Source organism: Miscanthus floridulus, chromosome 11, assembly GCF_019320115.1.
Source record: "Miscanthus floridulus cultivar M001 chromosome 11, ASM1932011v1, whole genome shotgun sequence".
In the NCBI taxonomy this organism is placed as follows: domain Eukaryota; kingdom Viridiplantae; phylum Streptophyta; class Magnoliopsida; order Poales; family Poaceae; genus Miscanthus; species Miscanthus floridulus.
In genome coordinates, this window is record NC_089590.1 from 52,918,590 (window position 1) to 52,990,294 (window position 71,705).

General features: G+C 48.0%; 3 protein-coding genes across 4 annotated transcripts; 2 read left to right on the forward strand and 1 right to left on the reverse strand.

The window, feature by feature from the left end:
- Nucleotides 1-13,850: 13,850 nt before the first annotated feature.
- LOC136491954 (xyloglucan O-acetyltransferase 3-like) lies at nt 13,851-22,875 on the forward strand. The gene is made up of 3 exons (XM_066488142.1): nt 13,851-13,956; nt 20,975-21,261; nt 22,114-22,875. The coding sequence occupies exons 1-3, from the start codon at nt 13,851-13,853 to the stop codon at nt 22,873-22,875; spliced, it is 1,155 nt and encodes a 384-aa protein (XP_066344239.1).
- LOC136493106 (GCN5-related N-acetyltransferase 5, chloroplastic) lies at nt 20,791-26,155 on the reverse strand. 2 transcript variants are annotated; one of them, XR_010768302.1, is made up of 4 exons: nt 25,462-26,155; nt 24,513-24,805; nt 22,313-22,487; nt 20,806-21,270 (listed from the first exon to the last, which is right to left on the reverse strand). XR_010768302.1 is itself a non-coding variant. In XM_066489149.1 (3 exons), exons 1-2 carry the CDS (start codon nt 26,118-26,120, stop codon nt 24,541-24,543), a joined length of 924 nt encoding a protein of 307 aa, XP_066345246.1. In that variant the 5' UTR covers nt 26,121-26,155; the 3' UTR covers nt 20,791-22,487; nt 24,513-24,540. The 2 variants fall into 2 exon arrangements, 1 of the variants encoding a protein (XP_066345246.1); XM_066489149.1 differs by having other exon boundaries at nt 20,791-22,487.
- A 34,212-nt stretch (nt 26,156-60,367) lies between these two features.
- LOC136490746 (MLP-like protein 423) lies at nt 60,368-61,280 on the forward strand. The gene is made up of 2 exons (XM_066486939.1): nt 60,368-60,634; nt 60,756-61,280. The coding sequence occupies exons 1-2, from the start codon at nt 60,454-60,456 to the stop codon at nt 61,052-61,054; spliced, it is 480 nt and encodes a 159-aa protein (XP_066343036.1). The 5' UTR covers nt 60,368-60,453; the 3' UTR covers nt 61,055-61,280.
- Nucleotides 61,281-71,705: the final 10,425 nt, after the last annotated feature.

A 71,705-nucleotide genomic window follows, 5' to 3' on the forward strand; every position in this document is an offset into this window, starting at 1 on the left:
GCAAGGACGACGGGTTCCCCGAGGTACGCAACACCTTCATGATCTTCGGCGGGCCCTTGGCATGCCTTACGACGTGACAGTGCAAGAGGGAACGCTAAGAGGTCTTCTCGGTCAAGGTGGCCACCCCCCAGTACCTCGACTAGTCTCGAGAGGCAATCACCTTCGATCGAGATGACCACCCCGACCATATCCTGAATCCCGGGCAATACCCACTGGTCGTCGACCCGATCATCGGCAACACCCGACTCTCCAAGGTGTTGATGGACGGAGGCAGCAGCCTCAACATCCTCTACACCAACACCCTAGAGCTCTTAGAGATCGACCGGTCGAGGTTCTAAGGTGACGTCGCACCCTTCCACAGCATCGTGCCAAGGAAGCGCACGTGACCCCTCGGGCGCATCGACCTTCCTGTCTGCTTCGGCACCCCCTCCAACTACCGCAAGGAAGTCCTCACCTTCGAGGTAGTCGGGTTTGGGGGAGCCTACCACGCCATTCTGGGGCGGCCGTGCTACGCCAAGTTCATGGCAGTGCCCAACTATACCTACCTCAAGCTCAAGATTGAAGGGTCGAGATGGCGACTAGAGGGGGGTGAATAGTCTTTTCTAAAACTTAATTGCGTCGGCTAACCGATACAAATGCGGAATTAAAATTATCGGTCTAGCCAAGACTATACCCCACTATATATGTTCACTAGCACCTTGCAAAGATAACAATTATGCAACAAAGGTGCCGGGCTAGTTCGAGCTCTCCTAAACAATTCTAGGAGCAAGGTTACACAAACCTATGCCACTAGTATTTTAAGCAACAAGAGAGCTCCTACACATGCTAGTAAGCAAAAGCACAAAGCTAACAAAGCTCACTAGCAATGCTCAATAACAAGGCAACCAATGCCTAATTAGAGAGCGCAAATACTTAGCTACACAAACTAAGCAATGTGACTAACAAGGTTACTAAAACCAAATTAGCCACGCAAGGGAGCTACTTCTATGCTACACAAGCAAGAAGGTAATTAGCAAGCTACACAAGCTATCTAATTACAAGAGCAACTACACAAGCTTAATATGTATAAAAGTAATTGCAAGCTTGTGTAATGGGGATGCAAACCAACGGGAAGAACAAGGTTGACATGATGATTTTTCTCCCGAGGTTCACGTGTTTGCCAACACGCTAGTCCCTGTTGTGTCGACCGCTCACTTGGTGGTTCGGCGGCTAATTAGCATCACCCGCTAAGCCCACACGTCGGGCGCCGCAAGAACCTACCCCTTGAGTGAGGGTAGCTCAATGACACGCTTTACTAGAGTTGCTCTTCGCGGCTCCCGCGGGGCGAGCACAATGCCCCTCACAAGCACTTCTCCGGAGCGCCGCACAAGCTTCTTGCGCGCTTCGACGGAGACCACCACCAAGCCGTCTAGGAGGTGGCAACCTCCAAGAGTAACAAGCACCACCGGCTTGCAACTCGATCACCTAGTGCCACTCGATGCAACCTCACGATGCAATCACACTAGAATCGCTCACTCACACAATCGAATGATCACTATCAAGTATATATGTGATGGAGGGCTCCCAAGCACTCACAAGCATGGACACTAAGTCCCTTGAGGTGCTCTACACCAGCCATGGCCGAGGGCCACTTCTATTTATAGCCCCAAGGGCTAAACTAGCCGTTACCCCTTCACTGGGCAACGGTCGGGCCGACCGGACGCTGGACCTCAGCGTCCGGTCGCTCGCAGACGACCATGTGTCCCAGTTCCAACGGTCACTTGACCTGACCGGACGCAGCAGCACTCAACTGACCAGACGCTGGACCCTCAGCGTCCGGTCGTTTCCAGTAAGCTCCCGAGCATGACCGGACGTGTCCGGTCGAACGCGATCGGACGCAGCCAGCGTCCGGTCACTCTCCAGCTACTGTGTCACCGTACGTCAGCGCGACCGGACGCAGCCTGCCAGCGTCCGGTGCATTCAGATCTAGCGTCTGGTCAGTTGACCGATGCCAGCATCTTCTCCATTCTCTTCACCCTTGCTCAAGTGTGTTAACCACAAGAATTTGCATCCGGCGCAATAGAAAATAGCCATTCCATTTTCCCGAAAGCGCCGAATCTCGCCTCACAAGCTCAGCGGGAGGGAGAGAGGGACCCAAACCCATCTCAACCCTGCAAACACCACCTCCTTTGTAAATGTGCCAACACCACCAAGTGTACACCACCATGTGTATGTGTGTTAGCATTTTCACAATCATTTTCCAAAGGATGTTAGCCACTCAACTTGCCATGCCACTCGATCCTAGCGACAATGCAAAGTTAGATCACTCGAGTGGCACTAGATGACTGATATGCAAACAAGTTTGCCCCTCTTGATAGTATGGCCATCTATCCTAAACCTGGTCATAAACTTCTCTACACACCTATGACCGGTGAAATAAAATGCCCTAGGTTATACCTTTGCCTTGCGCATTCCATTCCATCTCCTCCAATGTCGATGCAACACATGCACCAACACGATCAACAATGATATGATCCACTTCATATCATCATATGATCATATTGGTTCATCGATCTTGACTCTACTTGCTCTTCACCGTTGCCATCGTCCATCGGCGCCAAGTCTTGCTCAGGCTTCACCGCCACGCGGTCTATCACTCCAAAGCCTTCGACTTGCCCTTCACGCTTGCAACCGGTCCATCAAGCCAAGTCTTGTCTTGATCTTCTCCACCTTGATCACATGACTCAATGTCATGTCTCATGTGCAATAAGCTCCTTCATCATCACATGTGTGAGCTTTGCAACATCTCCAAGCCATTTTCACCTTCATGGCATATGTTGCTCACACACATGTACCTGTGGACTAATCACCTGTGTATCTCACATAAACACAATTAGTCCTCCTAAGTTGTCACTCAATTAGCAAAACCAAACAAGGACCTTTCAAAGATGCCAGGCCCTAGCGGTGTCATCACGATTAAGTCCATGTACGAACATGCATACGACTGCGATGTCGAATGCATCGAGTACGCCGAGGCTCTTGCGGAGGCCGAGACCCTCATCGCCCACCTCGACCAACTCAGTGGCGAGGTGCCTGACTCCAAGCGTCGCGCGGGGGCGTTCGAGCCCGCTGAAACCATTAAACTCATCCCGGTCGACCCCGCCTGCCCCGACGACCGAGCGCTGAGGGTCAGCGCCACCCTCGACATCAAATAGGAAGCCGTGCTCGTCGACTTTCTCCGTGCAAATGCTGACATATTCGCATGGAGTCCCTCGGACATGCCGAGCATACCAAGGGAAGTCGCCGAGCACGCCCTGGACATCCGGGCTGGATTTAGACCGGCGAGGCAACGCCTGCGCCGTTTCGACAAGGAAAAGCGTAGGGCCATCGGTGAGGAGATACAGAAACTCTTGGCGGCCAGGTTCATCAAGGAAGTATCCCACCCAGAGTGGTTGGCTAACCCTATGTTGGTCAAGAAGAAAAATGGGAAATGGAGGATGTGCGTAGACTACACCGATTTGAACAAAGCCTGTCCAAAGGTCCCCTTCCCATTACCTCGAATCGATCAAATCGTTGATTCCACCACAGGGTGTGAGACCTTGTCTTTCCTCGATGCGTATTCTGGTTACCATCAGATCAAGATGAAAGAGTCCGACCAGCTCGCGACTTCTTTCACCACACCATTCGGCATGTACTGCTACGTGATGATGCCCTTCGGCCTCAAAAACACAGGTGCCACGTACCAACGATGCATGACCCAGGTCTTTAGCGACAACATTGGGCGGACCGTCGAGGCCTACGTAGACGACATCATGGTCAAGACTAGAAAAGCTGAAGGTCTCGTCGATGACTTAAGGATAACCTTCAAATGCCTTAGAGAGAAGGGCATCAAGCTCAATCCCGAGAAGTGTGTGTTCGGGGTCCCCCGAGGCATGCTCTTGGGATTCATAGTCTCAAAACGCGGCATTGAAGCCAACCCAGAGAAGGTCTCGGCCATAACCAACATGGGACCAATCAGAGACCTCAAGGGAGTGCAGAGGGTCATGGGATGCCTTGCGGCCCTGAGCCGCTTCATCTCGCGCCTCGGCGAAAAAGGGTTGCCTCTGTACCGACTCTTGAGAAAGTCCGAGCATTTTTCTTGGACCCCCGAGGCCGAGGAAGCCCTCGACAGACTCAAGAGGCTACTCACCAATCCTCCCGTCCTAATACCCCCGGCCATGGATGAGGCCCTCTTACTCTACGTCGCCGCAACGACCCAAGTGGTCAGCACCGCCGTAGTGGTAGAGAGGCAGGAAGAAGGGCATACTCTGCAATGATGAATTGTACAGGCGAAGTCCCTCAGGTGTCCTCCAACGTTGTATCAGTGCTGAGGCAGGCCAAGCCCTGCTTTGGGACTTACACGCAGGCGCCTACGGGCACCATGCGGCGCCTCGGACGCTCATAGGGAACGCTTTCCGCCAAGGGTTCTACTGGCCGACGGTGGTCGCCGACGCTACCAAGCTAGTGCGCTCCTACGAAGGATGCCAGTACTATGCTCGGCAGACACATCTCCCGGCCCTGGCCCTGCAAACCATCCCCATCACATGGCCGTTCGCCGTGTGGGGGCTCGACATGGTCGGGCCTCTACAAAAGGCCCTCGGGGGCTACACCCATCTACTGGTATCAATCGACAAGTTCTCCAAATGGATCGAGGTTCGTCCGATCAATCGAATCAAATCCGAGCAGGCGGTGTTGTTCTTCACTGACATTATCCATAGGTTTGGGGTCCCCAACACCATCATCACCGACAACGGGACACAGTTCACCGGCAAAAAGTTCCTGATGTTTTGTGACGACCACCACATTCGAGTGGCCTGGTCGGCCATAGGACACCCAAGGACCAACGGCCAAGTGGAGCGTGCCAACGGCATGATCCTACAAGGCCTCAAGCCAAAGATTCACAACTGGTTGAAAAAGTTTGGCAAGAAATGGCTCGCCGAACTCCCGTCGATCATCTGGAGCCTGAGGAACACTCCAAGCCGAGCCATGGGATTCACGCCTTTCTTCCTAGTCTATGGGGCCGAGGCCATCCTCCCCACCGACCTGGAATATGGTTCCCCGAGGCTGCAAGCCTATAACGAACAAAGTAACCGCACCACCCGAGAAGATGCCCTTGATCAGCTGGAGGAAGCCCGAGACGTCGCGCTACTACACTCGGCCAAATACCAGTAGAGCCTGCGGCGCTATCAGGCCCGACACGTTCGAGGCCGAGACTTGAAGGTAGGTGACCTGGTGTTGAGGCTAGCACAAAGCAACAAGGGTCGCCACAAGTTGACTCCGCCATGGGAAGGACCATACATCATTGCCCAAGTACTGAAGCCCGGGACCTACAAGCTGGCCAACGAGAAGGGCGAAATCTTCACCAACGCTTGGAACATAGAACAGCTACGTCGCTTTTATCCCTAAATTTCCAAGCATTGTATATATCGTTTCCTGAAATACAATTAAAAAGCGTTCTTTAGTTGGTCTTATTTTTCGAGAAACCCCCTGAGTCCATCGTAGGTCTCGACAGTACAATAAACATGACAAGGGAGACTCGGCTCTGCCTCGGCAGAACCAAGCCTCCCTCGGGGGCTAAATGGGGGACTCCCCCTAGGTCCCACGCACCATTCTTTAGTTGTTTTTCGCAAAAATTCCTATGCCAAGACTCTAGCAGGCTCTGACAAATCATTTGTAAAGACTCCTCGGACCAAGGTCTGTTTCCTAAGCAAGAGGCCGGTAGAGTCGCGAGACGGCCTACGCCCCCGGGCTACGGCACTCCCTCACTACCTCTCGCTCAAGGGATGGCTTAGGCCCCAAAGGGGTGTTTTGCAAACGAAATCTGATCAGAAGCAACAGAGGACAAAGGCTCGGAAGCATGAGAAAAACAACTAAGAAACACAAATACTTCAGAAATAGGGGCCTCGACGGCCACAAACGTTATGATACAAAAATAACCCCTGTTCTATCTTTACATAGCCCTCGGGGCCTAGATTAAGGCTCGGGGCCTTCAGCACCGGCAGATGGTAGGGGAGGAACCAGCTCCTCTTCAAAGAGCGTCGCCAGCGCCGTGCCAGGGCCTTCCGCCGCCTCCATCAGCTTTGTGACCGCCGCGTTGGCCTCCTCCTCATCATCAGGCAGAACATAGCCATCACTGATGGCCGGGAGGTCGACGCCAAGGTAGTGAGAGGAGATGACGGCCATCGCCCGCTTGACACCCGTGTGCAGCGCCCCTCGGAGTCGCTCGCGCATCAGGCTGCTCAGCGCAATCAAGCGACTCCCAAGGGAGCTACCAACTGAACCCCCTTGACCTCCAAGGCCTCGTAGGCGGAAAGGGCAGCACGTTTCAACGCCTCATGCTCCTCGATCTCGGTGTTGAGCACTATCTGCACCGCGCTGGAAGCCTCGACGACCCGAGCGAACTCCGCCTCTGACTCTGCACCGTGGAAAATGGAATGAGGTCGAGCCAGAGAAAAAACAACCCAAGTTAGGGACGGAAGCCCATGGAACTCACCCTTGGCCTTCTGCTCTCAGCGTCGGGTCTCGGCCTGATAGGCCTTGGCTTTCTCCCTCAACCGCTGGGCCTTGACCCGAGAGGCCTCGGCCGCCCTGGAAGCTTCACTCCCTAGCTCTATGTCATACAAAGAAGTTAGGGAGCGAACATAAGGAGAAGGAAACGAAACAAGGGGACTGGAACTCACCCTCGACCGTCCCCCTCAAAACCACAGCCTCAATTTGCGAGGCCTCAACCGAAGCAAGGGCCTCGTTCAGAGCGCCTTTCGTCAGCCGGTGCGCACTCTCCTCAGCTCCTAGCTGCCCGGCGAGGGCCTTCCCCGAGGCTGTCGCTTCTTCAGCTCGGGATCTGAAGGCATCCCGATCACTGGCGGCGTGGGTAAGCTCCTCCTCTAGCTCCTTGATCCGCGCCGCCAAGGGGTTGAGCTGCGTCTGGGCTGTGGCCGCCTTGACCTTTGCGTCGGCACAGCGAAGGCGGAGGTCCTCCACCTCCATGCTTTGTGCTGACAGAAGCTCGTTAGCATCGGCAAGAAGGCCCCTCTGCCGCTGAAGCTAGTGCCAGATTCCCCTCTCTCGCCGGAGGAAGACCCACTTCCCGAGGGACCGGGTCTCGAGCTCCTGAGGAGGCAGAACAAAGGTCGTCGATTGCGACAAAACCAAGAAAAGAACAACGTCACGAGAGAAAGGAAAACACGAACCTAGGCGACTCCGGGCAGCTCGTCGGCCACCATGGACAGCGCCGTCTGTAGCGACCGCTCCGCCAGCTCGCGGTACTGCTTGAAGGTGCTCCAGCGCCCGCCCTCGGCCGCGTCCTCAAGGGCGAACAGAGGCTCCCCCTCAGGGTCGTCCCAGCTCCGCCACAGTACCCTCGGGTGATCCCACCCGTAGGGCTCGGGTCGCACCCACACGAGGGCCGAGCTTCCCTCATCCAAGAGCGACGCCGGCCGCTCCACGGCATCGGCCTCCTCGGCGTCGACCACCTCCCGCGCCTAGGAAGTATCGTCGGAGGAAATCGGATAGACCTCCATCTCCCGGGCGCTCTCCCGCAACAACGGCGGGCCCTGAACCAAGGGCATGGCCGAGGCCTCCGCCGCCTGCATCCCCGCCTCGTGCACAGACGGCCTCACCGCCATCATGATGGCCTTGGTGACCTCATAGGCTCCAGCCTCTACAATCACGGCCTCGGCGGTCTCAGGGGCTCCGACCTCCACCATCGTGGCCTCGGCAGACGCAGAGACGCCGACCGCGACCACTGCGGTCTCGGCGGTCGAGGGCGCCATGGCCTCCATCACCCCAGCCTCAAAGGCCCCGAGAGCCTCAACAACAAAGGGCACGACGGCCCCATCCGACTGTGTAGGGGCCGCCTCGGCAACCCCTCCTTGGGCGGCCGGTCCCTTTGGGTCGACCCTCGCCGATGCCACGTCGTGTTGGATAGCGGCTTGTGCTTCCACCACCCAGTGGGCGGAGGAGCCAGGGCTCGCCTTAAGTGCCTTAAGGGGTGCCAAGGGGAGGTCGTCCGCAGGCCGCTTCCGACTGAAGAAAATTAACCTTCAGGGTCAGCGCGAGACCAAAAAAGCAAACGAAAGACACTATGACCCTACCAAAAATACACTTACTTTGAACAGGGCGGCCCCTGCTTCGCCACAGCAAACCTCATCCGCAACGGCGGAGGCGGCGGCAGTGGCGTCGCATCCGTATCCATCGGCGCTGGTCGGTCCTCAGCGGACCCCGGCGCCCCTTCGGTCCTCTGCGGGGGCGGTGGCGTCGCCTCCACCGCCACCTTCTCCGCCGCGGCCACCGAGCTTACCGGGCTGACGGCGCATTTGCCTAATGCCCGCGCCTCGGGCGTGTCGACCTTGGCCCCGGAGCGGGCAACTGCCGGCCCCGGGTCCGCTTCTCCTCCCCTTCCCCGGGGTGCCGGGCTGCTTGCCGACGCCCCGGGCGCCACCTCCACGATGTCAGGAAGGTGGTCTAGGGGACCTCGCCCTCCCTCGCCCTTATCGTTCCCGTCCGAGGCCTCCGTCGACAATGACATCGATGGGGATTCCTCCAACGGGAGACCATCCTTCCGTTGCTGACGGCGACGCTTATCCAATGCCTTGCGCGTAAGGATGTGCTTTGTGCGCTTCACCGCCTTAGCATCCTTTCGCTTCTTCTGCGCGTCGGCGTGGGCGTGGTTGATCGCCCGCTGCCCCACGTCCTCGGGAACGGGCGGTGAAGAGGAGCGCACATCCCTCATCCCCTGAAGGAACGACAAACGTGCATAAGGAAACAAGGGATAAGGGGAGATTAAGGAGGCTCAGAGGCTACAGCGGCAATCGACTTACCAGCGAAAGGAACCCCCGTGACGGTCGCATCGCGAATGGGGTCAGGTTGCCGCCCCTCAACTTCGCATCTACCGTCTCCCCCACCGGACGGAGAATTTCCTCATCGGAGAGGGCGGAGGAGGACATCCGGGTGCCTTCAATGGGCTCACCCGGCCTCATCTCGAACAGCCGCCGCCGCCGAGCCATCAGCGGCAGCACCCTCTGGCGGTGGAAGGCGGCCACAACCATAGCGACGGTGAGGCCATGGCCTCGCAGCCTCGCCAGCCCCTCCAAGAGCGGCTCCAGCTTGGGCTGGTCGATCTTCGGGACACCCCACTTCCATTTCTTCGGGCAACTCTTCACAATCTTCCCAGTATAGGGGGGAAGTCCTCCGTCGTCGTTGCGGAGGTAAAACCAACTCGTGTACCACCGGCGGTTGGAGGACGCGAGTTGGGCCAGGATGTAGAGGTGTAGGCGGTCCTGGCGCACTTGGAGAGTGCAGCCTCCGGCCCTCGATGCCTTCCTCTTACCCGACGTGCCCGTCGGCTTGGTAGTATGCCCCGCCCGGAACTGGTGGAGCCACAACTCCCAATGGGGAGCGATCCCCAAATACCCCTCGTAGACGACAACGAATATAGCCGCTTGAGCGATGGAGTTGGGATTAAAATTGTGGAGCTCCACGCCGTAGTAGTGCGGGAGCGCCCGTATGAACCGGTCCGCCGGGACACCGAGGCTACGCTCATGGAAGGAGACAAAGCTCACGACATAGCCATCGTAGGGCCTCGGCTCCAGCTCGCCGTACGGAGCAATCCACTCCGGCCTACTAGGGTCTATCACCGGGCGGAGGAGTCCACCATCGACAAGCGACTAGAGCATCTCCTTGGTGACGTCCGACGGATCCCAAGGGTCTGCCTTGACAACGACGACGTTGCCAGCCATGGGTGCGATGGAGGAATCGGGTGCGGCGGTGAGTTTTTTCTCTCTCCCTCCTACGCTCTCGCTTTCTTCTCGCTTTCTCCCAGGGCTCGCTCTTCTCTCCTCTTCTTCCCGGCACCCGCTGCTCTGGCGACGGCTCGGCGGAGGCGGTGCTAGTACGGGCAAGGTAAGATGAGGAGGGGCGAGATCCCTCGGGTATTTATGCAGGGAGGAGGCGAAACGAACGGGCGATGAAATCGGGGAGGTTTTCCCCCGTCCAACACGGTTAACCACGAGCCGATTTCGACGGCCCACGCGCCCACGTCTCCCGCATTAAATGCGAGGACAGTTACGTCCCGTCCATCACGTCATGCTCGGCCACTATGGCAGCAGGCGTCGTTTTGCCTCCCCATGAAACCACCTCAAAAGGCGCACCACCCGTTGCCGAGCCAATAGGGAAGATATTCCCTGCGGCCTGTTCCTTTCATAGGAAGGAACCGGGCTCTAAGCCTATTATGATCCAGGGGTTTGTAGGCTGGACCCCAAAGGGTTTCGACAGCCGCCCCAGGATAACAGAGTCAGGGGCGACTGCAGGCGAGCCTATACGGGGCCGAGGCCCAAGCGAGCGAAACGCTTGGGACGCCCAAAGTCGTGTCCGAGACCGGTAGGAAAGTATCTGAATGGGATCCCACCGTAGGGAGGCACCGAGCCACCGAGGCCCAACGAACGGCCTCGGCACCCACTAGAGAAATCCTCTGGTACTCTTGGAGTGTGTCTCTGGACCGCTAGCCGTCCCCTAATGAACAAGGTTCGGGCCTCCACTCGGACTACCCGATAACAGCTCACCGAAAATGCCACCGCTCGTGCCCATCGAGGGTAGCGAGGCACATTCCACCCCTCCTTCCGAGCGAAAAGGAAGCGCGAGGGTCGCATAAAAAGTCAGGGGAACTCCTGACGGCCTTCTCGCCCTATGCAGAGGCTAGGGGGCTCCTCCTGCAAATATGCCGAGACCCCACGACCCGGGCTTGCGCCCAAATGGGCCTCGGCAAACAAACCCTCACGCGCGAGGGGCGTATAAAAAGTCAGGAGAACTCCCGATGTCCCTCTCATGTAGAGGCTAGGGGCTCTTCCTGCAACCTCGCTGAGACCAGAATGGGCTCGACAAACTAACCCTCCGTCCGAACAAAAAGGACATGTGAAGATCAGATGAAAGGGCCAGAACACCCAAGACGAAGACTAACAGTCCAAAACCACGCTAGAGGTTTCGCTACAAACACAATAAAGGGCACCGAGCCCGTTACGGTCCAGGGGTTCGAAGGCTGGGCCTCCAAAAGGTTTCGACAGCCACCCCAGGGCAACAGAGTCAGGGACGACATCAGGGCGAGCCTACGAATGGCCTAGGCCCGAGCGAACGGTCGCTCGGGGCGTCCTAAGTCATGTCCGAGACCGGCGGGGGAAGTATCCGAATGGGATCCCACCGTAGGGAGGCACCGAGCCACCGAGGCCCACGAACGGCCTCGGCACCCACTAGAGAAACCCCCTGGTACTCTTGGAGTGCGTCTCTGGACCACTAGCCGTCCCCCAGCGAATGGGGCTCAGGCCTCTACTCGGACTACCCGCTAACAGCTCACCGGAAGTGTCCATGCTCGTGCCCATCGAGGGTAGCCTGGCACATTGCACCCCTCCTTCCGAGCGAAAGGAAGCGTGAGGATCATACCCAAAGTCAGGGGACCCCTGACAAACCTCTCGCTCCATGCGGAGGCTAGAGGGCTTTTTCCTGCAGCCTCGCCGAGACCCCCGCAACCCGAACTTGCGCTTGGGGGCTCGACAAATGCAACAAGAACTGCTCGTTCAGACGCAAAAATGAAGAAAGCCCCTAGAGGAGTAACTCCACTCCTCCAGGGGCTTAGGGCTACACCCGGCGGGTGCGCTCGTGCGCACCCACCGGAACCTCAAAAAACAAACCCCAATTCCTACAGGGTAGGTATAAAACAAGCTTCGGCAAGCCCTCAGGGGGAGTGCACGCACTCCCCCCGAGGCTTGGGGGCTACTATCGGGTACCTTAGAACAGGGTACCCTAAGCAAACATCAAAAGGGTCGCTAAAGTCCCATCTAATAAATAAAAACTAGAAGGCAAGTCGTGGGCCCCTCACGAGCCACGACCGAGCCCACCGGGTCCTTTTCCTCCTCGCCTCGAGCCTCGAGCAGGAGGTCTCGGCATCCTGACGCAAACTCTGCTTCGCCCGAGGCTCTCTGGAGAAGGCCTCGGCAGGGAACGCCGTCTCCGCCTCGCCCGAGGCTCTCCACAGAAGGCCTCGACAGGAGGTGCATTCTCCGTGTCGCACAAGGCCTCTCGCGTGAGGCCTCGGCAAGGAGCCCGATCTCCGTCTCGCGCGAGGCCTCATTCTCCGTACCGCTCGAGGCCGGCTCATCCGCAGCTAGTCGCCCCCGCCTCGGTCAACCTCCTGACAGCACGTCACGTCTCATTAATACTTCAACCACTCTCACAATCTCAGCCGGATGGTGGCTCAATGCCACAGAATGGCCGACGCGACCCGAGGTCGCATCAGCGCCATACCGGCCGGGACAGGGCACGACGGGGATTACCGGCCACTGTGTCCTAACATTGTGTCCACGATCTGCGCCATACCGGCTGGGATAGGGTACGACGGGGATTACCGGCCACTGTGTCCTAACGCTGTACCCACGATCAACCGCCCGCTCAAGGCCTCGGCACTGTACACCAGGGCCTCGACGATCTTGGGGTTCGTGCCTGCCGAGACCTCCCCACCGCAGTGCGAGCCTCGGCACCAACTAAGTCCCGGTCTCACGCACAGTCCATCCACAGTGGCTTGCACGTTCGCCGCCGCGTCCACTCCGAGGCATTCCCGGGGCTCCCACGACGCACTGGATCTGATGGGACAACCATGCCGCCCCAGTACTCCAAGGACGGACCACTCCTACAACCACGCCGCCCCAGTACTCCAAGGACGGACCACTCCAACGACCACGCCGCCACAGAAACGGCCACAGGGCTCGGACGTGCCACCCCTATTGGCACGACGCCGCATAGTAATACATGTACGGTCCTTGTCCTCCCTTCAACTATAAAAGGAAAGGACTTGGGCCACTTAGAGGGGGGAGACTGGGTAACACACGTGCACATATTCCAGCCGCTTGAGAGCAACGTCTCAAACGGCCCACACAACACCCTGCTGAGACCTGGGACTAGTTCCTTCTCTCCCTTAGCTTGTAACCCCCTACTGCGAGCACTTCGGTGCAAGGAATACAAGTTTGATCTCTCAGACTGGACGTAGGGCACCGATTGCCCAAACCAGTATAAATCTTGTCTCTTTACATCACCATCCAGAATCGAGAGCACGCAGAACAAATTCACTAGTCGGTAGAGGACCCCCCGGTCCGAAACACCGACACATAGTGCCTTTGCCTACCAAAAACACCGTCCAATGGAGGACCCAAACCCATGACGCATTTTGGCTATCAGCTGAAACGCTACGCAAAAAAGCATCCCCTCTCTCCTCGCTATGCAAATCGCTGCCGCTGCCAAGGTTGAGGAGGAAAGGAGTAAGCGGAGGAGGAAGGAAGGAGCCCCTCCGCCGCCGCCCGGCACTTGCATGGGCACTGGCCGGCGCCACCGCAGCCACAACAGGCGGCCCTGTCGAGCCCCGCGCGGCTTGCGCGAGGGCGCGCCCCGCCGGCCCGCTGCTCCAAATGCCGCCATTACTACCGAGCGCAAGGAAGAGGAAGAGCCCCGCAACCGGCGCCCCTAGCCGACGGCTGCCGCCTCCGCGCACGTCCCAGGGCACAGCCCCTTGCAGATCCGGCGCCGAACTAGGCCGGACCCGTCGCCGCCGCCATGGGTGTCACCCAGCGCCCGCCCAAGCGCGGCCCGCCCGAGCGCCACGCGGATCCGTCCCTGGGACCGCTGGATCCGGACGCCGGGGCAGGGAGGCTGCCCCGGTCCGCCGCAGCCGCCGGCGGCGGTGCACAGCGGCCTTGCCGTGCCCGAGTACGCCGCGCGCGAGCCCATCCCCGACTGCCGCAGCTACCACCGAGAAGGAGAGCCCCGCTGCCGCCCTCCCAGTAAGCCGTGCGGCCATGCCGACGGCCTGCTCCGGCTGCGGCGCGGCGGAGGAGGGGAGAGAAGGATGCGGCGGCCAAGTGCAGACTCCCGCGGTCGCTGTTGGAGAGGGCGAGTTTACGGGTGCGTGACCCTTTCCTGTGGGAGACCCAAAAGCTAGAATAGGTGTCGTATTTAGGTCTCCTTGTTGGAGACAGTCTCACGACTGAAATTTTCTAAACAAATCTAAGGAACCCATTTCTCCCATGGCTGTCGCGGGCAGCGGTGGCCGCTTCAATCGGTCTATTCACTGGTTGGTTTCTAGACTGATTTGAGCTAGCTGACGCTGGTTTGTTGTGAGAGAAAAACACTGTTGGATGACTAATTTAGGCCGGCTGAAACCAACCAAAGAACCGAGTGAATTCGTGTTCGTGCGGTGCCTGCCTGCCTGCTGCCTCTCCCAACGTCGATGCTAGCAGACGTGTTTGGGACATCGAATCTGTGCACCGCGAAGGGTCTCTGCACACGCACGGTGGTGTGGTGCTCGACGCAAGGGCGGGCGCAGGGGTGGGGCTGTGCAGGTCTGCTAGTGCTGAGCTGCGTTCCAGGAGCATGTGCGGGCGTGCGCTGCCGTGCCCTGCTGCGTCCTGTGGTGTGGGCGAGCTGCCCGTGCCTGCTGCCACTGCCACGGAGTACGAGCAGCCTACGAGGCATTCCTGTGGGGACTGGGGAGGCGTCACGCACTCACGCGTCGCTAGGACTTGTCGGATCCGGCCAGGGCAAGCGCAAACGGGTACAGTACCCCACACCACATCCCGTCAGCTCAGTGGACCCGTGGAAGGAGGGAATCTTAGGTCAGCCTGGGTACAGTACCCCACACCACATCCCGTCAGCTCAGTGGACCCGTGGAAGGAGGGAATCTTAGGTCAGCCTGGGCACAAATTACCTGAAAACCGATAACCGAACCGAACCGAACCGAAATATCGGTTTTTCGGTTTCTCGGTTCGATTTCGGTTTTGGATTCTGGGAACTTCGGTCTTCGGCTTCGGCCTCGGTTCCAGCCTCCCACCGAACCGAGACACCGAATAACCGAAGTGATGCAAACAATCTCGTCTCCACCGCTAAATAGTCACAACCCACACAGTCCCCTCTACTCCGTTCCCTGGCCCACGGTGGAAGCACCCACCGGCCCAACTCTTCTCTAGTTCTCTCCCTCCCGCACACACGGGGCGCCTGCAGGCCCTGCACCTCTCCCGCACGCGGCACGGGGCATACTCCCCTGACCCTAGCGGCAGCGCAGCGCGGCGGCGGCGCCGTGGCCCATGGCGCTGGGGAGCGGCTCACGGCAGCCCCGGGGGGCAGGGCGGCGAGGAGCGGCGCATCTGCTCGGAGACGGCCGGCGCCCACCAAGCAGCGGCGGCGAGCAGCGAGCAGCGGTGGCGTCCGGCGAGCGGCGGCGGCGTTGTCTAGCAAGCAGGGGCGGAGGGGACTAGGCGCATGCCACGCAGCTGCAAGGGCAGGCCAAGGCGCGGCAGGGAGGCCACGCCCAAGCGCGATGGCGAGCACCGAGCAGGACTTGCAGCTGCGAGGGCAGGCCAGCTTGGCTCCAGCAGACGACGACCGACGGGGCGGCGTGGCTCCCCCGCGGCGGCGTGACGCATCGGCGAGGAGGCTGCGAGGCATGGCCGGCGGGCTTCTGCGAGCAGGCATGAGGTCCTCTAGTTCTCTCCTCTCTCTTTGCTGTCCGTTCGGTGGAACCGAGAAACCGACCCGATGAAACCAAAACCGATCTCGTCGGTTTTTGATTTTGCAAGAAACCGATCGGCTCTTGATTTTTGGAAACCGAAATTTATGTAAACCGAGCAAACCGAACCGAAGTCTCGGTTAAAACCGATTGCCCACTCTGAATCTTAGGGGCCAGAGACGGGCCCAGTGTCATTAGCGCCTGTCGTTTGTGCTGTTTCGCGCGTGCGTCATCCAGGACATCCAGAGCGAGTATTTTTTTTAGAATCATCCAGCGCGAGTAAAGCGAGAGAACGCGTGAGTTGGGCCGGTTTTGCTTATGGGCCCATAATTTTTAATTTAGTGTTATGGGCCAATGTTGTTTGTATATTCTCAAGAGATATTTGCCGGTGCCTGGCGAGGGGCGAGTGCCGAGCGTGCCATCTCCCGGTAGGGCGTAGGCTGCTCATCCCCAGACGACACCCAAACGGAAAACGTCAAACTCCGTCGGTCGAAGGCTGGTAAGTAATTACAGTTTCGGTAGCGCTGGATATAGAGCGTCTGTCTGCCCGGACGGTGCTGATAGTGGGCCGCAACACAACCTAACGACCGCTCGTACACCCATCTTCACCCCCCAACATTTCTAAAAAAAGAGATAAAACTCACCTCACCTCACCGTAATGCCGCGAACGAGCTCCGCCACGCCGCCACAGCCACCTCGCTCTCCGCCGTGCTTCTCTCTTCACCGCGCCTCCCTCTCCATCGTGCCACCGCTCCGCCCACCGGCATCTCCTCCGCGCCAGAGCACAGCAGCCTGTCTTCCTCCCTCTCCACCGCGCCTCCCGCCCCGCCACGGCCTTCTCCAGCACGCGGATCCGCCGCAGCTTTCTCCACGGGACCTACCACGGCCTTCTCCACCGGAGTAGCGAGCTCTATACCGGTGAACTCCACATACCGATGAACCTCCATTCCCAAGCAGCAATGAGATGTTGCGCTGAAAGCACATGTTGCAAACGTATGTTTCAAGTGTTTCAGATGTTTCATATGTATGTTTCATATGGATGTTGCATCTCACAAAAAAATATGGATGTTGCAAAAGTAGATTGAGATGTTGCATATGCTGCAAGTGTTTCAGAGACATGTTGCAAGCGTTTGTTCAAAACGTTTCATCTGTTTCGAACGTATGTTGCAAGTGTTTTGATTTGGATATTGCATATGTTTCACACATATGTTGCAATAGTATGTTCCAATTGTTTCAGCTGTTTTATTCATATGTTGCAAATATTTTATCTAGATGTTGCATATGTTTTGACACGTACGTTACAAGTGTATGTTCTAAATGTTTTATCCGCATCAGACTTATGTTGCATTCAAGTGTTTTATGTTGCAAGTGTTTCGTGTTTTAGAGGTATATGGTATGTTCAATGAGTCGTGGGGGCACGACCCGAACGCTGGGGGAAGGGGCACGACGTGGGCTGGCGGTGCGCCTGGGGTCCTACGGATGAGACATGGTAGTCCTCATCCGGGCTTCCGGGTCCTGCCCGCGTAGAGAGAAAGGAGGGGGTCGGAGAAAGGTGTGGGATGCAGCCGAGGTGTGCATGCAAGGCGGGGTGAGACGGACGGGTGTGGGGTACGCGTGCAGGGCAAGGCCAGACGGATTGGGGACGGACGTGAACGTGCAACAGAGATACGACGCAACAGCATGCACGGGCAGATGGTCCGCGGCAGCAGCATGCGCAGGGCGTCCGGACGCGCTCATATACTTCTGACGTCCGGACGCTATAGTTCAAGGCTGACGATGACGGACACTACGACGTGGCTGGCCCGCTGTTAGCCGAGCCTTCGTCTGCAAGCTACAGAAGTACGCAGCCCGGCGCAGATTCTTTGACTTGCCGTGGTAAAGTTAGGGGTGACTTTCCACCTCTCCGATGCCTTCCATTTAACATCCAACAGCTGAGGAAGGAAACAACTTCCTGTGTGCCGGCCGCTATGATGCTCGGCCCAAATAACGCCCAGTTCAGAAGTGAGATGAACAAAAGAGCCAACCGACTCTTAAAAAACATGTGAGCTCAGATAAAAATAAATAAAATGTATATAAAGTTGTACAGCTCACAAAAATCTAGAATTTTGTAGTTCATGTCTTTTTCATTTAAATTCATTTTGGTGTCTAAAAATTGATATAATGTTATATCGATTATTTCAGTATTAAGATGGTTTTAAACGAAAATATTGTCAACTACAAGTGGGGCCACCTCTTTAGTGTCTGCAATTTTCGTATGAATTTTATCTCTACTAGTGGACATGTATGTGCGACATGCATGTGTTTATGATTGTGATATAAAAAAGAGGATAAAAACATAAACTTTAGTCAACTTAACATTGTTTTTTATAGAATAAACTTAAAAATGGTTTGACTTATGACAACAATAAAACCTTAAAATAGTAGATATATATCACATAAAAATGAATTCCAACAAAATCAAAAGATCCAAATACATTCAAGCATAGCTTCACTATGTAAAGGTAAAGCTTGTCTTTAGAAAAAAAAATTATACAAATTTTCATATTTCTCTGAGCTGTAATGAATTAGTATGGATTTTATAAAGATTTAATTAGGTTTTAATAAATCTTTATTATTGAAAAATGTCATTCTTGCAATGGCATGCACCGACTTATAAATGCATAAATCTACACTGTTTCCAAGCCAACAAATAAAACTCCCCACTGAGACTGGCCTAACTAGTTTGGCTGCTCGCGATTTAGCTTAGCATGAGTCTCATAATATAGGCCCTAAATTCTGGTTGAGTATCAAAAAATCGAAGTGATGTGGATAATTCTTCAATCCGATCCAAATCCAAAATTTGAGGATATAGAGAAGAACTTTAATATCCATGCGGATACGGGTAATTCAAATCCGAATACGTGCGGATGCGGGATAGGATATGGAATAGAAAAAATTTGGTAGATATGGATTATCCACAAATTCTATTCAGATTATCCTATGTTTAAAATAGGATATCCGATTTTCTTTGTTAGTGTCAACACTAGCGAAATGCAACACCGTTACATAGCAACACTAGCGAGTTGATTATTGGAGGCAATTTATTTACGCCGTTACATATAGCACATCTTCAAAAAAAAATTATCTTTATCCAAGCTAATACGTAAAAGCTATGATAAAAAAGATAAACTGCACAGAGAAAAAAATTCCGGCAGCTATATAACTCATTTGTCAATGAACTGGACTTTAATTGAACTGTTTTTGCATCCAGGTTAGGCACTAGTAGTAATAAAAAAGTGAAGACTTCATCAACCGTTGGATGAGAATTGGATGGCATCGAAGTGAGGTAAAGAGACCCATAACTTTACCACGGTCAGTTAGAGAATCTGCGATCTGTCATCGGAGGCGACGCCGATGACCAACTGGTCAAGCTCAATAGGGTCCATGCTCGGGACTGTTGTTCAGCCAGGGCCGAGTACCATACTACCATATTATGCATGAAAAAGAAAAATCGATCCTACTATTCAGAAACAGAGAGCCACGTTTGACACTTTGACTAGGGTAGTTTGGGAAAGCATGGCCACAATCAAGAAATAAATGATAGTTCCCTCAAAACCTTATATGACGAAAAGAAATAAGCTTCACAATTCACAACAGAACATAGAGCACGGCATAGTTCGTCGAAAGCAATTTTAGTGTTAAATCTGACAACTCTACACGCCGATGTACTCTCAGCTTTGACTTTTCAAGAGAAACTCGTACTGAGCGTCTGATTGATTTCACTGTTGCTGAGAAAATTCAGATGCGCCCACCCACCTTAGCCTAGTTTGATACGTATGCACTCATCTCGATCCACATGTGTTGAAGTGGATTGAAGTAGAATTAAATTAAGTTTCATTCCAATCCACTCCGACACATATGGATTGAAGTGAATACACATGAGCCATTGTTTGGATGCACATGTATTCATCTCAATCCACACGTGTTGAAGTAGATTAGAGTGGAATTAAACTAAGTTACATTCCAATCCACTCCAACACATATGAATTGGAGTGAATACACATGCATCCGAAGAAGGCCTTGGGTAGATTGAAAACATCAAGGCATAACACAACTATAAAACGTCACATACTTTGATTAACGATTCCAAGTGACCCACCGTTTACCATCATAACCATTGAACTTGGTGAAGCACCCCGCTCCCTTGATTCCTAGGAGAAAAAAAAGGTAGGACCAACAATACCACGAACAAAGAAAATAATGAAGAAAAATGCACATTCGTCTATGCAAGCATTGCTTGCCCTCATGGAACTTGGAGCTCCAGGGGCATCAATGGCGCCCAGTCCCAGTAGGCTTCCAATGACATCTTTATCATGAACAAACAGCCTGTTTGCTTGCTGGTTTTAGCCAAGGCTTATTAGCCAGCCAACAGTGTTTTTCTCTCACAACAAATCAGCACCAGCCGGGCTTATCAATCTAGAAACCAACCAGCGAACATGCTAAAAGAAAACAAGTGAAGAAATGCACATTTGTCTAGAGTCATCAATGGCTCCCAGCAAGCTATATGATGAAGATGGTGGCTTCTTTACCATCAACTTAGGGCCGCCTTACCCACGGCCATGGCTAAGGAAAGCGTAGCACCTCCGGATCTCCATGGCCGAAACCACACCAGAAGGCCTACCCATGTATTTCCTTGTGGAAGAACAATAGCACTAGCAGTGATGGTCACCACAGTGTTATTCGTCCTTCTCCCTACACATCATCCTGCGACTTTGTACCGCTCTCCTATGCCAACTCATATCTCTCCTCTGGAGATGAAGACTGGTACGCCTCTACTCACTAGCATAAATTTATCTGCTCTTTCATCATGCATCATTGCTACAAGTGTTACATTGTTAGCTAGCCAGATTTCTAGAGTACTTAAGCTCCAAGTGAGACTTCCTTTTTTCCCGAAATTTACCGGTTCTTTTTTTTTTCCCCCATTTCGAATATAAAATTAGCTGCAGCCTGCAGCATAGGATAAGATCGATGCTCTAAAGCAAGTCAAGTTTGATTTCTATCAAAAGCGTAGACAGCAAGTTTAGCAAGCCTGCGATTTGAAAAGCATATCAAACCCACCTGTCTCTGCATATTCAAATGACTTCTTCAGCTTTCAGATAATCTGTATATAGTGGATCTTATAATGGTCTGCATGCCAGATTAGTTTATGAAAATGGGGAGAGTGCCAAAAAGAACATCTCAAAACCTTATAAAAACATAAGTAAAAACAAAAATAAACAAAGAAAAAGAGACCCCTTTGCCTCCGAAAATTTGAATGCATCTCGGTACAATTCAACTGTCACTTATCAGTAAACAAAGATTGGCGACCACTAACATTTCCTAATAGTTTCAAAAGAGCTCTACCCAAGAAATATCATAGGATTTTGATCTTTTCTATAGGTCATGAAGACAAAGCCTGCAATCCTTTCAACGGCACATGGGTCAGAGATTTCAGAGGTCCACTTTACACGAACATAACATGCCCTACGCTGCCAGAGTCAAGAAACTGTGGGAAATATGGGAAGCAAAGGGATTATGTAAACTGGAAGTGGATGTTACATGGTTGTGACATGGTAAGGTTTAAACCTCAGCTGTTCTTGAATATTGTCCGAGGGAAGACACTGGCGTTCGCTGCAGATTCAATTGGACGGAACCAGATGGAATCACTACTTTGCTTACTGTCTCAGGTGAGCAACCTGCGTTTTAGCTCTGTGAGATACTAATGACATGTAGCGATATACCATTAATCACCAGCGACAGATTGGCATAGTATAGAGTAGACCCAGTGTTCTAGAAAGTTTCCCGTGCTGAATTTCTTTGCATCACTAAGGATATGAGCACAAGTCAATTTGGATTAACATTCAGTTATATCATGTCAATTAGGTGATATCCTAATATCGTCTGATCTTTACATAGCCAGATTCATATGGTCGAGTGATCTAGAGGCTACAATAGGCCAAAGTGGCTCAAGGCTTGATTTGTCTATGTGATAATCTAAAATCGCATGACGTTAACTTCCATGGTGTCATGGATTCAGGGTAGGAACAATAATAAGCTAGCTTACCTTACAGCAATAGAACAGTAATTATCAGTTCTTCTATATCTAATAATTTCAAATTTTGTTAGTTAAATAATAGCTGACATCATAATTTATGTTAAAATATACATCGTTATTTTGATAGATTGGGACATCTAATAATAAATTAACATCATAAATAAAAAACTGTATGAAACATAACGATGAAAAATCCATAGTGTATTTTGAACACAAATTATGATGCCCGCTATAACCTCACAAAAATTGAAATTCAAAGCCAAATTGTACGTGGAGAAAAAAAATCTTGTTAAAGGGTAAATTGGACCTACTGAAATAGTTGGGGGAGTAATTTGAACCAAATACTAGTCTAAATATGAAAATATGAAATGAATTATCATTGCAATTCTACTTTATTTAACTTTGCACCTCTAATAAACTTTTTCCCCTGTTGGTGTGAAATTGTGACATGATAACCTGACACAAACCCTACAAAATGTTGCAGGTGGAAACTCCAACCAAAGTTTATAGTGACACTAAAGATAAATTTGTCACTTGGCACTTTAGATCCCACAATTTTACACTCATGGCACTGTGGACCAAATTTCTAGTAGAAGCATCAGAAAGAGAGATCAATGGCACAGTAGTTGAAATGCATGACATACACCTGGACAAACTTGATGCAAGATTAGCTGCAAACTTGCCTGAGATCAATATCTTAGTCATATCAAGTTCCCGATGGTTCTTCAGGAAAAAATATCTGTATGAAGGTGGGAAACTCACTGGATGCATATACTGCTCAGAGGATAACATCACAAGCTTCGATGTCACTACAGCTATTCAGAGGGCGCTTAGGACGACCCTCAATAACTTGAGCAACTGCCAAGAATGTGGATTACAGTTAACATTAGTAAGAACAGCAACACCAGCACATTTTGAAAATGGCTTCTGGAATACTGGAGGATATTGCAATAGAACAGAACCGATGGGAGGAGAAGCAATGACAACAACAGTAGAATGGGCAATAAGAAATGTGCAGGTTGAGGAAGCTATCAGAGCACAGAACGAAAACAGCCACAGCAGACGGATGAATATAGAGATTTTAGATATAACCAAAGCTATGTCCATGAGACCTGATGCACATCCAGGGATCCATTGGAATAACAAGTGGATGAGGGGTTATAGTGACTGTTCCCATTGGTGTTTGACAGGACCAATAGATATGTGGAATGAGCTATTACTTTCTGTGCTTAAGAAATATGAGTAAGACTTGCAAAATCATGATGCAAAAGCAATGAAAAGAAGTGCATTGGCTGGTCAAATTAGTTTAAGGCTTTTCCTAATTCAAGGTCCCAAAAGGTTTCCTATTTTAACATCAACACCACACTATTATCCTGGTCAGATCTGCAATTGGAAGGATGCGGCAAATGCAAACCATGTTAGATACTTGCACAGCATGACAATATTCGTTGCTTGGATGGACACAAGGGCTACCAATTTGGATGGTTTCTCCGCATTTAATATTTACTAATTCTTTATTGTAACAATCACCCTCACCCCAAGCATGATATGATGTAAACAAGGTAAAAACTAAAGAAAAGGCCATGATTTGAAATATTACTTTGATAGCCATGATCTTCTAGTGTGGTGTTAATGTTACTGGGACCATGGTTTTTCCTTTGTGCTAGCCTACAAACAGTGAATAGTGAACCTCATATACACATCTTTGCAGTGCACACTCCTATTTATTTGAGAAGCAGAGTATCACTACAATGTAAGTTAATGTCAGAGAATCCTTGGACCGACAATACCACACCCAAAATCTAAATCATAAACAAACAATACATATTTAGAAATTATTCGAACAATCTAACAATATTGAATTAAAATCTAAGTCTGAGAATGGAAAGAAAATGAGAAGAAATCTAGGATCTGATAGGCAAGCAACACTGTTATAACTCATCTATTTTTGTTATCATAGCAACCAAATGGATACATTATGTAGTGGAGGAAGAGATGAATAGTGGCGCACAAGGTTTTCATGAGAAGGAACAGAGTGGAATGGATCTAGTTTGTTCTCTCTTCCCTCTTTAAGACCACCGGGCACAAAACCTGGGACTGGGATGAAACAGTGACATAAATCTTGAGAACTGAGTAAATCACAATTATCAGGAGAAAATATCGGATATGCGCTACTACAATAAGAGCATGTACCAACGGTTCGAAAGGGCTTGCACTGGCAGATTTACAATCGACAATCCACAAGCATAGGTAGAAATGGCCTATATTACTGTCAGTTCCCTAGTCGACTCTGAAAACACATTTGTACCATAGGTTCTAGAGAGAGAAAACTAATGGTACCATCCTTATATGTATCGTGGGATGTGGGTTCTCATAGAACTCCAGCAATACAAAGTTCATTTCCGTTGTTGGTTATCACATAACTAACGGTATAAATGCCATTTGCATCAACAGTTCTATTTGACTGACAGTCTAAATTCAGTTCTATACTGTCGTTTTTATCCACCAGCCGACATTAGTAAGCAGGCCCCAACACATTCAAATTTGATGTAATTTTCTATACATTTTGGTCCAAATTTGAATGATATTAGATTCAATTCACATACAACAGAATCAACAGAAAATTCATCCAATTCACACATAAAACAGCAACATAAGTTAAATCATAAACATCCAATTAGTGAGTTGCATGTGGAAGCAGAATCCATTTCTGATTACTGGCCGTATGGGCTAAAAGCACTGCCAACTCATTTTCAGTTAAAACATCTTGCAATGGCCAATTAACAATTATGAATGGAAGTTGATTTCATCACAAGCCATACAATAGTGGAAATGTGTGGTAAACAGAATCCCTTTATACACAAAAATCAACCTTATGTGTACCTGTTAGTCCCGTGACACATTCGGTTTGTCAGATATTATCATCAAAGTTTTTGGTTGAAGTCTCACTAACAACAGAAGCTTGGGGTAATTCCTTGCTCATCAAGTACTTCCGCTTTTGAAGGCTCAGCCAGACCAAAATACTGTCAGTCTGGACAATAATATATCCAGCTTTCCTGTACATGTTGAATGGGACTTGGTCGATTATTCTACAATGAAGATACACACGTCTTCTGGCATTCATCCTGAAAACCAGATCCTCGCATGCCTTAAGAAGTTGCTTTCCAATTCCTCTCCTGTTAGTTCAAAAGCAAGGCAAATTTTGAAGCATTACAATCGACATATTTCAAACATAATACATCGAATAAACTACTTCATAGTTGATATGCATTGAACCAACAGTGACTGAACAGATCGTCTTAATGGTGACTGTTCCTTCATCTAAACACAAATTGCTTTTATTACGGATGTGACGAGAAGGTTTCTCCCCACTGCATCTTACAACTTAGGCCCTGTTTAGTTTCCAAAAAATTTTGCCTCCTACAGTAAAAGAGCATGTTTAGACACATGCATGGAGTACTAAATGTAGACAAAAAAAAAAACTAATTGCACAGTTCTCAGTAAAATCGCGAGACGAATCTTTTAAACATAATTAGTCCATAAAAAGCCTTAAATTCTACAGTACCCACATGTGCTAATGACCTATTAATTAGTATCATTAGATTCGTCTCGCAGTTTCCTGATGGGTTCTGTAATTTGTTTTTTTATTAGTATCCAAAAACCCCTCCCGACATCCTTCCGACACAATCGATGTGACACCCAAAAATTTTCAACTCCCCCAACTAAACACACCCTTACAAGGATGCAACATTTGCAATCAACTCTTGCATCAAACTTATTCTCCACAAGAGATAGTCAAAGTGGTTGCTCGACCCAGAGCATACTCCATTACCTTCTCAGTGGCGTCTTCACAGTCATGTTGCAGATGTAGGGGAAGTCGAGCGGCGGAGTGGGCGTGGGCGGGGCCCCGGGCGCGCCCACCGCGTCAAACGACACCTCCGCGGTGCACGCCATCTCCCCTTCATCTTCACCCTCCTCCTCGCCGCCCTCATCATCCCGGCCGTCCTCAGAGGCGGCGCCGTCGTCGTCGGCGTCGGCGTCGGCGGGGCGGTAGAACCCCACGAGCACCGCGGCGTGCGGCGCGAGCCCGCGGCGGTCGTGGAGGTACCTGCGGATGACGAACGTGAGGAGCTGCGCGTACCGCTGCGCCGGGGCCCACCGCACGGTCTCGGAGAAGGAGGAGGCGAGGAGGCGGACGAGCGCCTCGGCCACGGCGTCGTCGTCGGGCCCGCGCCTGAGGGCGCGCACGGTGAGGAGGCCGTGCGGGAAGGCGTGCTCGTAGCGGAAGGCCGCGAGCTCGTCGAGCTGCGAGAGCGCGCGCGGCGACAGGAAGACGCCGGGGCCACCAGGGCCGGTTCCGCCCGGGGAGGAGGGGGTGGCGGTTAGAGGGGCGAGGCGGACGTGGCGCCGCGGGGGGCAAGGAGAGAAGAGGAGGTGGGGGTGCCTGGAGACGGCGGGAGTCAGCGAGAGGAGGGCGGGCGACGCCGCCATGGGAGATGCGGATGCCGAAATGGGGAAACCGGGAATTCGAGTGACGACTTTTTTTCAATTAATTTTTTTTTATAAAAACCGATTACGTGGATAACCGTAAGCTATCAGCACGTTGGATTGGCCGAAAAAGGATAGTAAATTTTCAGTTATAATAGTATTTTTCTATCACACAAAACCAGTTAGCAGTAATAATTTATGATCTTATATGATCGTTTTAGCCTAAGCCAAATAGGCTGTATATCTGTAACTGACCTATGTATATCGCTACTCCGCTAGAGTTGGTGATTATTTTTTTCACAAGAGAGTTGGCGATGATGTTGACAAATATATGTCATCGATCTCATATGAACACCAAGACTGCAAGTCTGCAAGGATGATCGAAGGAAGAAAACTACTGATTTGATTGATGTACTCTTATATTTTTTACTAGTGGCGTCCGTCCCATCTGGACGTCGCGTGCCTCACTCCGCTTGCTACTATGGCCTTCTACTACCGCAGGCCCACCCTGCGCAGCTCGCTTGCTCCACCCGTCGCACGCCCTACCTACTGAAAGGTCCTAATATGGCTAGAGGGGGGGGGGAGAATAGCCTATTTAAAAATCTATAAATTAACTAGAGCAATTTGATTAGTATGATAAATAGCGTAATGCAAACTTGCTCTAGCTCTACAAGGGTTGCAAGCCACCTATCCAACAATTCTAGTTGCAATGATTACTTAGGCACACAAACTTGCTACTCCAAAGAGCTCAACTAGATGAATGTAAATAATAAAGTAAGCTCTCAATTCTAATTACACTAAAGAGCTTGTATCAACTAGTTTGCAAGAATGTAAACAAGTAAATAGGGTGATTATACCGCCGTGTAGGGGATGAACCAATCACAAGATGAAGATCAAGCCAATCACCGGGAGAATGCAAATGACAAGAGACAACCGATTTTTCTCTCGAGGTTCACGTGCTTGCCAACACGCTAGTCCCCGTTATGTCGACCAACACTTGGTGGTTCGGCGGCTAAGAGATGTTTCACAAACCTCGTCCACACGATAGAACACCGCAAGAACCGACCCACAAGTGAGGTAACTCAATGACACGAGCAATTTACTAGAGTTACCTTTCAGCACTCCGTCGGGGAAGGTACAACTCCCCTCACAATCACCCAAGGCGGCCACGAACAATCACCAACTCGTGCCGATCCTTCACCGCTGCTCCAACCGTCTAGGTGGTGGCAACCACCAAGAGAAACAAGCGAAATCCGCAGCGCAACACGAATACCAAGTGCCTCTAGATGCAATCACTCAAGCAATGCACTTGGATTCTCTCCCAATCTCACAAAGATGATGAATCAATGATGGAGATGAGTGGGAGGGCTTTGGCTAAGCTCACAAGATTGTTATGTCAATGAAAATGTGCAAGAGTTGTCCCTTGAGCCGGCCATGGGGCTATAAATAGAGCCCCCATCAAATAGAGCCGTTGTACTCCTTCACTGGGCAAAACACGCTCTGACCGGACGCTCCGGTCATACCGACCGGACGATGGCCCTCAGCGTCCGGTCGCCCGATGGACGCCACGCGTCACCAGCTTCAAACGCTGTTTGTCAGATTTCAACGGCTACGAAGCTAACCGGACGCTCCGGTAAAACTGACCGGACGCTGAAGCCCCAGCGTCCGGTCGTTTCCAGTAAGCTCCCCGAGACATATTTTTTGGACCGGATGCGTCCGGTCCACCTTGACCGGACGCAGCCAGCGTCCGGTGCTCAACCCTTAGCCACTGTGCAGACCCATCAGTTTGACCGGACGCAGAAACCAGCGTCCGGTGCATCTCAGGTCCAGCGTCCGGTGCAACACCGAAACTGGCGACCTCTCTGCCAGCTCGACCGGACGCAGCCTGTAACACCCCTGGTGTTTAGCTTCCACATTTGCACTACATTTCATGAACATGAGCATCATGCATCCCTTCGTGAACTTATAGCACATGAAACATAATTTCAAAACATTGCAACATGTTGTATATTTCATGTGTGTTGTTCTTTTATGAAATGTAAAGTGTGCAACACTTAAGTGCAACATGTGCCACTCACTTAGTGAAACAAGGTTAGTTAATACTATGCAACGAGATCATGAAACATGTGAAACATGACTATGAAACATTTGTAACATTTCTTATGTTTTTCATTGTTTCAGTACATACCTTGATTGATTCTTGTGTGACCAATGCGTGGTGTGGCTAGAAATGCTTGTAAGTAACTTAGTTACACATAAAATGTCTTTTGGAACATTGTTCATGTTGGTCACTTTGACTAATTAGGTTTCCAAAGTCATGGTTGACCAAATTTGACCCCTGAACCCTTTTGTTTGACTGTTTAAAAAGTGTGGTTTAGGATGTTTGCATGTCGGAGCAACCTAAAGCAAAGATGTAGAGAATTATGTAAGGAACAAAAGTTATTTTATGGCCATCTCATGAAAATGTGCACAACATGTTCAATTTGGACCCACAAGCCAGAAATCAGGGCTGATTCTTCACTTAAGAATTTTTCTAAGTATTGATTGCAATTACAGTTTGAAGGAGCTGACTTTGGCTCGATTTTACTCTGTATCCGTTGGGAATTAGTCCTTGGCACTTAAATAGAAATTGAAGATGGAAGTACGGGCTACAACTTTCATGTTCATTGTTTCCTCTAAAATGTCACGGTTTAGGAGTTAATCGGTGTCAATGTTCGCCTGTCAGTCGGACTGGATGAACTCTGAATCGCATTTTTAGAAAACCTTCAGTGATCATGGCCGACCGGTTCAGAAAGGCGACGACGCGTGTGTGCCGCACGTCGCCGCTCGCCTGAGCACGCTGGCCACGCGCCGTGGACGCCCTGGCACGGCCAGCCGCGTCTTGAGCACCCCGCGCGCCTGCCCGACGCACTCAACCGCTCCAGTTCGCCTTTCTTCGCCTCCACCGCGCGTTGCGCCAAGCAAGCAACCATCCGCCATTGCCAGCCGCACCTTCGCCTTCGCCTAGCTTCCACGCCGTTGCAAAAACACGTTGCCCCGTTCACCTAGAGCTTCGCCGTGATTCCCTTTACCATCTCCACCTCACCGTCGAGTCGATCGTGCCTCGGTAAGGGCGTATTCACCGTTTTCCCCCACCGCAGCCATGGCAGGACCTCGCCGGCGTTGTCGCTCCACGCGGACAACCGCCACCGTGACCCTCCCATCCCCTCCTCTGCCTTACGCTAGATCCTAGGTGCACTGCTGATGCTCGTAGCGCCTTCCGTTCTGGACGTAGCGCCGTAGCCTCGCCGGAGCCGGCCGTGCCGTGGCCGAGCGCCGCCGTGGCCATCGCCACCCCCGCTAGCAGCGTCAGTAGCTGCAATAGAAGGTTCCCCTAGGTCCGCTTAGGTGAGGCGAACATGTTGGCACCTTTGCCTTCGCCGGAGAAGCCACCGGCGGCGAACTGCGCCACCGGCCGTTCCTTCTCCCCTGCCCTGTCTCGCTGACGCGCGGGTCCCTCTTGTCAGCGCCGCGGCTGAAGCGGGAGCCCAGCGTGGGCCACGCCATTGTCTGGGCCGCGCCAGCGCGTGTTCTTGGGCCGCCATTTCCTCGGGCCGGCCCAACATCAGTGAAATGGTTTCCTTAATTGTTTTGTTTAACTATTTTTCATAGTTTGGTGTATAGATTCAAAAATATGTAACTCAAGTTTGGTAGATCCAAAGGATATGGTTCCAATTTTGTGAAGTTCCTAGTCATGTCTAGTATTTAACAAAAATATTATATGAGCACATGTTTTAGAAATTTTTGATGAATTAAATAGGACTTTGAAATGTGTTTTTGGATACATGCAAACTTGTTTGAATTTTATCTTGAGTTTCTGTGATCCAAAAATTTTGAAATTTTGTGGGTAAGCTAGTATTGCTTAGTAGAAGCTCTGGTTAAAATTTGAGAGACATTGCATGTGTAGTTTTTGAGTTATAGATTTTTCCTTTTATCATTGGTAGATACTTGTGTGAATTTTTGTAAATTATCTATGAATCCTATGGCCATGAAACTTGGTAGGTAGTATCCTGGTACCTTATAGATACTAGGAAAAATATGAAATCTGTTGCTTGACACTTTTCACTAAGGTTTCCTAATTATGCCATTTTAAGTCATTCTGCCTTACCATTTTTGTATAGGTTGTTATACTTACTCAAATGGTGTGAAATTTTTATGGTAGTCTACTTAGAGCATGTAGTGTCTACTGTAATTTTTGTAGAATTAATGGTGTAGTTTTCATATATGTTTACTATTTCCACTAATTAATTAAATAAATTAAGAAAGGTATTAAAAGAAATGTTTTGGGGATGAACACCCTACTTTCTGGTGTGCTTGTGATATGTGTGATATGTCAGTAAAGTTGGTTTTGTCCAATTAAGTGTTTATATCATAAGTTAATAATTATTTGTTGCATCATGTCCCTCTAGACAGATCTGGGGACTTTGGAAAGTTCCCCATGATAAATTGGTTTTATGTGATTGTGATGAATACAAAAGCTGTAGATAACTTATGTATCTAGCTCCTGTCAAAATTTGAGGGCATTTGGCCTAGTAGTTTAAAAACTACAGCTGTTTAAAGTTAGGTTCCAGTCTTTGCTTGTTCTCTGCCTTGTGAGGACAGAGTTCTATTGATTTATGAGTTCGACCTGGTAAAGGTTAGAATCATGCTTTGAGGTCTGAAAATGTTTTGTAGACAATTTTATAAGCTTTCCAGGTTGTCTTGTTGCATATCAATTGGATTTATAAATCTCCAGTTATGGCTAGTTTACTGTACCGATATATAGTCTCCATTTGGTTGTAATACAAATGCTTGAGTGTATGCTTGTGCAATGTTCTCATTGATTGTTTTAGGGGTTAGCCTAACTTGAGAATATGCTTAGGTGCAGGTGCTAGGTCATTAACGGAAGATGAGCAATTATACCTTAGGTTATATAAACGTGGTAAGTGAAAGTGATTTGAATAGGGCTTAAGTTGGAATATGCAAACTACAGTGAACATGTGCATTCCCCGAGCATCCCCGACATTCGTACATGTGCATCCATGATATTTATCTTGCGCATTCATGTAATAGGTGTGCCGGAGGGAGTGACGTTGCTGGAGTTCGAGGGAGCCAACCAGGAGGAGGAACCCGAGGTGCAGGAAGCCAACGAAGCAGTCGTCGCGGAGGAATTGCCCGAGTGCCCTGACCACCAGCCTTCCTCGTTCCTGAAAGGCAAGCCCCGGAGCATATTAAGCCTCCTATGTTTTCACAAATACATTGAGTATCTTTTATTGTTGATGATGCATTAAGTATAGGAATTGGTTGAAACCAATTGCTGCATTATATATCCTTCCTTGTCCAAATATCGCACTGGAATCCTATTTAAGTTCAGGAACGGGTTAAATGCTTAGCCATGCTTAGTGCGGTAGAAGTCAGGTGATTTCCTGTCACCTGCGAGCTTTAGGATGAGGTGGATCACGGTTGGCTATATTTACTATCATGGAAAAGAACCATGTGAATAATGAATTAAGACCGGGCGGGGTCTTGTGTAGGTTTGAACATAGTGACTCCGTCTGAGTCGTTTAAGGACCGATACGCTGTACGTCCTCATGTCATGTTGAACGCAGCCTAACACTTAGCTAGTCGGATAAGTCATTCCGATCGCGAAGCCTAGTAGCTCAATTCAGGCTGGGAACGCGAGCAGTGGCGGCACTCTGGAGGTAGTAAGGATGTGCGGAGAGCCATTGGCATAAGTCCAAGGCGGGTTAGAGTCCCAAACAACCTTGGCAGAGTGGTTCTCTGAGAATGCCGATCTGTTCATACCCGTGACTCCTGAATTGTACCAAAGGTGACTTGTTGCGACCCTGACGGGGGAAGCAGGATTTGTGTTTAGAAATACCCCTCCAGCTGGATAGGAATCGATTCGAATCGCCGTCTCTCCCGGATAGTGAGAACTTGACTGAGCAGCGGCAACGTAGATTCAATTAACTTAACAATATGGTTAAATGGATGATGATAAGGTTGCCACAATGAATACCTGATATGGTTATTAATGTTTGCACCCTAATAAAATGATTGCTTAGTACAGGTGCTAATATAGATGACAGGTTAATGGCTAAAAAGTTACTGCTAGTTCAGGTTAAGAGTTGATCATTATTACTTATGCTTTTCTGCAAAAAGAAAGTGTCAGCCAGCTCCACTACATTAAGCTATGCATAATCTTTGGTGTCATTTGTTTGGTTTTCGACAGGTAAGTCTTGCTGAGTACATTCCCGTACTCAGGGTTTATTCCCTCTTGTTGCAGATGACCTCCTATATCAGGGATTCTGCAAGTATTGTCTCCACCCGGTGGGTGATGAGGACTAGATCATGGGCATGATCTCCTTTCTCTTATCTGAATGCTTTTGCGGTCTATGATCAGCAAACCAGTATGTGTATTTAAACTCGGTGTGTGAGTTAAACTATTTACTTCCGCATGTTTATAAGACTTGTTTTGTAATAACAATGACTCTGTGATGATGTAACCTATTTGCGAATGTATGCGAAATGTTGTAACGTACGATATATTATGTTGAATTACTGTGATCTTGGTTGCATGCAAGTTGGTTTGAAATCCTTCGAGATTTCGGTTGACTACCGGGTTTATATGGGCTCAAGTTCGAGAATTTGATCGTTTCGGCGATTGTTTTTGTACTTGTGCTCTTATAAATTGGTCGGTTCCGCGACAGCTGGTATCAGAGCTAGATTCAACATTAAACATGTCTTATGGCTATTTAAAACAAAAAGCTTTTGTTGTTAAAATGGTTTTCAAAACTTATAGTTATATATAAGTGTTCAAAAATCAAAATTTTTATGGTATACTGGTGATCACATCCTTTATAGCCCACTTAAGGACTTCTAGGTGGCTTATATATAATTACTAACTTGGGGGAATTGATTGTCTCTATTTCGTCGTCCATGCGGCGTGATATTGCATGGATACCATTCGTTTGAATGGTAATGTATGGATCAATTGCCTCTACGCTAAGGTAAGAGTGAGTTGTGAGAGCATGACCGTCCAACCGTCGGTCTAGGGGAGAGCTAGTTGTGGTTACTGGAGTATTTACATGTTACATACATGTATATATGAAAGTACTTAATTGTGGGTACATTTCTCGGGTAGTTTGGATGCCGAAGTATATATATCAGGGGATGTATATATGGAAAGTATCTTAGTACTGCTTGTGTAATTAGCATTACATCTTGTTGGGTTGGGCTGCAATGAAGTTTTTCTGCAGGTACGCTAACAATGCACCGTGTAGATTGACTAGTTACCGCTATTTGAGAGAACATATGTATGCCACTGTATATTCCGCTAAAGCTTAAATTTTCTTAGGTTTGTGAGGACGTACGGAACGAGCATGCATCATATTCACTCATGACATTCATATTGCATTACTCCCTCCCTTATAATTGCTTATCCCAAGTATAAAGTGAAATCTCTCGGCAAGAAGTTAGAAGGAGAGGAATACCCAGAAGAAGTCCAAGGTGTCTCCGATGTGGACAGTGATCACTTCGACGAGTAGTTCGTTAGCAAGTCTCAATAGTTAAGCTTTTGCAGTCATACTTGAAATGTACTTTAATTCGCTCCCTTCGGGATGCGTAACGTTATGGTAAAGTTGAAAACTTGCCATGTTGGAATGCACTGAGTATGGCGCTAGTAATCTACTTGATGATGTGATGATTGGAGAATGAATTATTGCCTCTGTTTATTGTATGAAGTTTTCATTCGCGTCAGTAAATACAGTTTGGCATGATTATGTTGTTCCTCTCCAATGTGCTGACATCATCAATAATTACTGGTTGCGCATTGTGCAGATGCCTCGTACTCGTTCCACCGGTGCGAGTGATGATGATGATCTTCCGCCACCACCACCCACACCCATAGAACTTATAGCAATGCTTGTGGAAGGACAGCGCACTATGGCCGAGGCCCTCCGTACGATTGCGAATCGTGATGGCCGTGGTCCACGACAAGGACCGGATCCAAATCAATACAGTGATTTCAAGGATTTCCTTAACACGAAACCCCCAATCTTCAAGGAGGCTGAGGAGCCTCTACAAGCTGATGAGTGGTTGAATACTCTCGAGTAGAAGTTCCGTCTGCTCCGCTTGACTGAGGTGCTAAAAACTGAGTACGCATCGCACCAACTTCATGGGCCTGCTGGCATTTGGTGGAGTCATCATCGGTCCACTATGCCTGCTAATACCCAAATCACTTGGGATCAGTTCAAGTCTGCTTTTAGGGGAAATTACATTCCTCCTGGTCTTATGGCGATCAAACATACAGAGTTCATGAAGCTGACTCAGGGAAGCAAGAGCCTGAACGAATACCTGCAAGCTTTCAACAACCTTGCAAGGTATGCTACCGAGTTTGTGGACACAGATGTCAAGAAGATTACAAGCTTCAAGCGGGGACTTAGCCCTAAACTGATGAAGACCATGGGCAATTGCAAGTGCGCTCATTTTAATGAGTTTGTGAGTGATGCTTTATCGCAAGAGAACAACAATGCTGTATATGCGGCTTCGAAAAGTTGTAAGAGGGCCTATGAGGCGGGTGCCTCACAATCTAAGGCTCCCGTCACACAAAGGACTCCATTCCGTCCTCCAGCGTCAGCCGCCAAGTTTCACCCACCGCAGAAGAAGAATCCCGCCAAGATGGGGTTCCGCAAGGCATTTATAGTTGCTCTTCCCAAGGGCACTACCAGTCAGGGCAGTTCCAGGGCTCCACCAAGCAACATGCCATGCTGGAACTGCAACAAGATAGGCCACTGGGCAAGGGAATGCCCTTACCCTAAGAAGAATAATTACCAGGGTGGCCGTCAAGGACAAGTGAACCACACTAATATTACTGAGATCCCTTCAGGTGAGGTAGTGACTGCCGGTAAGTTTCTGATTGACCAACACCCCGCAGTTGTACTATTTGATTCAGGTGCTTCGTATTCCTTCATTAGTCCATCATTTGCATCCAAGTTTATGCAGAAAACATATACTGTTGAGGGTGAGGGCTATTGTATTAGGGCTGCCAGTGGTATTATCCCAACCAAGCTGGTAGTTGGGGATGTACAATTTGTGATAGAGGGGCAAAGTTATCAGGTTGATCTGGTAGTTTTACCGGGGCTAGGTATCGATGTGATATTGGGAATGAACTGGATGAGCCATCATGGAGTGCTTATCGATACATCGACTAGGGTAGTTATGCTCAGAGATCCTAGTAATCAGGAGGGTTTTCTTGTACAGTTACCCCGAGACATCAATCTTTCTTGCACAACCAATGCGGTGCAAGCAAAGTCTTTGGCAGATATCCCTGTCGTGTGTGACTTTCCGGATGTTTTCCCCGATGATTTGCCTAGATTGCCCCCGGATCGAGAAGTAGAATTCAAGATAGAGTTGCTTCCTGGTACAGCTCCCATCTCTAGAAGGCCATATAGAATGCCTCCCAATGAACTAGCTGAACTTAAGACCCAATTGAATGAACTGCTAAAGAAAGGCCTTATCCGCCCTAGTTCATCTCCATGGGGGTGCCTAGCCATCTTTGTGAAGAAAAAGGATCAATCTCTATGCATGTGTGTAGATTATAGACCCTTGAATGCAATTACAATCAAGAATAAGTACCCTCTGCCATGCATAGATATATTGTTTGATCAGTTATCTAAAGCAAAAGTCTTTTCCAAGATTGATTTGAGATCTAGGTATCATCAAATCAAAATTCGGCCTAAGGATGTCCCAAAAACTGCATTCTCTACAAGATATGGTCTATATGAGTACCTGGTTATGTCTTTTGGATTGACTAATGCCCCCGCACATTTTATGTATCTGATGAATTCAGTGTTTATGCCTGAGTTGGACAAATTTGTGGTGGTATTTATAGATGACATCCTGGTCTATTCTGAGAATGAAGAAGATCATGTTGAACATTTGCGAGTGGTTCTTACTAGATTGCGAGAACACCATCTGTATGCAAAGTTTAGCAAATGTGAATTTTGGCTTCGTGAGGTACCTTTTCTTGGACACGTGTTGTCCGATGGTGGAATTATGGTTGATCCCACCAAGGTGCAAGAAGTATTGAACTGGAAGGCTCCCATCTCGGTGCACGAGGTTTGGAGTTTTCTGGGGTTGGCTGGCTATTATCGTCGCTTCATCCCGGATTTCTCTAAAATAGCCAAGCCTATGACTCGATTGCTGCAAAAAGACATGAAGTTTGTCTGGACTCCTGAGTGTGATGCAGCTTTCCATACCCTGCGAACTCTTCTAACATTGGCTCCGATTTTGGTGCAACCGGATATCGAGAAACCTTTTGATGTGTTCTGTGATGCATCAGGTATTGGGTTAGGAGGTGTTCTTATGCAAGAGGGTAGAGTCATCACTTATACCTCTCGCCAACTTTGGAAGCATGAAGTGAATTATCCAACACATGACTTGGAACTCGCTGCAGTTGTTCATGCTTTGAAGGCCTGGAGACATTATCTACTTGGCAATGTGTGCAACATCTACACTGATCATAAAAGTCTCAAGTACATCTTCACTCAACCAAAGTTAAATATGCGTCAGAGAAGATGGCTCGAGTTGATCAAAGATTATAACCTTCAAGTGCACTATCACCGGGGCAAGGCAAACGTCGTCGCGGATGCCTTAAGCAGAAAGTCTCATTGCCACTCGTTGATTGAGAGTGATGTCCATTTGTCAAAACTCCTTCATCCTATAGTCCTGCACAACATCACTGTCAGTTGTACTCTACAGAGTCAAATTATCGAGCTACAGAAGACAGATGCAGGTGTGTTTCACATCAAGCGCAAGATGAAAGAGCAAGAAACCAAACATTTTCGAGTAGATGAGGAAGGCGTGTTATGGTTCAAGGATAGGTTGGTAGTTCCGAAGGATAGGGAGCTTAGAAATCAAATCATATCTGAAGCTCATTCCTCTAAACTATCTATTCATCCTGGTAGTAGTAAAATGTATCATGATTTAAAGCCTCGATTTTGGTGGACCAAAATGAAGAAAGAGATAGCCGCTTATGTGGCTAGGTGTGACACTTGTTGTCGGGTCAAGGCTGTGCACATGAAAGCTGGATTACTTCAGCCACTCTCTATTCCAGGTTGGAAATGGGAAGAGATAAGTATGGATTTTATAGTTGGACTCCCTACCACACAGAGGAATTTTAACTCAATTTGGGTAATTGTGGACCGACTGACCAAGTCGGCACACTTTATTCCTGTCCGCATAGACTTTCGTCCAACCGACTACGCGGAGTTGTACTTCAACCAGATAGTCCGACTTCATGGGATCCCTCGTACTATTGTCTCAGATAGAGGACCACAGTTCACTGCTCGCTTTTGGGAGCACTTACACAGATTATTAGGGACTAAGCTCGTAAGAAGTTCTGCCTATCATCCGCAAACCAATGGGCAAACTGAACGAGTGAATCAAATCTTAGAAGATATGTTGAGAGCGTGTGTCATCTCGGCTAAGGGCTCATGGGAAAAAGGTTACCCCTAGCTGAATTCTCGTACAATAATAGTTATCAAGAGAGCATAAAGATGGCACCGTTTGAAGCTTTGTATGGCCGGAAGTGTAGAACCCCGTTGAACTGGGTAGAAGCCGGTGAAAGGAGATATTATGGAATTGATTTCGTTCAAGAAGCTGAAGAACAAGTCCGTACTATCCAAACCCACATGGCCGCAGCTCAAGCTAGGCAGAAAAGTTATGCTGATCGACGTAGGAAACCTATTGAGTTCGAAGTTGGAGACTTCGTTTATCTAAAAGTCTCACCTATGAAGAGTGTCCAACGCTTTGGTGTGAAGCGAAAGCTTGCGCTGAGATATGTTGGTCCGTTTGAAATCATTGGACAAAGTGGTAAAGTGGCGTACAAGATTCAATTACCTCCTGAGATGAGCGCTATCTTCAATGTCTTTCATGTATCCCAATTGAAGAAATGTCTTCGCGTCCCTGAAGAGAGAGTTCCATTGGGGGATATTGAGTTAAAATCAGATTTGACCTTTGAAGAAAAGCCAGTTCGAGTGATTGACACTCGTGAGCGAGTGACTCGGAGTCGGGTAGTCAAGTTCTACATAGTCATGTGGAGCAATCAGGGTAGTGAACGCGATGCAACGTGGGAAAGGGAAGATTATTTGAGGGATGGTTATAAGGAATTCTATCAACAATGGTACGCTTTTCAAATCTCGGGATGAGATTTTTATAAAGGGGGAGGGCTGTAACACCCTTGGTGTTTAGCTTCCACATTTGCACTACATTTCATGAACATGAGCATCATGCATCCCTTCGTGAACTTATAGCACATGAAACATAATTTCAAAACATTGCAACATGTTGTATATTTCATGTGTGTTGTTCTTTTATGAAATGTAAAGTGTGCAACACTTAAGTGCAACATGTGCCACTCACTTAGTGAAACAAGGTTAGTTAATACTATGCAACGAGATCATGAAACGTGTGAAACATGACTATGAAACATTTGTAACATTTCTTGTGTTTTTCATTGTTTCAGTACATACCTTGATTGATTCTTGTGTGACCAATGCGTGGTGTGGCTAGAAATGCTTGTAAGTAACTTAGTTACACATAAAATGTCTTTTGGAACATTGTTCATGTTGGTCACTTTGACTAATTAGGTTTCCAAAGTCATGGTTGACCAAATTTGACCCCTGAACCCTTTTGTTTGACCATTTAAAAAGTGTGGTTTAGGATGTTTGCATGTCAGAGCAACCTAAAGCAAAGATGTAGAGAATTATGTAGGGAACAAAAGTTATTTTATGGCCATCTCATGAAAATGTGCACAACATGTTCAATTTGGACCCACAAGCCAGAAATCAGGGCTGATTCTTCACTTAAGAATTTTTCTAAGTATTGATTGCAATTACAGTTTGAAGGAGCTGACTTTGGCTCGATTTTACTCTGTATCCATTGGGAATTAGTCCTTGGCACTTAAATAGAAATTGAAGATGGAAGTACGGGCTACAACTTTCATGTTCATTGTTTCCTCTAAAATGTCACGGTTTAGGAGTTAATCGGTGTCAATGTTCGCCTGTCAGTCGGACTGGATGAACTCTGAATCATGTTTTCAGAAAACCTTCAGTGATCATGGCTGACCGGTTCAGAAAGGCGACGACGCGTGTGTGCTGCATGTCGCCGCTCGCCTGAGCACACTGGCCACGCGCCGTGGACACCCTGGCACTGCCAGCCACGTCTTGAGCACCCCGCGCGCCTGCCCGACGCACTCAACCGCTCCAGTTCACCTTTCTTCGCCTCCACCGCGCGTTGCGCCAAGCAAGCAACCATCCGCCATTGCCAGCCGCACCTTCGCCTTCGCCTAGCTTCCACGCCGTTGCAAAAACACGTTGCCCCGTTCACCTAGAGCTTCGCCGTGATTCCCTTTACCATCTCCACCTCACCGTCGAGTCGATCGTGCCTCGGTAAGGGCGTATTCGCCATTTTCCCCCACCGCAGCCATGGCAGGACCTCGCCGGCGTTGTCGCTCCACGCGGACAACCGCCACCATGACCCTCCCATCCCCTCCTCTGCCTTACACTAGATCCTAGGTGCACTGCTGATGCTCGTAGCGCCTTCCGTTCTAGACGTAGCGCCGTAGCCTCGCCGGAGCCGGCCGTGCCGTGGCCGAGCGCCGCCGTGGCCATCGCCACCCCCGCTAGCGGCGTCAGTAGCTGCAATAGAAGGTTCCCCTAGGTCCGCTTAGGTGAGGCGAACATGTTGGCACCTTTGCCTTCGCCGGAGAAGCCACCGGCGGCGAACTGCGCCACCGGCTGTTCCTTCTCCCCTGCCCTGTCTCGCTGACGCGCGGGTCCCTCTTGTCAGTGCCGCGGCTGAAGCGGGAGCCCAGCGTGGGCCGCGCCGTTGTCTGGGCCACGCCAGCGCGTGTTCTTGGGCCGCCATTTCCTCGGGCCGGCCCAACATCAGTGAAATGGTTTCCTTAATTGTTTTGTTTAACTGTTTTTCACAGTTTGGTGTATAGATTCAAAAATATGTAACTCAAGTTTGGTAGATCCAAAGGATATGGTTCCAATTTTGTGAAGTTCCTAGTCATGTCTAGTATTTAACAAAAATATTATATGAGCACATGTTTTAGAAATTTTTGATGAATTAAATAGGACTTTGAAATGTGTTTTTGGATACATGCAAACTTGTTTGAATTTTATCTTGAGTTTCTGTGATCCAAAAATTTTGAAATTTTGTGGGTAAGCTAGTATTGCTTAGTAGAAGCTCTGGTTAAAATTTGAGAGACATTGCATGTGTAGTTTTTGAGTTATAGATTTTTCCTTTTATCATTGGTAGATACTTGTGTGAATTTTTGTAAATTATCTATGAATCCTATGGCCATGAAACTTGGTAGGTAGTATCCTGGTACCTTATAGATGCTAGGAAAAATATGAAATCTATTGCTTGACACTTTTCACTAAGGTTTCCTAATTATGCCATTTTAAGTCATTCTGCCTTACCATTTTTGTGTAGGTTGTTATACTTACTCAAATGGTGTGAAATTTTTATGGTAGTCTACTTAGAGCATCTAGTGTCTACTGTAATTTTTGTAGAATTAATGGTGTAGTTTTCATATATGTTTACTATTTCCACTAATTAATTAAATAAATTAAGAAAGGTATTAAAAGAAATGTTTTGGGGATGAACACCCTACTTTCTGGTGTGCTTGTGATATGTGTGATATGTCAGTAAAGTTGGTTTTGTCCAATTAAGTGTTTATATCATAAGTTAATAATTATTTGTTGCATCATGTCCCTCTGGACAGATCTGGGGACTTTGGAAAGTTCCCTATGATAATTTGGTTTTATGTGATTGTGATGAATACAAAAGCTGTAGATAACTTATGTATCTAGCTCCTGTCAAAATTTGAGGGCATTTGGCCCAGTAGTTTAGAAACTACAGCTGTTTAAAGTTAGGTTCCAGTCTTTGCTTGTTCTCTGCCTTGTGAGGACAGAGTTCTATTGATTTATGAGTTCGACCTGGTAAAGGTTAGAATCATGCTTTGAGGTCTGAAAATGTTTTGTAGACAATTTTATAAGCTTTCTAGGTTGTCTTGTTGCATATCAATTGGATTTATAAATCTCCAGTTATGTCTAGTTTACTGTACCGATATATAGTCTCCATTTGGTTGTAATACAAATGCTTGAGTGTATGCTTGTGCAATGTTCTCATTGATTGTTTTAGGGGTTAGCCTAACTTGAGAATATGCTTAGGTGCAGGTGCTAGGTCATTAATGGAAGATGAGCAATTATACCTTAGGTTATATAAACGTGGTAAGTGAAAGTGATTTGAATAGGGCTTAAGTTGGAATATGCAAACTACAGCGAACATGTGCATTCCCCGAGCATCCCCGACATTCGTACATGTGCATCCATGATATTTTTCTTGCGCATTCATGCAATAGGTGTGCCGGAGGGAGTGACGTTGCTGGAGTTCGAGGGAGCCAACCAGGAGGAGGAACCCGAGGTGCAGGAAGCCGACGAAGCAGTCGCCGTGGAGGAATTGCCCGAGTGCCCTGACCACCAGCCTTCCTCGTTCCTGAAAGGCAAGCCCCGGAGCATATTAAGCCTCCTATGTTTTCACAAATACATTGAGTATCTTTTATTGTTGATGATGCATTAAGTATAGGAATTGGTTGAAACCAATTGCTGCATTATATATCCTTCCTTGTCCAGATATCGCACTGGAATCCTATTTAAGTTCAGGAATGGGTTAAATGCTTAGCCATGCTTAGTGCGGTAGAAGTTAGGTGATTTCCTGTCACCTGCGAGCTTTAGGATGAGGTGGATCACGGTTGGCTATATTTGCTATCGTGGAAAAGAACCATGTGAATAATGAATTAAGACCGAGCGGGGTCTTGTATAGGTTTGAACATAGTGACTCCGTCTGAGTCATTTAAGGACCGATACGCTGTACGTCCTCATGTCATGTTGAACGCAGCCTAACACTTAGCTGGCTGGATAAGTCGTTCCGACCGCGAAGCCTAGTAGCTCGATTCAGGCCGGGAACGCGAGCAGTGGCGGCACTCTGGAGGTAGTAAGGATGTGCGGAGAGCCATTGGCATAAGTCCAAGGCGGGTTAGAGTCCCGAACAACCTTGGCAGAGTGGTTCTCTGAGAATGCCGATCTGTTCGGACCCGCGACTCCTGAATTGTACCAAAGGTGACTTGTTGCGACCCTGACGGGGGAAGCAGGGTTTGTGTTTAGGAATACCCCTCCAGCTGGATAGGAATCGATTCGAATCGCCGTCTCTCCCGGATAGTGAGAACTTGACTGAGCAGCGGCAATGTAGATTCAATTAACTTAACAATATGGTTAAATGGATGATGATAAGGTTGCCACAATGAATACCTGATATGGTTATTAATGTTTGCACCCTAATAAAATGATTGCTTAGTACAGGTGCTAATATAGATGACAGGTTAATGGCTAAAAAGTTACTGCTAGTTCAGGTTAAGAGTTGATCATTATTACTTATGCTTTTCTGCAAAAAGAAAGTGTCAGCCAGCTCCACTACATTAAGCTATGCATAATCTTTGGTGTCATTTATTTGGTTTTCGACAGGTAAGTCTAGCTGAGTACATTCCCGTACTCAGGGTTTATTCCCTCTTGTTGCAGATGACCTCCTATATCAGGGATTCTACAAGTATTGTCTCCACCCGGCGGGTGATGAGGACTAGATCATGGGCATGATCTCCTTTCTCTTATCCGAATGCTTTTGCGGTCCGTGATCAGCAAACTAGTATGTGTATTTGAACTCGGTGTGTGAGTTAAACTATTTGCTTCCGCATGTTTACAAGACTTGTTTTGTAATAACAATGACTCTGTGATGATGTAACCTATTTGCGAATGTATGCGAAATGTTGTAATGTACGATATGTTATGTTGAATTACTGTGATCTTGGTTGCATGCAAGTTGGTTTGAAATCCTTCGAGATTTCGGTTGACTACCGGGTTTATATGGGCTCAAGTTCGAGAATTTGATCGTTTCGGCGATTGTTTTTGTACTTGTGCTCTTATAAATTGGTCGGTTCTGCGACACAGCCTTTCAGCGTCCGGTCGCTGAGTGACCCAGCGTCCGGTCAGTAGACCGATGCCAGCATCATTTCGACCAACTCCATTTCAACTCTAACTTCTTCACCCTTACTCAAGTGTGCCAACCACCAAGAATTTTGCATTCGGCGCAATAGAAAATAGACATTTCATTTTTCCACCTTGTGCACATGTGTTAGCATATTTTCACAAATATTATCAAGGGTGTTAGCACTCCACTAGATCCTAAATGCATATGCAATGAGTTAGAGCATCTAGTGGCACTTTGATAACCGCATTCCGATACGAGTTTCACCCCTCTTAATAGTACGACTATCTATCCTAAATATGATCACACTCATTAAGTGTCTTGATCACTAAAACAAAATGGCTCCTACATTTTATACCTTTGCCTTGAGCCTTTTGTTTTTCTCTTTCTTCTTTTCCAAGTTCAAGCATTTGATCATCACCATGCTATCACCTTTGTCATGATCTTTGTCATTGCTTCATCACTTGGAGTAGTGCTACCTATGTCATAATCACTTTGATAAACTAGGTTAGCACTTAGGGTTTCATCAATTAACCAAAACCAAACTAGAGCTTTCACCTACACCGCTCACTCCTCATTCCTCTCTCCCGCCTGTCGCGTGCCACCCGCACCTTGTTCCTCGCTTTGGCCATGTGTCGCGTCACCCACTCTATCCCATAGGGCACGCCGCTCGCCTCGCCGTGGCAAGGCCGGTGATGGTGGCGACGCGCCGCTGGTGGTGGTGGTGCTAGTGGTCCTCGCGCTCCGTCGTTCACCACCGGGTCCTACCCCAACGACTAGAATCGACTGGCTCCGGGCTTCCCCTCTGCTATGTTGCAAATGTATGTTTCAAGTGTTTCAGATGTATGTTGTAATTGTTACATATGGACATTGTAAAAAGTATCGAGATAGTATACGTGTTGCATATCTTGTAAGTGTTGTCAGAGGTATGCAGCGTTTGTTCAAAATATTTTATCTGTTTAAGACGTATGTTGCAACAAGTGTTTTATATGTATGTTGCATATGTTTCACGCATATGTTGTAAGTGTTTTATTTAGATGTTGCATGCATTTTTTATCTGGATGTTGCATATGCTTCACACACATGTTGTAAATGTTTTATCAGGATGTTGCATATATTTCACACATATGTGATGATTAGCAGTTTAACGGGTCACGATGAGTGATGGGCGCACGACCTAGGCAGCGAGGGATGGTGTGCAACGAGCTGGGGGCCGGTGGATAGGGACGCAACGAGTTGGGGCTGGATCCCGAGTCCTGCCCATGTGGAGAGAGAAGGGGTCAGGGGAAGGAGCGGGGTGCAGCGCTGGGGCAGGGTGCGTGTGCGAGGTGGGCGGGGCGGGTGCGCGGGCATCTGCATGCAAGGAGCGGCGAGCACAGCGTCGAGGGCAGGGTGCGCGTGCGAGTCAGAGCAAGGTGTCGGGACACGTGTGTCCATTTGGACGTCCGGGTGGTAGCCACGCCTATTTTTTAATCGCTCACTCCTCATTCCTCTCTCCCGCCTGTCGCGTGCCACCCGCACCTTGTTCCTCGCTTTGGCCATGTGTCGCGTCACCCGCTCTATCCCATAGGGCGCGCCGCTCGCCCCGCCGAGGCAAGGCCGGTGATGGTGGCGACGCGCCGCTGGTGGTGGTGGTGCTAGTGGTCCTCGCGCTCCGTCGTTCACCACTGGGTCCTACCCCAACGACTAGAATCGACGGGCTCCGGGCTTCCCCTCTGCTATGTTGCAAATGTATGTTTCAAGTGTTTCAGATGTATGTTGCAATTGTTACATATGGACATTGTAAAAAGTATCAAGATAGTATACGTGTTGCATATCTTGTAAGTGTTGTTAGAGGTATGCAGCGTTTGTTCAAAATATTTCATCTGTTTAAGACGTATGTTGCAACAAGTGTTTTATATGGATGTTGCATATATTTCACGCATATGTTGTAAGTGTTTTATCTAGATATTGCATGCGTTTTTTATCTAGATGTTGCATATGCTTCACACACATGTTGTAAATGTTTTATCAGGATATTGCATATATTTCACACATATGTGATGATTAGCAGTTTAACGGGTCACGATGAGTGATGGGCGCACGACCTAGGCGGCGAGGGATGGTGTGCGACGAGCTGGGGGCCGGTGGACAGGGACGCAACGAGTTGGGGCTGGATCCCGAGTCCCGCCCACGTGGAGAGAGAAGGGGTCAGGGGAAGGAGCGGGGTGCAGCGCTGGGGCAGGGTGCGTGTGCGAGGTGGGCGGGGCGGGTGCGCGGGCGTCTGGATGCAAGGAGCGGCGAGCGCAGCATCGAGGGCAGGGTGCGCGTGCGAGTCGGAGCAAGGTGTCGGGACACGTGTGTCCATTCGGACGTCTGGGTGGTAGCCACGCCTATTTTTTAATATTGTTTGGTGTCTCGTTGTCCATCGATTTTTACTGGTCTTTATTTTTTTTAGATATATCAGATGTGACACTCCTCTTTATTAAAAAAACAAGATGATGAGTCTGCATCAACAACCTTTTGCGGCGGCACAAGCATAATGAAAGGATCAAGATGCCTAAGAGGGGGGGGTGAATTGGGCTAATTCTAAATTTTCTTGCAATGATCAAATCCTATGGATAGTCCAATTAACCCCCTTTGCCTAGAAAAGTGTTTCTATCAAACTAAAGCACAAATGACTTACAACCTATGTTCCAAACTTACTCTAGCATGGCAATTCTAAGAATGTAAAGACAAGTAATGAATTGCTCAAAGTAAATACTTCAAAGTAAATGCTCAAAGTAAAGAGAGAGAGAGGAATGCGGCGATATTTTGCCGAGGTATTAGAGAGTCGCCACTCCCCACTAGTCCTCATTGGAGCACCCGCGCAAGGGTGTAGCTCCCCCTTGATCTGTGCAAGGACCAAGTGCTCCCTACGGGTTGATTCTTCGACACTCTGTCGTGGTGAATCACCCAAAGCCGCTCACAACTTGAGTTGGGTCACCCACAAGCTCCGCCGGATGATCACTAAGCTCCCAACCACCACCAAGCCATTTAGGTGATGGCGATCACCAAGAGTAACAAGCACGGACTCTTACTTGACTATGCGAAGCCTAATGAGAAGATGGATGCACACTTGACTACTCTTGATTCACTAATGAGGCTACTCTCTTGGATTCTCAAATCTCAATCACCTCACTAGGACCTTGCTCTTCTTGGCACTCACAAACATGTTTCTCAGCTGTTGGAATGAGCAAAAGTAACTCCACATACGAGTGAAACTTCTATTTATAAGGCAACCTAAAAAACGAACTGTTATGAGCTTCTGCGGGGTGACCGGACGCTCCGATCAGTTCAACCCGTGAACCAGTAAAAATGAGTTGACCAGACGCTGGCAGGGTCCGGTCAGCACTGACCGGGCGCGTCCGGTCGCATGAAACCCTTACTGGAACCTTACTGGACTCGACCGGACGCTGAACCCTCAGGGTCCGGTCAATACTGACCGGACGCGTCCGGTCACAGATTCCCTTCTCTAGAACCTTACTGGAGTCGACCGGACGCTGCCTTTCAACGTCCGGTCACTTGACCTCTTCAGCGTTTGGTCGCACCGAACGCAGACAGCTGATCAAATGAACTGACCGGACCTTGCGGCCAGCGTCCGGTCGCACCGGAGCCAGCGTCCGGTCAGCATTTGACCCTCCATTCACTTTCAACTCTCGATCATATGTGAATAAATTTTGCTCCAAAGGATCTTAGGCATTCATAGGAGCTACCTAGAGCTAATTTTAACAAGTGTGCACCACACCTAACTCACTAGACTCAACTAGGTCAAGCTACCCGTCTATACCCCCCTTAATAGTACAGCCAAAGGAAAAATAAAGTCCTAAACTACTCTAAGTGTCTCTCCAACTCCAATTGACACTTAGAACTAGTCATCCTTAACCTTGTCGTCCATCCTTTGAAAACCGAAACGATTTCCATCGTAGGGGCATGACCATCTCGATTGCCCAATCGATCACCATTACTATGACCTAACTCAATTGCTTCTGCAAAACACACGTTAGTCATAGTAATCTTGTATTGTCATTAATCACCGAAACCCAACTAGGGGTCTAGATGCTTTCAATCTCCCCCTTTTTGGTGATTGATGACAATACCACCTCGAGTATGTGAAAGAGTGAGGTTTTTGACGGGCTTAGTTCATATAAGCTTTTGTCGATACGAACAAAAGTGTTAGTCAAGCTTATATGACCCAAGCCAACACAATGTACTCAAAGGATATGAATTAAGCATGAGTACTAATAACAATGCTCATTTGCTTCGAAGTATAAACGCGGAAGCAAAAGCAAATGAGCATAACACAAGTGATATGACATTTAAAAAATGCAAAGTAGAAAGCACACATGTCATATATCACAATCACGTAGATAACACTATCACATATATATAATAGTATGCATAAAAGTAAGCACACGAATGTATAAGTAATAGTGTATCACACAAATAAAACTCTAAATGTATATAATAAGCTAATACTAGATAACTAGCTCCCCCTAAAACTCGCTCCCCCTGAGTCTACATACTCGAACCCTCTCCCCCTTTGGCGTTAAACACCAAAACCTAAGAGTCGGTCGGCGGGGCTACAGCGGACGAGCCGGGCGCTAAAGAACGTGGAGCAAGATGGAACTGGGCGCCATCATCATCTGACCCAGAGCTCTGAACTGACTGACCCTCTGAAGCAGGAAGTGTCGCTGAAGCGGTCTAGGTCTGAGCTGGGGCTGGTGCTACCTATGAAGCTGCTAGTATGTCTGTCGTAGGATCTGACGAGGCGATAGACGAGGGGAGCCTCTGAGTAGTCATAGCAACTGGAGCTGCTATAGAAGGACCGGCAGTATGCATGTGTGGCAGAGTAGGCATGCCGGTCAGCTCGCTGAAAGATGCTCCAAGACTCCTAGAGACTAACGTGTCAGGCACAAATAGCGAGGAAGACTACTCTAGTGTGAAGCCTATCTGAAGAGGCGTGAACTGTGGGGCTACCACTGGTGAGGACAACCACTGGGACACCTAAACTATAGGTGAAGCAAATGGAGCTAGAGGCTGTCCCTGACTCTGAAGCCCACTGGGCTGTACTGCTGGAGTTGTCGAAGTGGTGGCAGGCAGAGCAAGCTAGGGCGAAGACTGTGGCTATGGGGCCCCAAGCGCTGTCACTACATGATGCATGAATCCCATGAGCTGCTGCTGCATAAGTAACTGCTGGTGCTAAAGGAGCTGCTGCTGCCACTGGAACTCGTCTTGATGAGCCTAAAACTGTGCGAAGTTGGCAGCTGTCTCCTGAGCCTGTCGTGCCTGCTCCCACTGCATCCGCTTAAGAATGGCAATCAAAGCGGGGTCCGTCTACGGTGCAGGTGGTGCTGAGCTAGAACTGCCGGCCTCTGCATCATGTTTGCGTGGAGGCATCTGAGGTATCGGCTGATAGTCATCATCTGAGCTATCACTGGACTCGGTCATCCCCTGCTGTGCCTCAAGCTCTTCCTTCTCTGTAGCGGCTATGCCTCTAATGATCTTGTCCTGCTGAGCTGCTGACTCTAGAATATCTGGACGACAACTAGGCTAAGCTAGTGCTTGTGGAGTGCTGTGCCTAATCCTCTGTGCCATGTTGTATGCTAGAAACTCTGTGGTGGCAGCCCTATACTCGGCAACTAACTCAGGAGTCCTGACCTGCACACACTTAAGCATCAAGAATGTGACCCAATGTGCATAAGGAAGTTGTCGGCGACCCTTGAAGCCCTCAGCAATAGTATCCTCCATCTCTGATAGAAGGAGGTCCCAAATGTCAAATACGGTCTGCTGCATTAGGGCATTAAGGAGCCAGAGCTGTAAGCGAGTCAGACCCTCCCTGTATCCCAACCTAGGAAGCAATGTCCTCCTGATAATGGCCTCTAGCACTCTCGCTGTAGGAGTCAAGTCACTGGGGTTCCTGCTCGACCCCTCACCAAACGGCTCCTTGAAGCAATGTCGCACCAGATCTATCGGGGGCACCATCCCTCCATGAGGATGTCTAGGAGGCTCCTGCTGTCCATAGCATACCTCATGCAGCTTGATAGGCTGATCCTGTAGCCGCAGTATCTCCCGAGCTCTGAAGCTCATCACCCTGTAATCTCTACCGTTGAATGCAAAATGAATGAAGTTGTGATGCGGATCAACGTAGAGTGAAGCATAGAACTGCCAGACCCAAGATGGTACATATACTCCTGTCTGGCCAATCAGATCTGCAAGCCCCGACAAATATGACAAGTAGGGGTGGATGTGCTCTTTGGCTGCTGCCACAATAGACTCCAAACTGCAGACCCTCTGAGATCTAAACACTGCCCCACTGTTCAGATATGCGTTGTAGAAGTCCTCCTAGAGCGGTGTATAGAACCCCTCAGCTACTCTCTCATCCCTCCTCGGAGGGAACCACATGTCGAACTCAACAAAGCGTAGCTGGCGAACCTGTCTGGCTGTGGTGGCCCTCAAGTCGAGGTGAACCACTGGAGGCAGACCCTGAGGTCTGGGCAGAGAGCGTGAACCCCTACGCTATGTAGCTAGCCTTGGTGGAACTGTAGCACTAGTACGCCCTGAGCGGCGTAGCTAGGGTGCCGGCTCGGTCTCCTTGGTCTGCTGACCCTCCTGAGTCTCTTGGGCTGGCTGAGGCTCTGCTGGTGGGGGCTGTGGATCTGCTATGACAACAACACTGTGAGCGCCTCCTCTCTCGGCACGCTCTGTGGCCTCAGCGACTACAGCTGCTCTTGCTGTCTCTGCGTCGGGGTACTTGCGCTTCTTGGATGTCACCTGCTTTGTTGACTTGCCTTTTGATCCTGCAGGCTGGCGAGGCGGGGGCCTTTGATCATCATCACCTGGGCCACCACCAACATTTTTGGTGCGAGCCATCTGAACTGACAAGAGGGTGAACTACCGTTGATGAAGATCAACTGTCAAACTAACACTCTCGAGGCTTGGCCTCGATCCTTACTCACGAGCTTGGCTCTGAGTTGACTGCCAACTGCCACAAGAATCTCAATGGCACCGACTCGATGCACGATGGAATAGATGAATATACAAATAAATACAATATATCTAATAGATGCGAAAACCTAGGAAGCAAGCAATGTAGATACGAAATTGAGATGACGGGCAAGCTATCTTACGATCTAGCGATCCGAGAGAAGGAAAGGCGTCACGTGGGGGAACCCTTGGAACCGGCTAGGGTTAGGTCGAAAGCCCTGAATGTGATTGGGAATCAGTGCACTGCAATTTGATCTAGGTCACAATTGAAAAGATCAACGATCAATATTGAAACAACTGCCTGGCCTTACCAATCAAGGAGGAAATAGGGCTAGGGCGCAAGAGCTGCTAATGTGATGGACTTGGAGGCTGGCTGAAGAGCTGTGACTAATTTGCTCAGTGGAGGTGGCACGCTAGCTAGCGAGCGAGCTAGGGTTGGTGCTGCGGCAAGGCTTGGTGGCGACTTCGGTTGCGGGTTCGGCTCCGGCAGCGCAATGGCGAGTGTGGCTGGCGCAAGGAGGACGACACGGAGGTTGCGGCGGTGCGGTGAGCTCGAGCGCGGGAGCGATGGCGCTGGCACGGGCACGGCGGGATTCAATGGCGCTGTGGCTATCTCGGTTAGGTCAAGGAGAAAAGAACCCGATGGCTGCGGTTATATGAGGGTCCCAAATGCGATAGAGAAGGAAACAGAAGAGGAGTCCTAAAGCTGCGCAAGATCCACTGACTGGATGCTCCGGTGGTAGCGACCGGACGCTACCACCCAGCGTCTGGTCGATTCCAGAGAGGTCAAATTCCTCTGGAATTGGGACCGGACGCGTCCGGTGGTCCATGACCGGATGCAGGCAGGGTCCAGTCAGTATAGCTTGATTCTCCTTCAAACAACCGGACGATGGATCCCTTCCTGACTAGACGCACAAACGCAGTGTCCGGTCACTCCTTCGATAGTAGTTCACCTCCTGTGAACTGACCGGACGCTAGATAGCAGCGTCCGGTGCAGCGTCCGGTGCACCTTTTCCAGCAAATCTTCAAAGTTCCTTCGCACTGCATGTTCCCAATCAAGTCCCAACTAGAATAAGATCCAAATAAACACCAATTGGGACTGATGTGAGTGACCTCTCTCAAACCCTCATATTTTTCAAAATATTTTGCCTTAGGCTATAATTCTTTTTAAGAAAATAGGCAATAAGAGGGCAAATGGAACAAAACGACAAAACAACATTCATGCATATGCAAAACTTGTAAGTAAAACTAGTTGCTTGTCAAGTTTGATCCAAGGTTAAGCTTCTTCACATGCTTTTCGGTGGTTATCTTAACCATGTTAGACAAGCCCTATATGCATTGCCAAAAATTAAACATGTTGTATATTACAATGAATGCAAGGGACAACACAAGCTCAATTTTTGGTGAAGTTACTAAAATCAAGCACATTGAGCTCATTCCACAATCTACAAAATGTAGCCTCATCTAGCGGTTTAGTGAAGATATCCGCTAATTGATCTTCGGTTCTTACACCTTCTAGTGATATATCATTTTTAGCAACATGATCTCTTAGAAAGTGATGGCGGATATCTATGTGCTTGGTGCGAGAGTGTTGAACCGGATTATTTGCAAGTTTTACCGCACTTTCATTGTCGCACAAAAGAGGTGCCTTTTCTAGAACTACACCATAGTCTAGCAAAGTTTGTTTCATGTATAATATTTGTGCACAATAGGCACCCGCGGCAATGTATTCCGCTTCGGCGGTGGACAAAGCCACACTATTTTGTTTCTTGGAGGACCAAGACACAAGTGATCTACCAAGCAAATGGCACCCTCTGGATGTGCTCTTTCTATCAACTTTGCATCCGGCGTAATCCGAATCGAAATAGCCAATTAATTCAAATAACGCTCCTTTGGGATACCAAAGGCCAATGCTTGGTGTGTGCTTAAGATACCTAAGGATTCTTTTTACGGCAATTAAATGTGTTTCCTTAGGACTAGCTTGAAATCTAGCACACATACACACACACTAAACATGATGTCGGGCCTAGATGCGGTTAAATATAACAAGCTACCAATCATAGAACGGTAGAGAGTTTGATCAACCAGGTTACCTCCCTCATCTAGATCGAGATGTCCATTGGTAGGCATTGGTGTCTTGATTGGCTTACATTCATCCATCTTGAATCTCTTGAGAAGATCTTTTGTATATTTCTCTTGAGAGATGAAGATGCCTTCTTTCATTTGCTTGACTTAAAAATCAAGAAAGAATGTAAGCTCACCAATCATTGACATCTCAAACTCCTTCGATATCAATTCACCAAATTCTTTGCATAAGTCTTCATTTGATGATCCAAAGATGATATCATCAACATATACTTGACAAATGAAGATATGCCCATCAAGCTTCTTGGTGAATAGTGTGGTGTCGACCTTCCCAATGGTGAAACCCTTCTCAATAAGGAAGTCCCGAAGGCGCTCATACCAAGCTCTTGGGGCTTGCTTAAGCCCATATAGTGCCTTGAACAACCTATAAACATGATTAGGATATCTAGGGTCTTCAAACCCGGGAGGTTGATCAACATAGACTAGTTCATTAATAAAACCATTTAAAAATGCACTTTTCACATCTATTTGATATAGTTTCATTTCATGATGTGATGGATATGCAAGAAGAATACGGATGGCTTCTAATCTTGCAACCGATGCAAAGGTCTCTACAAAGCCCAAACCTTCAACTTGAGAGAACCTCTTTGCAACTAGTCTTGCCTTGTTCCTCACAACAACACCTTGATTATCTTGCTTGTTGTGAAACACCCACTTTATTCCAATGACTCTTGCTCCTTTTGGTCGCTCTTCAAGAGTCCAAACTTCATTGCGAGTGAAGTTGTTCAACTCTTCATGCATGGCATTGATCCAATCCGGATCTTTAAGAGCTTCTTCAACCTTTATAGGCTCATAGCAAGAGACAAAAGAGTGATGAGCAATAAATGAAGTAAGTTTTTGAGATTGAGTCATTACACCCTTTGATGGACTCCCTATGATGAGATCTTGTGGATGATCTTGTAGGAGAGGTGTATTTCTTCTATTGACCACTTGAGGAGGAGGTTGTGGAGCATCAACATCTTGTGCTTGTACCACCATTTGCTCATGGGAGATATGAGTATCTTCATTTTCTACTCTCCCATCTTTTTCACCATCTTGTGACACACTTGATGAAGAAGGTTGGTTAATGACTCTTTGGCTTTGGCTTTGGCTTTGATTGTTGTTGTTGAACTTGAGCCTTCTTCTTCTCTACACTTGCCACATATCCAATCCCACTTCTATCCATCTTCATGACGGTGTTCATGAGTAGCTCACTTTGGAGATGCTTGCCTCTAGCAAACTTGCTCAATCCCACCTTGAGATGCTCTTTCTCCATCTTGAGCTTCTTGTTCTCTTCCTTGAGAACATCATTGTTCTTCTCTTCCTTGAGCTTCTTGTTTTCTTCTTTGAGCTTCTCATTCTCAAGGATCAACTCTTTGTCATGATCAAGAGTTTCTAGCATAATGGTGTTGTGGCTTTTCATTTCTTCAAGATCTTTTATGAGCTTCTCATTATCACTCTTGAGCTTGATATACTCATCATAGTCATTGCACTCAACCACTTGCTTGCCTTTGCTACTAGATCCATGCTCAATGCTTTCATCAATCAAATCATCACATGATGTGGCTATATCAATCTTAACAACATGGTTAGTAGCATCATGTGGCTCATTTGGTAAGAATTCTTGAGCAATAACAAGTGTATCATGATTGATCTTAAGAGTAGTGTATTCATCTTTTAGCTTGTTGTGACTAGTGATGAGCTCATTGTGCACCCACTCAAGTTTATCATGTTTATCCTTAAGCTCTTTCTTAGAAGATTTTAGCTCCTTGAGTTTAGATGATATGACATCATTAGTTTCTCTAAGCTCATTATTAGCCTTTTCCAATGTATCACACTTAGCTAAGAGTGAATCATTTTTAGCATCAAGCTTTTCATTTGTAGCTCTACTCTTTCTAATGATCTTAGTGTATTTTCTTAGTATTTTGACAAGATCATCATATGTAGGTGAATCATCATCATCGCTATCGCTATCATCATCACTAGCATGCTCATCATCACTACTATCATCACTCTTAGTTACCTTGTGTTCACCCTTGGCCATAAGGCATAGGTGTGTAGAGGATGATGGCGATGGTGGCGGTGAAGATGCAAAATCAATAGCAATGGCGGCCACCTTCTCATTGTCACTATCATCATCGGATGATCCACTTGATGAATCAATGTCCGTGAGCCAATCACCGACAATGTAGGCATTTCCACCTTTCTTCTTGTAGAAGTCCCTCTTTTTGCCATCTCTTTTCTTGTATGGCTTGTTCTTTTTCTTCTCATCTTCATCTTCATTGCTTGAGTCATCTTTCTTGCCCTTGTTCTTGTTCTTGAACTTGTCTTTCTTGGGCTTTGTACATTGATGAGCTAGATGGCCAAGTTTGCCACAATTGTAGCAATCCATCTTAGAGATTGGCTTTCTTCTTGAGCTAGTGAAGAACTTCTTCTTCTTACCGTCAAACTTGATGCCACTCTTATTTAGCCTTTTTAGCATCTTGGCGGTCTTCTTCACCATGAGAGCAAGACTTTCTTCATCATCTTCATCACTTGAGCTCTCATACTCAAGTCTTGCTTTGTCCTTATCTTGGCTAGCTTTGAATGCTAAGTCCTTCTCTTTCTTCTTTGTAGAGGATGAGCCATCTTGTGGTGTGATGTGCATGTACATCTCATGAGCATCGATCTTTCCCTAAGATTTGTGTCGGTGTAGCAGTGGAAAGATCACCTTGATGTAGCATGGTCACAATGTGCCTATATTTAACAATGGGGAGGACACTCAAGATCTTTCTCACAACGTTGGATGGTGATATTTGAGTAAGTCCTAGCCCATTGACTTCCTCTATAGTAACATTTAAACGAGAATACATCTCATTAGCACTTTCTTTGGGAAGCATCTCAAAAGAATTTAGCTTTTTAATCACAAGATGATAGCGTTCCTCACGCTCACTCTTGGTTCCCTCATGGAGCGCACAAACGTCCGACCATAGTGCATGGGCGTCTTTGTGGTTCTTTACACAGTTAAACACATCTTTGCAAATGCCTCTAAAGATGGTGTTGCAAGCCTTTGCATTCCATTTTTCATAATTAACCTCATCGCCTTGTAGGTTAGTAGCATCTCGAGGTTTTGGGAAGCCTTGAGAGGCGGCTCTAAGAATACCAACGTCTAGAGCTTCTAAGTATGCCTCCATGTGGATTTTCCAATATGGAAAGTCATCTCCCTCAAAGATAGGAGGAGGTCCATCCCCATGAGATACCTTGCTCTAAGCGACTGGGCTTAAAACGTGAGCACGAGGCTCTGATACCAATTGAAAGGATCAAGATTCCCAAGAGGGGGGGGGGGTGAATTGGGCTAATTCTAAATTTTCTTGCAATGATCAAATCCTATGAATAGCCCAATTAACCCCTTGTGCCTAGAAAAGTGTTTCTATCAAACTAAAGCACAAAGGACTTACAACCTATGTTCCAAACTTACTATAGCATGGTAATTCTAAGAATGTAAAGACAAGTAATGAATTGCTCAAAGTAAATACTTTAAAGTAAATGCTCAAAGTAAAGAGAGAGAGAGGAACGCGGTGATGTTTTGCCGAGGTATCGGAGAGTCGCCACTCTCCACTAGTCCTCATTGGAGCACCCGCGCAAGGGTGTAGCTCCCCCTTGATCCGCGCAAGGATCAATTGCTCTCTATGGGTTGATTCTTCGACACTCCATCGCGGCGAATCACCCAAAGCCACTCACAACTTGAGTTGGGTCACCCACAAGCTCCACCGGGTGATCACCAAGCTCCTAACCACCACCAAGCCATCTAGGTGATGGCGATCACCAAGAGTAACAAGCACGAACTCTCACTTGACCATGCAAAGCCTAATGAGAAGATGGATGCACACTTGACTACTCTTGATTCACTAATGAGGCTACTCTCTTGGATTCTCAAATCTCAATCATCTCACTAGGACCTTGCTCTTCTTGGCACTCACAAATGTGTTTTCTCAACTGTTGGAATGAGCAAAAGTAACTCCACACACGAGTGGAGCTTCTATTTATAAGGTAGCCTGAAAAACGAACCGTTATGAGCTTCTGCGGGGTGACCGGATGCTCCGGTCGTGTTGACCGGACGCTCCGGTCAGTTCAACCCGCGAACTAGTAAAAATGAGTTGACCGGACGCTGGCAGGGTCCGGTCAGCACTGACTGGACGCATCCGGTCGCATGGAACCCTTACTGGAACCTTACTGGACTCGATCGGATGCTAAACCCTCAGGGTCCGGTCAATACTGACTGGACGCGTCCGGTCATAGATTCCCTTCTCTGGAACCTTACTGGAGTCGACCGGACGCTGCCTTTCAGCGTTCGGTCACTTGACCTCTTCAGCGTCTGGTCGCACCGAACGTAGACAGCTGATCAAATGAACTGACCGGACCCTGTGGCCAGCGTCCGGTCAGCATTTGACCCTCCATTCACTTCCAACTCTCGATCATATGTGAATGAAGTTTGCTCCAAAGGATCTTAGGCATTCATAGGAGCTACCTAGAGCTAGTTTTAACAAGTGTGCACCACACCTAACTCACTAGACTCAACTAGGTCAAGCTACCCATCCATACCCCCCTTAATAGTACGGCCAAAGGAAAAACAAAGTCCTAAACTACTCTAAGTGTCTCTCCAACTCCAATCGACACTTAGAACTAGTCATCCTTAACCTTGTCGTCCATCCTTTGAAAACCGAAACGATTTCCATCGTAGGGGCATGACCATCTCGATTGCCCAATCGATCACCATTACTATGACCTAACTCAATTGCTTCTGCAAAACACACGTTAGTCATAGTAATCTTGTATTGTCATTAATCACCGAAACCCAACTAGGGGCCTAGATACTTTCACACAAGTAAACTTAGGCTCTGAACCGCTCGCTATTGCAGCTGGGTGGTGGCACCCACGGTCCCATACTCCCATCCAAACGGACCAAACCTCTCTTCAACTCTCCATTCGACATTCGGTTCAGACCTCATAGTAGTATACACTAGTACTAGTAGACTTCTTGTAGTACATTTTGCCATTGTCGCCTGCACCTCGACGGACGCTCATTACTGTTTCGGCCAGAATCAGGCCTCCCTCCTGCTGCCAACTGCCAACCAGACCGTAGTAGTATTTCAGTCCGGCCTGACCTCATCTAAGGCCATGTTTAATTTTCAAAAATTTTAATCCCAAAGTGTCCCATCGAATTTTGCGGCATATGCATGAGTACTAAATGTAGACGAAAAAAACTAATTGCACAGTTCTCGGCAAAATCGCGAGACGAATCTTTTAAGCCTAATTAGTCCTTGAAAAGCCTAAACGCTACAGTAACCCACATGTGCTAATGACCGATTAATTAGTATCATTAGATTTGTCTCGTAGTTTCCTGATGGGTTCTGTAATTTATTTTTTTATTAGTATCCAAAACTCCCTCCCGACATCCTTCCGACACATCGATGTGACACCCAAAAATTTTCATTTTGCGAACTAAACACACCCTAATTTCTCAGGTGTCAGATCAAAGAATCCCATCCCATTACTCTACCCTGTGCGGCGAACGGCGACACCGAGCCCTCAAATTCCACGGGCACACGGTGCAGGCACGCTACCGTCATCAATCGGACGGATCTGCACCGACTGACGCAATTGAATTCGAGCCTGATCAAGGTGGTTGGATTACGTGGATAACCGTCAACTATGAGCGTGATTGGTTACCCGAACCGGACTGTCATTTGGCCCATCTCACATCCTTTGGTGCATTCGTCTGTATTTGGTTACTCTACTCACATCTTTCTTCTGCTTCCTCCCGTGTAGATTCCCTCCATCTCGCATGGCTCCGTCTTCTAGATTTCTCCTTCCCTCATGGTGCAGGATGACTTGATTCAGTCAGGATGCAGAGACCCATGCGTTAGACACCAAAAAAACTAATGCATGCATGCAACCAAACATAACCCCGTCTCGTACTGAACCAACAGCCAATACAACCAAACACGACCACCTGCACGAGCTCAACCCGACTTCTTCGGTCCAACCTGGGCATCCTGGCTCAAGGCTCGCTCTGCAACCAATCACGCCCTATATGTGTGGCTGACCTCTGTGTATCGCTACTCCGCTAGAGTTGGCGATTATTTTTTTTCACAAGAGAGTTGGTGATGATGTTGACAAATATATGTCACCGATCTCATATGAACACCAAGACCGCAAGCCTGCAAGGATGATCGAAGGAAGAAAACTACTGATTTGGTTCATGTACTCTTATATTTTTTTACGGTAATGCTTGACCAGTGGCGTCCGTCCCATCTAGGACGCCGCGCGCCTCACTCCGCTAGCTGCTATGGCCTTCTCCTACCGCAGGCCCACCCTGCGCAGCTCGCTTGCTCCACCCAGTCGCACGCCCTACCTATGTCGCTCACTCCTCATTCCTCTCTCCCGCCTATCGCGTGCCACCCGCACCTTGTTCCTCGCTTCGGCCATGTGTCGCGTCGCCCGCTCTATCCCGTAGCGCGCGCCGCTCGCCCCGCCGAGGCAAGGCTGGTGATGGTGGCGGTGGTGGTGGTGACGCGCCGCTGCTGGTGCTGGTGCTAGTGGTGCTCACGCTCCGTTGTTCATCGCCGGGTCCTACCCCAACGACTAGAATCGACCGGCTCCGGGCTTCCCCTCTGCTATGTTGTAAATGTATGTTTCAAGTATTTCAGATGTATGTTGCAATTGTTACATATGGACATTGCAAAAGTATCGTGATGTTATACGTGTTGCATATCTTGTAAGTGTTGACAGAGGTATGTTGCAAGCGTTTGTTCAAAATATTTTATCTGTTTTAGACGTACGTTGCAACAAGTGTTTTATATGGATGTTGCATATGTTTCACACATATGTTGCAAGTGTGTTTATCTAGATGTTGCATATGTTTCACACACATGTTGTAAATGTTTTATTAGGATGTTATATATGTTCACACATATGTGATGATTAGTAGTTTAACGGGTCACGGTGAGTGATGGGCGCACGACCTAAGCGCCGAGGGATGGTGCGCGACGAGCTGGGGGCCGACGGTCAGGGACGCAGCGAGCTAGGTGCTGGATCCTGAGACCCGCCCACGTGGAGAGAGAAAGGGTTAGGCGAAGGAGCGGGGCGCAGCGCTGGGGCAGGGTGCGCGTACGAGGCGGGCGGGGCGGGCTGCGCGGGCGTCTGGATGCAAGGAGCGGCGGGCACAATGTCAAGGGTAGGGTGCGCGTGCGAGTCGGAGCGAGGCGTCGGGACGCACGCGTCCGTTCGGACGTCCGAGACACTACCCACGCCCATTTTTTAGAGATCGTTTGGTGTCTCGCCGTTCATCGATTTTTACCGGTCTTTATTTTTTTCTTTTAGATATATCAGACGTGACACTCCTCTTTATTAAAAAAAACAAGTGTTGAGTCTGCATCAACAACCTTTTGCGGCCGCACAAGCACAAGTAAACTCAGGCCTTGAACCGCTCGCTATTGCAGTTGGGTGGTGGCAGTGTGGCACCCACGGTCCCATACCCCATCCAAACGGACCAAACCTCTCTTCAACTCTCCATTCGGCATTCGGTTCAGACTTCAGAGTAGTATACACTAGTACCAGTTCTTGTAGTACATTTTGCCATTGTTGCCTGCACCTCGACGGACGCTCATTACTGTTTCGGCCGGAACCGGGCCTCTCTCCTGCTGCCAGCTGCCAGCTGCCAACCAGACCGCAGTAGTATTTCGGTCCGGCCTGGCCTCATCTACCCTGTGCGGCTACCGGCGACGGCGGCGAGCCCTCAAATTCTACGGGCACACGGTGCAGGCACGCTGCCGTCATCAATCGGACGGATCTGCACCGACGGACGCAATTGAATTCGAGCCTGATTAAGGTTGTTGGATCGTGCAGGAGAACCTTGAATGGCCGGCATCAGTAGCAGCGCGGCTGCTCTCCTCTGAAGAAGAGCAGTCGCGATCTGGAGCTGGTCCCTGGTTCTGTGTATATATGTGAGGTCTGGGCCTTTGTCTCACCATCGCCAGACCACCGGCACATCACCACCTACACTACACAGCTTGTGGCACGAAGGTTGGTAGAGGCAATGGCGTCCAAGGTTGAGCTGGTGGTGGAGGTCAAGTCCCCGGCGGACAAGCTGTGGGCGGCGCTGCGCGACTCCACGGAGCTGTTCCCCAAGATCTTCCCCGAGCAGTACAAGAGCATCGAGACCGTCGAGGGCGACGGCAAGTCCGCCGGCACCGTCCGCCTCCTCAAGTACACCGGGGGTACGTAACCATCGCCTTGTGTGCTGCAGCGGTGCCGATGCTGACGTTGGGGATGTGTGCCGCCGGACTGGGACCGCTAACGACGACCACGGATATATCGGATGTTTGCTGTGTGTTGCAGCGGTGCCGATGCTGACGTTCTCCAAGGAGAAGCTGGAGGTGGCGGACGACGAGAACAAGGTGGTGTCGTACAGCGTGGTGGACGGCGAGCTGGTGGACTTCTACAAGAACTTCAAGATCACGCTGAAGGTGGCCCCGGCCAAGGCGGCGGAGGGCGAGGCCGGCGCCGGCGCCGGCGCCGTCGTCAACTGGGCCATGGAGTTCGACAAGGCCAACGACCAGGTGCCCGACCCGGACGTCATCAAGGAAACCGCCACCAAGACGTTCCACGACCTCGACGACTACCTCCTCAAGAACTAGATGGATGGTGCAGTCCAGTTTACTCCTAATAGTGCTCTAGTGCACGTCGCTGGTGTGGAGTGGTGTCCTTGTCTCAGGTTAATGTTGCTGGTCTATTTGGTACCTAGCTACCGCGGTCCGTGTCCTTGTCTCAGGTTAATGTTGCTGCGGCCGCGTCGTCCATCCGACGACGTGTCGTTGCACACTGGTCCTCCGAGTCAATAAAGCTCTCCGTGTTCATTGCACACTCGATACTGCGCCGGCCACTTCAGAGTTCGGACCTACTGACATTAGAGAGTTGGGACGCGAGACCATATCTCTAGGTGCTCTGGATTGTTGTAAGAACTGATTGCTATACTCTATGGGAGGAAGAGGACACCGCCGAACGCAGAACGCTAGGAAAGAGCACGGCCACCGCCGACAAGGCCGCGCAGACGTAGTCACCACTGGCACGCTGGTGGCCGTACCGCGGACCAGCATCAGTGCATCACCACTGAGGCGCTCACACCAGCGCGCCCGAGCCACCATATGCCGCGACGCAGAGAGCGAGCGCGCTCGACCGCAGTCCGCAGCACCACCAGTCCACCACCGTTCGTGCCAACACGCGCACGCGCAGGTGCCCGATCGATGAGCCACCGCACGGGCAAGGCCGCCGTTGCGCAGCTGGGATTGGGATCACAAGACGCACTCCCAAGATCAGGGTGCTACTGCCTTCACTTGCCGCTGCTCCTGGATCCTGCGTAGTCATGACACGTTGGTCAACCATAAGTGGCGAACCAATCAATCACTGACCAGGTGATTTGTCAGATAAAGAATTCCATCCATATATTCCAACCGCCTGCACAGCTTTCAGTATCCCGTCCCGAGCTAGCACATGTTTTTTTTACAGGAATCTCACGCTGCATGTGTTGCAGGTCATATGTGTTTGGGTAAATTTGCTAATGGACTTCCTGAGGCATATGGTATGTGCATGACATTGTTCCTCTGTGTCTTAGCAGGGACACTCTTCTGTTGAGGCAGTTTGCTCCAGGACATTGTAGCCAATATAATATGCATTATTATTGAGTGATAGAGGAGAGATATTAAACTCAGCAATACCCTTGGATGCTAATGGGTCCAGGCGCAGCTACAGTTCAAGGGAGGAGGAGCCGGAGCGCCTGGAGCTGCGCCAAACAAGCTGCTAATTTAGTTGTAAGCAGCGCCGATGCAGCAGGAGTAGCCGTCGTTGCTAACAAGATATGCCAATTTCAGTACGGTGCAGAGTTAGGGATAGAGTAGGGGTGAGTCTCGTGCTCAAGGCACGACTTTGATAGAAGGTGTTTGCTTAGTCAAATTAAAAATTTGCATTAATTTGAGCAACGTGCACCTCTCAATTGACCTCGACCTTGCACAAGTCCAGCCACCCGTTTGCCCCTTGGGCAAGGCTTAACCCTCTCCACCTCCACCCTTTGGCCTCTGTACTACCAAGTCACCATTGTTGAGCACCACCAGGATGGTCTTCATTATTAAGCAGCAACATTTGTAAAATGTGTTTTCCTCGTATTACTTAGGTCTTCTTGGTAATTAAGTGTGAGACCCAGCCCAATGGGCCAGTTGGACCAGGCCAGATGTGAGTACTGTAGCATCATGGAAAAACACGGTAGCGCCAGAATTAGTACCACCTCAGACGCTGAAGCAGAGCCGAACCAACTTAAAAGCCTGGGCCTGGGAGGCTGTTAACTCCGGATCGATCCTTTTGCGCAAAGCGGGCGTTACAAATGGTATTCAGAGCCAACTCTCATGGTTTCACGGACGTATGGCTCGGAAGCTCGGACAGGTTGTGTATGGCTCTGTAAGAGCATGGCACTTGGGCCGGGGAGCTGGGAATACGGACGTGGCCAAGAGAGTCGGTCCTGGACATTTGTCCTACTAGGTAGCTTAGTTCAGCGTTTGACGAGAACGTCGAATACTTTGAGGGTGGGTGGATATGAGACCTAGCCCAATAGGCCAGGTGGACCAGGCCAGATGCGAGGGACTATAGCATCGGGGAAAACACTGTAGCCCAGAATTAGTATCACCTCGAAAGCTGAAGCAGAGCTGAACCAGCTTAAAAGCCTGGACCTAGAAGGCTGTTAACTCCGGATCGATCCTTTTGCGCGAAGCGAGTACGAAAGCGCAAGCGAGTTAATTAGTAGGCGTGGTTCATTCAACGTGTAGAGTGGATCTTAGCCGTCATCCCGGGTCGGAGAGTTACATTAAGTATATAACATTCTTAACAACATTGTAAAATATGAACTTAGTGTGTTATACCAACAATCGGTGCTAGAACTATTTGGTGTGGTGGCATAAGTCACAAGTAAGTCATAGGTGGCGACTAGTGTGACATGTCTAGTTGCATTATCATAGAGGAGTGGAGTGACAGAGAACATATATGGTTGGGGTTTCACATATGCCTAGTTATTGATTTTTCATGTCGCTCGCCAAGTGGAGGCTATGACTAGGCATAATATTAGGTTCTAAATGCATTCACGGTTGGAAGATGACACCCAACCTCGATCGACATTTATCTTAGGCCTTGGCGCGCTGAGACTTGCTGTTGCGATTGGCACCAGCAACGACACTTGTATGTCTAACTCCCATCCCTATTGATTATGTAAATCTAGCTTTTCAATGAACTAGTCAATCTCAAGTTTGACATATAGAACAATCCTCCATCACATGGAAGGGATATTAACATATACTACATCCTCTATAACATGTATATATGCACATTGTTCTATTCGAGAATGATGACTTGTTCTCACTTCTAATTGGTCATTCTCTCTGTTCATATAATCTAACAACGAAATACCTTATTACTGTTCTAAAATAGGTATTTCCTTCATTCTACGAAGGAGTAATTCTCATAGCAAAATAAATAAATAAAAGATGTAATTCTAGATCCACTGAAGTCAAATTATTTTAAGTTTGATTAAGTTTATAGAAAATAGTATAAACAGTTATGATTTCAAATATGTACTGTATACTATGAAAATATATTCCATGATAAATATAATGATACTTAAACATTAGTCTATTTCTGTAAAAAAACAGTTAAAATTGAGAATGGTTTGACTTAGCACTGTAGCTAAAAATATTTTGTTCGGAGGAAATAAGATCTTATGCTCCTTTGGAATGCAATGCAAAATTTCATACGGAGTAGCATCAGAATTCCATTTGAACAAGTTTGTTTTTATATAATAAAAAATGTAAAATCAGAAAACAAAGTCCCTTTCGATTTCCCATGATAAAAATTCGAAGAAAACAGTGGCCCTTTCGCCCCTGGTTTCAAACCCTCTTTTTGGGCACAAAATGTTAGAATGATCACCACCAGTTGGCCCAACTGTCAATTGGGCCATTGATCCGCGCCCTGATCGGAGGCGCTCAGCCGGTTCTCCTGGCTGATGGGCCCCTGTCGCGTAGCGCTATAAAAGGACGGTGGGGGCTGGGGCACAAGACAGGAGGTCACCGGTAGCTGCCAGAACCACCCCGAAGTTCCTAACCCTAGACCGATCGAGAGGGGCACTGTGAACGACGGGAAGCGCCATCGCATTTCGCCGCCGCCACAGCACCGCACCTACACTGCTGCTGCGTTCGATGACCTAGCAGGCGCCATCACGGTTTCCCCTACTACGACTCCAGTGGCCATGTCGCGGTGACGCCGTGGCCGTGACTGTGCATGGACGAGGTACATCATCAAGTCTTCCATCCAAGTCAAGTTTTTATCCCCTGATCTACGATCCTAGAGGTCCTATTTTCTATCAATGGTATCAGAGCCCGAGATTCTAGGGTGTAGATCTAGATCGGGGTAGTAGAGTGAAAAAGAATTAGAAAGAGAATCGGCCCTAACCCTAACCCTAGAACAGGAAGGGACAGAGAGGGGAGGAACCTAACTGGTTTTCCTCGCCAACGTCAACACCGCCGTAGCGTGGGAAGAAGCTCCCACCATCGCCGCCACGCCGGCGCAGAGAAGCAAATAGAAGCAGACTTAACCCTAGCAAAGAAAAATAGAAACGGGCGGGCTCACCTTGAACTCACCACATCACTACCGCCTGCCTCACCAGCGCGTGGGAAGAAAACCCAGTCACCGCCGCCTCAGTCGGCGCATGGGAAGTTACTCTGAACCGCCGTCTCGCTGGGCGCGCACAGGGTGAAAGTGCTAGTTTGGTTTTAGTAAATTGATGAAACCCTAAGTGATTATGAGATGGGTAGCACTACTCCAAGTGATGAAGCAAATGAAGATCATGACATGATGATGGTGATGCCATGGTGATGATCAAGTGCTTGGACTTGAAAAAGAAGAAAGAGAAAAACAAAAAGCTCAAGGAAAAAGTGAAACTTGATAGGAGCTTTTTTGTTTTGGTGATCGAGACACTTAGTGAGTGTGATCACATTTAGGATTGATAGCCATACTATTAAGAGAGGGTGAAACTCGTATCGAAATATGGTTACCAAAGTGCCACTAGATGCTCTAACTCATTGCATATGCATTTAGATCTAGTGGAGTGCTAACACCCTTGAAAATGCTTGTGGAAATATGCTAACACACATGCACAAGGTGATACACTTGGTTGTTGGCACATTTGATCAAGGGTGGTGAAGTTAGGGGTCAAAAGGTGAAGTTTCGTATTGACCGGACTCCTGCCTTCGGCAGTGACCGGACTCTGACCCGCGTCCGGTTAGTGGCGCACAGTGAAGGCTGCCCTCGGTCCCTTGATCGAACGCTGAAGAGAAAGAGGGACCAGACACTCAGGGGGGGTGCATCCAATCACCTAGTGACATACGCTGACGCAAGCAACTGTGAGAGACTGAGTTGATCAGACGTAGGCCTGGGTCCAGTCATGAGCCACCGGACACGTCCGGTCATGAATTTTTGCCTCTAGAACCTTACTAGAAGTGACCAGACGCTAGCCGAGGGTGCGTCTGGTCCTACACTGTAGTGCATCCGGTCACAACTTAAGTGCACCGATGACCGTTGAGATCGAGCGATCAGCGTTTGGTCAGCCTGAATTTTAGAGGACTGAGGAGCCAATGACTCTATTTCATTGGAGGCTCTATTTAAAGGTGTGTGGCCGGCTCTAGCTCACTCTCTTGGCCATTTGCATTGACATAGCAACCTTGTGAGATTAGCCAAAGCCCTCCCACTCATCTCCATCATTGATTCTTTATCTTTGTGAGATTGGGAGAGAATCCAAGTGCATTGCCTGAGTGATTGCATCTAGAGGCACTTGGTGTTCGTATTTCGCTGTAGGATTCACTTGTTACTCTTGGTAGTTGCCGCCACCTAGATGGCTTGGAGCAGCGAGGATCATCGAGCGGTGGTTGGTGATTGTCTCCGGCTCCGATTGTGGTGATTGTGAGGGGTTCTTGACCTTTTTCCGGCGGAGAGCCAAAAGGTACTCTAGTAAATTGCTAGTGGCTTGTGTGATCCTCATCTTATGTTGGTTGTGTGGCACTCTATTGAGGGTTTGGTGTGTGATGCCAATTAGTGCGTGAACCTTCAAGTGAGTGAATCACTACAACAAGGACTAGCTTGCCGATAAGCAAGTGAACCTCGGTAAAAAATCATTGTGTCATCATTTGATTCTGAGGTGATTGGTCTTCATCGGTATTCATTCTTGTAATTGATTGGTTTATTCCTCGACTCAATGGCTATTCACCCCCCTCTAGCCATTAGGACCTTTCAAGTGGTATGAGAGCCGTGGTCACCGTGATTTGAGGCATAACAACCTTCAGTGTCAAAATGGCTCAAATGAACAACACCAAGAAGCCACCCTAATTTGATGGCATAAATTATCCATATTGGACATCAAAGATGAGATAGAAGAGTGTGGAAGGTGGTAGAAACCAAAATTGAGATAGAAGATCCAGAGAACCCCACCGCCGCCGAAGAAGTGTTTCTCCAAAACAATGACATTGCTCTTAGTGCCATTTATGATGCTATTGATGAGAGAATATTTGAGCAAATCAAGAATGTTGAGATGGCTCATGAAGCATGGAAGAAGTTGGAGGAATCATTTGAGGGCACTCAAGCCAGTGAAGGGCATAAAGGCATACATTCTCAAGGAGAAGTTTGCAAGCTTCAAGATGAAGGAGGATGAGAGTGTGCTGAAGATGTTCTATAGACTTCAAGTGCTTGTCAATGATCTCAAAGCACTTGGAGAAGAGGTGAAGGATAAGGACTTCTCCCATAAGTTCTTGAGATGATTACCCTCAAGATTTGGCACATTGGTCACTATTCTAGTAAGGAGTGGTTTGGACACCATGACACCAAACCAAGTGTTGGGAGATATAATGACCGATGATACATATAGAGATGATGATGAGAAGGAAGAAAAGAAGGAGAAGAAAGATGAGAAGAAGGATGAGAAGAAGAAGAGTGTGGCATTCAAGGCCACATCATCCAAGGGCAAGGCAAAGCAAGAATCATCAAGTGAAGATGAAGAGTTGAGCTTTGATGAGATGGATGATGAGAAGATGTCTCTTTTTGTTAAGAAATTTGGCAAGTTCATGATGAAGAAGGGCTATCGTGCTAGAAGAAAAAAAATCTTTATCCAAGAACAAGGAAGAGTCAAGAAGGTGCTTCAATTGTGAAAACAAAGATCATCTTGTTGCTCAATGCCCATATAATAGCGACAACAGTAATGACAACAAGAAGAACAAGAAGAAGGACAAGAAGGAAAAGAAAGAGAAGAAGGACAAGATGACCTTCAAGAAGAAGAAGAAGAATAAGGGTGATTCATATGTGGTCACTTGGGACAGTGATGCTTCCTCAAGTGATGATGATGATAGTGATGATGACAAGACCACCAAGAAAAAGGCACTTGCAAGCATTGCTATCAATGGGAAGCCTTCTCTTTTCGACACTCCATCAGGCTTCATGGCTAAGGCCACTAAGGTACAAACTTATGATTATGGAAGTGATGAGGAACATGATAATGAAAATGAAAGTGATAGTGATGATGATGAACCAACTAAGGATGAACTACTTGACATGCTAGATGATGCTAAAGAACACTTTGACATTAAGAGAAGGGAATACAAAAGCTTGCGTAAGGAACTAAAAGCCCTTAAGCAAGCCTTTGATGAGCTCAATGCATCTCATGAGAGGATAGAGGAAGCCTATGAGAAACTTGGCAAGGCTCACAAGAAGCTTGAAAAAGCTCATTCCTCTTTGCTTGATGAGCAAAATAAGAAGAAGCATGTTGAGACATGTAATATAGGCTTAACTTGTGACTTAATTGATGAATTATTCTATAAGCCTATCATTGTTGCTCCTACTAACCCTTCTTATAGCACTTCTAATTCCACCTCATCTAGTAGTGATGGTTTCAGTTGTGATGCCTCAGTAATGGTTGAGAATGAGACCGTCAAGAAGGAAGTCAATGAGCTCACTCATACCTTGGCTAAGGCCTATGGCAGTGAGGACTGCTTGCTTATGTGCTTGGGTAGCCAAAGAGCTTCTCTCTACAAAGAGAGATTGGGCTATACCCCTAAGAAAGACAAGGTGACCTTTGCTCCTCACAAGACTAGTTTTGTGAAGAACAATAGTCAGTTTTGCACTAGTTGCAAGCAAGTTGGTCATAAAGAGCATGAGTGCAAGAACAAGAGTAAGAATACTAGTGTATCCTCAATTAAGATTAATTCTTTCTATGTGCTTACTAAGGGTGCAAATGGTGTAAAGACTAAGTTCATTGGTGCTTCATGGATGGACTCAAAGAAGAAAGTCATTTGGGTACCAAAGAGCTTAGTGACTAACCTTCAAGGACTCAAGCAAGTTTAGGTACCTAAAAAGAATTGATCTTCTTTTATAGGTCAATTACAAAGCTAGAGAAAGACATTGTGTTCTTGATAGTGGGTGCACTCAACACATGACCGGTGATGCAAGAATGTTCAACTCATTCAATACCAATGGCAATGATTGTTATGATAGTATCACATTTGGTGACAATAGCAAAGGCAAGGTCAAAGGGCTTAGTAAGATTATAATATCCAATGATATGAGCATATCCAATGTGTTGCTAGTAGAGAGCTTGAACTTTAATTTGCTATCCGTGGCTCAATTGTGTGATCTTGGATTTAAATGCATATTTGGGGTAGATGATGTAGAGATCATAAGTGTAGATGGCTCTAACTTGATCTTCAAAGGCTTTAGCTATGAGAATCTATACTTGGTTGATTCCAATGCTAGTGAAGCTCAATTATCTACATGTTTGTTCACTAAGTCTAGCATGTGTTGGTTATGGCATAGAAGGCTTGGTCATGTTGGAATGAAATAATTGAATAGATTAGTTAAGCATGACTTGGTTAGAGGCTTGAAAGATGTTATGTTTGAGAAGGATAAGCTTTGTAGCTCTTGTCAAGCCGGCAAACAAGTTGGAAACACCCATCCTAAGAAAAACATGATGAACACTAGTAAAGCATTTGAGTTATTGCACATGGATTTGTTTGGGCCAACACAATATACTAGCATTGGTAGAAACAAATATGACTTTATGATAGTGGATGATTATACTAGATACACTTGGGTATTCTTTCTAGTGGACAAAAGTGATGTGTTTACAACATTCAAATCATTTGTCAAGGGCATTCACAATGAGTTTGAAACAACCATCAAGAGAGTTAGAAGTAACAATGGTAGTGAGTTCAAGAACACTAGAATTGATGAGTTGTGTGATGAATTTAGAATCAGACATCAATTCTCATCCAAGTACACTCCACAATCAAATGGCCTTGTTGAGAGGAAGAATAGAACACTCATTGATATGGGAAGGTCTATGCTTAGTGAGTACAATGTGAGTCAATCTTTTTGGACCGAAGCTATCAACATGGCTTGCTATTATAGCAACTGCTTATATTATCACCTATTGAAAGAGAAGACACCTTATGAGCTCCTAAATGGTAAAAAACCCAACATTGCATATTTCATGTCTTTGATTGCAAATGCTATATCTTGAAGAAAGGCACTAGGTTGGGCAAGTTTGACAAGAAACGTGATGAAGAATTCTTACTTGGATACTCAACTACTAGCAAAGAATATGGAGTTTGGAATTTAAATAGTGGTACTCTTGAGGAAGTTTATGATATTGAATTTGATGAAACAAATGGTTTCCAAGATGAGAATGAGAATTTGGAAGATGTTAGAGGCATTCAACTTTCAAACACCATGAAGAACATGGATATTGGTGAATTGAGTCCTAGGCAAGTAAATGATGATGAAGATGATCAAGTGCAAGTGCTCCCTAACACAAATGTGCAAGTTAATACAAATCAAGCTATTACAAATGACTCTCATAACAATAAACAAAATCAAGTGGCTAGTACATCATCTCAACCCAATGATCAAGCAAGTGTAAGCAATCAAGCTCAAATCCTCCAACCAACCAATATTGCAAGGGATCATCCATTGGACACTATAATTGGAGATATTTCAAGAGGTGTGCAAACTAGATCAGGATTGGCTTCATTTTGTGAGCATTTCTCATTTGTGCCATCCAATGAATCAAAGAAGATAGATGAAGCATTGAAGGATGTTGATTGGGTGAATGCTATGCATGAAGAATTGAATAATTTCACAAGAAATCAAGTATGAGAATTAGTAGAGAGACTAGAGAGACCAAAGAGACACAATGTGATTGGAACCAAATGGGTCTTTAGAAATAAGCAAGATCAAGATGGAATAGTAGTAAGGAACAAAACAAGATTGGTAGCACAAGGCTATACACAAGTTGAAGGTCTTGACTTTGGAGAAACATATGCCTCGATTGCTAGATTGGAAGCAATTATAATCTTGCTAGCCAATGCTTGTGCCCACAGAATCAAGCTCTATCAAATGAATGTCAAGAGTGCATTTCTCAATGGTTACATCAATGAAGAAGTATATGTTGAGCAACCACCCGGTTTTGAAGATGACAAGAAGTCTGACCATGTGTGCAAGTTGAAGAAAGCATTGTATGGCTTAAAACAAGTATCTAGAGCAAGGTTGACACCACTCTTTTCATCAAGAAGATTAGCAAGGATGAAACAACCTAATTTCTGTGAGCTCCTCGTACTTTAGACTTGTGAAGTCGGGACACGTACTTCAAGGCCTCGGCGAGCTCCTCCGTAGGCTTGGCTCCAGGTAGGGTAGGGCAGGCATCTAGGTTAAGGCGAGTCGGGGCTAACTCAAACTCCTCTATCCTAGGCTTTGTCTTGCTGCGAATCTCCTTGGGCAGCTGATCCCACATACCCTTCATCTCCCTAAGGTGCTATGTCCTCTCACACTTGTCCTGTAGGTACTCGGTCTGCCTAAGTGCCTCGATTTGGTGACCCTAGTTGCGAACGGCCTTTTTCCTAAACTCCTCTAGCTCTTGAGTCATGGTCTTGTTCTGGGATTGGATTTTTAGCATATCAATCCCCTTGGATCTCTCTCTATCTCCTCTGTGGTTGAACTCAGCCTTCTTGTCGTCCAACTCTCTCTGCAACTCCAATACCTTGCTGTCGAGGTAGCAGTTCCTGTTGCCTAGGTTGACTGCTTTGTCCTATAAGTCAGCGACCTCGGCTCTGTGGACTTCATCACGACGGTTGAGTTCGTCCTATAGCTTGGCAACTGTCTCAAGCAGACTAGCTCGCTCCTGTGCTCCCTACGAGTCTCGCTCCTGGTACTCCCATAGAA

What these genes read in the sequence shown, in the direction of transcription:
- LOC136491954 (XM_066488142.1), top strand. Translation starts at nt 13,851, where the DNA reads ATGCCGACGGCCTGCTCCGGCTGCGGCGCGGCGGAGGAGGGGAGAGAA. An exon ending in TGGAGAGGGCGAGTTTACGG is followed by an intron (nt 13,957 to 20,974) that starts GTGCGTGACCCT and finishes TCTTTTCTATAG; the next exon opens with GTCATGAAGACAAAGCCTGC. An exon ending in TACTTTGCTTACTGTCTCAG is followed by an intron (nt 21,262 to 22,113) that starts GTGAGCAACCTG and finishes AAAATGTTGCAG; the next exon opens with GTGGAAACTCCAACCAAAGT.
- LOC136493106 (XM_066489149.1), bottom strand. Translation starts at nt 26,120, where the DNA reads ATGGCGGCGTCGCCCGCCCTCCTCTCGCTGACTCCCGCCGTCTCCAGG. An exon ending in GTGAAGACGCCACTGAGAAG is followed by an intron (nt 24,806 to 25,461) that starts GTAATGGAGTAT and finishes TTGAACTAACAG; the next exon opens with GAGAGGAATTGGAAAGCAAC.
- LOC136490746 (XM_066486939.1), top strand. Translation starts at nt 60,454, where the DNA reads ATGGCGTCCAAGGTTGAGCTGGTGGTGGAGGTCAAGTCCCCGGCGGAC. An exon ending in CCTCCTCAAGTACACCGGGG is followed by an intron (nt 60,635 to 60,755) that starts GTACGTAACCAT and finishes TGTGTGTTGCAG; the next exon opens with CGGTGCCGATGCTGACGTTC.